Source organism: Ammodytes marinus (assembly GCF_949987685.1).
Source record: "Ammodytes marinus genome assembly, chromosome: 3".
Taxonomy (NCBI): Eukaryota; Metazoa; Chordata; class Actinopteri; order Uranoscopiformes; family Ammodytidae; genus Ammodytes; species Ammodytes marinus.
Genome location: NC_137232.1, coordinates 1,742,128 through 1,814,216, shown reverse-complemented (window position 1 = coordinate 1,814,216; position 72,089 = coordinate 1,742,128). Strand labels below are relative to the sequence as shown.

The following is a 72,089-nucleotide window of genomic DNA, read 5'->3' as shown; positions in this document are numbered from 1 at the left end:
TAGGCGATTTCTTGTTTTATCTCGTTTTTAATTTCACTTTTAAGCTCGTCTTTGAATGTTTTCAGTTCGTTGTGGAATTGTTGCTTGAGCTCTCTTATATCCTTACCGATGCTAGCAAGTCCTTCTCTCAGTGTTTCAGCTTGGTCCATTTTTTCCGCTGCGTCACCCTCGTGTTCCATTTGGTTAGGTTCAACCTCTTCCAAAGTACTGTTTTCCTGAGTTTTGTTCGAGTTTTTGGTATTTCTACGGCCTCGGCGTCCACCCATTACCCGCTTTAACACATTTGTATGTCGAGTTATTGTATTTGAGTGGGTTTATTTAACCGACCTGGGCGAGCTCAAAAATAAGCGTCTCACTCGTCCGCCATCTTACCGGAAGTCCCAGATTCATGCATTTCACTTTAAAAACTTAAAAAAATCTCCCGGGGGGGCATAACCCCCGACCCCCCTTGGAGGGGCGGGATCTCGGCTGGCTACTATTTTCACCCAGCTGGACATTGGACGCAAAAGTAGAAAATACTGGGTGTAGCCTATCAATGGCATTTAACAAGAGGGGGAATGTATCTGTTTAATGTGCAAGCAAAGTGTTGCCGTGAAGAAGGATTACAATTTACGAAGACGCTATGAAACTAAACATCATAGCAGCTACATTTCCTGATAAATGTGTTATTTTTGCAAAGTGGCCCGGCCCTTCGTAGATTTTTCTGTATGTGGCCCTCAGTGAAAAAAGTTTGGACACCCCTGTACTAAAGGGTTTATATGTAGGCTACACATATGTGTGAGAGAGAGAGATTTCTTTATTTAGAAGGGACAACGCACATTGATAAACATGAGCACCAAAGTTCAACATGTAAATGTGCCAGATTTAGCCATGCAGGCTAATTTTCACCTGTAGTCCCTGTAGGTAGATAGCTTAAAAGAAACATTAAGAAAATAAAAATACAACACAAAAACAAAATGACACAAGTACAGATAAGTAAAATGATACAATAATTTTTCCAACACACAACAGGTTGGTGACGTGTGAAAAATATGTAACAAGTAGGCTAGCATACAGACAGATAAAAGTGCATGAACATATGGCACGATTAAAACAAATAAGCATTTAAAGAAAGACAAAAAGCACAGACAAGGAGCATACAAGTGGCATGAATGCAGACAAAAACACATAAGCACAAACAAGTGCACACAAACAAGGAGCATAAACTCAGACACAAACACAATTAGTAAACACAAACACACTATCCCAGATGATTATGGACGCATATTTGATTTGTCAGTAACCAGTTTTTTATAGATTTTGAGAAGGATTTGAGTGATGTAATGTTCCTTAGTTCTGTGGGTATGGTATTCCAAGTACAGTCATATGAAAAAGTTTGGGAACCCCTCTCAGCCGGCATTATAATTGACTCTGCTTTCACAAAAAAAATATAAAAGTGGTATGTCTTTAATTTACCAGGAACAGCTAAGTACTGGGATGTTTTCCAAACAAAGATTTTTTGAAAAGCAGTATTTGGTTGTATGAAATAAAATAAAATGTGAAAAACTGGCTGTGCGAAAATATGGGAACCCTTGTGGTTTTGTTGATTTTAATGCCTGTAACAGCATGTAAAACTGATGATTTTAAACACAAAGTTGGTTGGATTATGTTGTTAAGCCTTGAACCTCATAGAATTGTCTGTTTAATCATGAGAAAATGTATTTTAGGTGCCTAAATGCAAGTTGCACTTCTCTTTGACTCTCTGCTGAAGTGAGACAGAATGGGATCATCAAAACAGCTCCCAAAAGATCTGAAAAACAAAGATTATTCGTTGTCATGGTTTAGGGGAAGGCTACAAGAAGCTTTCCCAAAGGTTTCAATTGTCAATTTCCACTGTAAGGAACGTTGTCAGGGAATGGAAGGACACAGGCACAGTTGCAGTTAAACCCAGGTCTAGCAGACCAAGAAAAGTACAAGAGCGGCATATGCGGCGGATTGTGAGAATGGTTGCACACAACCCAAAGATCCCCTCCAAAGACCTGCAAGAACATCTGGCTGCAGATTGTGTATCTGTACATGGTTCAACAATTCAGTGCAATTTGCACCAAAACATCTGTATGGCCGGGTGATGAGAAGGAAGCCCTTTCTGCGCCCACGCCACAGATACAGTTGCATGGAGTATGCAAAAGCTCATTTAGACAAGCCAGCTTCATATTGGAAGAAAATGCTTTGGACTGATGAGACAAAAATTAAGTTATTTGGTCTTTATAAAAAGCAGATGTTTTGGTGCAAATTGCGCTGAATTGTTGAACGATGTACCGATACACAACCTGCAGCCAGATGTTCTTGCAGGTCTTTGGAGGTGATCTGTGGGTTGTGTGCAACCATTCTCACAATCCTCCACCTATGCCGCTCCTGTTTTTTTCTTGGTCTGCCATGCCTGGGTTTAACTGCCACTATGCCTGTGTCCTTCCATTTCCTGACAACGTTCCCTACAGTCGAAATTGACAATTGAAACCTTTGGGAAAGCTTCTTGTAGCCTTCCCCTAAACCATGACAATGAACAATCTTTGTTTTTCAGATCTTTTGGGAGCTATTTTGATGATCCCATTCTGTCTCACTTCAGCAGAGAGTCAAAGAGAAGTGCAACTTGCATTTAGGCACCTAAAATACATTTTCTCATGATTGAACAGACAATTATATGAGGTTCAAGGCTTAACAACATAATCCAACCAACTTTGTGTTTAAAGTCATCAGTTTTACATGCTGTTACAGGCATTAAAATCAACAAAACCACAAGGGTACCCATATTTTTGCACAGCCAGTTTTTCACATTTTATTTTATTTCATACAACCAAATACTGCTTTTCAAAAAATCTTTGTTTGGAAAACATCCCAGTACTTAACTGTTCCTGGTAAATTAAAGACATACCACTTTTATATTTTTTGTGTGAAAGCAGAGTCAATTATAATGCCGGCTGAGAGGGGTTCCCAAACTTTTTCATATGACTGTATGTGCTGCTCGATAGGAAAAGGCTGACTGCCCAAAATAACTTTTTCTAGATGGTATTTTACAATCCCCTCTTGTGGATGCTCTGGTGGAAGAGTTTATATTTTGTTTAACAAATTCCTTTAGCGGAGGGGGAGCCATACCATGAAAGATTTTATATACAAGTAGAATGTCTGCAAACTTAATCATGTTTTCCCAGTTTAACAAATCATATTTTATCAAGATTTTACAATGGTGATATGAATTTGATTTTTTATCTAGCGTTTTCAAGGCCTGTTTGAAACGTGTTTCAACTGAGCATAATGTAGTCCGTCCTGCCTGTGACCAGCTGGTAAGACAGTAATTAATATGTGAGAAAATCATAGCATGAAGGTACAACCATGAGGCCTCTGTAGTTAAATTATTACTCTTGTATCTGAAATTTGATAAGTTGAATTTGATTTTGTTTAGGACATTTTTTAACTTGTGTTTTGAAAGTGAGCTTAGAATCTATCATTATTCCAAGGTACTTGATTTCTTGGACCACTGAGAGTCTTCTCCCTTCTACTGTCACGTCTGGATCTGGATCGCTGTTTGCAGATTTTGAAAGGAACATACATACAGTTTTTTCAACATTTAGATGCAGACAGGAGTTTGCTAACCAATTTGAAATATTGACCATTGCAGCTGATAGTTCTTCTGCAGCTTGCTTCTTGTTTTTAGCATGTAGATATACGACGGAATCATCAGCGTACATCTGACAGGTGACAGTAGGTGGACAGACTTCAGTTAGGTCATTAATAAATAGACTGAATAACAAGGGACCCAAAATGGAACATTGGGGTACACCCACACAACTTCAGCTATTTGTGAAATGTTATGATCCACTTGAACACATTGTTTCCTCTCTGTAAGGTATGATTTTATCCATTTGATGACGTCAGGTGAAACATTAAACTTTGATAACTTCGTAATTAAGACCTCATGATTAACTAAATCAAAAGCTTTCTTTAAACCAAGAAAAACAGCCCCCACTACTCCACCCTTATCCAATTTAGCCCTAATATTTTCCAAAAGAAAACAATTTGCTGTTTCTGTAGAATGATGTTTTCTAAACCCAAATTGCATAGGATGTAATGGGAAGGAACCTGTATTTAAATGCACTGTGATCTGTTCAGAAATCCATTCTTCTGCAATTTTTGATAAGGCTGGAAGAATGCTTATGGGTCTGTAGTTGCTAATGACAGTGTAGCAGTCTTCCAGGAGCTAGGAAATACTCCTTCATTTATGGAACAATTTACAATATTTGAGATGGGAGGGATGAGTGTCTCCTTATGAGCTTTAATAAATACTGTGTCCATCCCATATACATCCTTTGCCCTTGAGCCATTAAGAGAGGATATAATCATATTCACTTTGGAGTTGGTAACTCCTCTAAAACTCAGAATGGGAGCATCTGCATCTAGAGGGGTGACAGAGTAATTTGATCCAGAAAAATTCTGAGACAGAGTTGTTGTTGAGTTTATAAAATAAGAATTAAATGCTGCTGCCACTTGACTTGAATCCTTTGTTACATTTCCCCCTATGTTTAGTTCTATTGGTTTACTGATGGCATTTGATTTCCCTGTTAATATTTTAAAATTCTGCCAGATTTCTTTGGTATTCCCCCTAGCTTCACGAATAGCATTAATGAAAAATGTTGCCTTTGTCTGCCTGAGTTCTTTTAAAACCTTGTTTCTTAGTGTGGTATAAGACCGCCTTTCATGAGCCAGTTTATTACTAAGAGCCACCTTATGATCCCTCTGTTTCATTAGTGACCGTATATGTCATTTATCCAAGGTAGATGGTTTCTTTTGCCTGGTTTACATTTCATTTTCCTCATAAAACTCTGTATAGTTGTTTCAAGTTTCACCATGAAAGAAGCACAATTATCATCAACACTTTCATGTGCAAGCTGTTCATTCCAGTTGATTTGTTTAATTGCATTTTCCAGACTAGGTAACTGATTTTTCGGGATTTTAAACTGATCTAACTTTGGGTAGGTTACTAAATTTGATCTATTTTTTGAGAGTTTTCTTAAGATCAGAATCATATTGTGGTCGGATAGCCCTGTGACCAAATTGTAGGATATCTTTATTCTTTCTGGTCTATTTGTGAAAGCCAAGTCAATGAGTGTCTCTGATGAGCTTGTTATCCTCGTTGGCCCCTCAATGACTTGTTGGAATTCAAAATTACTTGTAACACGTTTCAGCTCTTTCCTTTTTGTTTTATCACTCCAGTTTATGTTAAAATCTCCTAATAAGATTATCTCATTTTTAGTATCACATTCCTTCAAAAGGGCATTACATTTATCATAAGACAGTTTTTGTGGACGGTGGTCTATATATTCCAATCACAGTGAATGACATTTGGGCTGAAAGAAATAATTTGAGAACAATGCATTCTAAGTCATTTACACAGGATGTGTGAATTTGTGCACAATTTATACTGTCTTTGACATAAAATAATATTCCGCCACCCCGACCATCAGCCCTATCTCGTCTAAACATATTGTAAACGTGAACGTTTAATACGTCACCAGGAGAGTTTTCGTGCAGCCATGTCTCTGATAAGCAAAGGATGTCCAGATTTGATTCATACAGGAGATGCTGCAGTTTATCATTTTTAGGGATAGCACTTTGGATATTAAGATGTCCTCCTAATAATCCGCTGGGTTTGGCCCGAGAGTCCCACAGCACGCGAGCCTGGTTGACAGTCCGAAAAAGTTTAATACCACAGTGTTGGAGATTAAACTCTGTACAGGTCGCAGAGCATTAAAATCCACTCCGCGCAGGATGGAGACCACTCCATGAAATCTATCCAGCCGGGAGTGCGGAAAAACGCCAGCAGTGACCAGGAAAATGTCACATCGGCTACTTGTTTTTAACCGTTGTTTTTAGCCGTTGCTAGGGACGCCAAAATAGCAAGTGAGCTACACGGCTCTTCCACAATAAAACTGGAACAACTAAAGATAGTCCATAAGCTTGCTTTTCGTTGTTGATGTAGCTTGCAGGGAACCAAGAAGAGATTAAAGGTTCACAAAAAATCACTTTTTAAAATAAAATTGGCCAAACTTGGCCCAAAAATTGCTTGGAGAAGCGGCGAACAGACAGCGCCAGCGTCCTCTCCAGCTGATGTTTTTTTTCATGTAATGAGATATTGCTTCATTTGCATATTTTATTTTATTTTTTAGACAAAGTGTAATACAAAAAGTGTTTCTCTTAATATGAAGATTAATCTGGTAAAAAAGTATGAGGATATCTATAAAGGAAGAAAAAAAGTCCCATTCACCACATAGTGTGATACTAGTTTAACCTGTTGTGGTCATTTTCAGGACTTTCGTCCCGGATAGAGATTTTGTCACACATCCCACGTTGTTCACTGGGGTCATATTAGTCTATAACAGTTGAGATATTCTCCGCTAAATGAAGCGCATACAAATCTTACCCAGGACCTAAATGTCTGACGGTGTTGACTTACAGTAAAGTGGTCCCACCACCTAGAATCCTTATAAAACATGAATGTGTTGTAGAAAAACTGTTTTTATTGATACGAGAGATTATTTAGTGTTGCTTTTGATGAAAAAAGCTCTTTTTAATCATTAAAGTACATTTTTAATAGGTTTTATTGCATTTATAAACAAGCAGAAATCTTGTTGTATGTTGTTTTGCTCTAGCTATAACCGCTCACCCAACGAGTTGGCCCTTACCTTTATTGATGGGTTTCCTCTTGTAAAAGTTGACAAATTTAAATACTTGGGACTTTGGATAGATTCAGAATTTTCTTTTTGGCCTCATATTGATTTTATTAGAAATCAAGTAAATTTCAAGCTTAGAACATTATATAGGTCAATAAATTGTTTCACACTTAAAGTCAGAAAATATATTGTTCAACAGTTATTATTTCCCATTATTGATTACGCTGATGTTATTTATCAGAATACCGCAGATACACATCTACAGCCTTTAAATGTAGCTTTTAATAATATTTGTAGATTTGTTCTGAGGAGTCCTTATCAAACACATCGTTGTTTTATGTATGATCGACTCAAGTGGCTTCCCCCTAACTTGAGGAGACATTTTCATTGGTTGCTTTTTGTCTTTAAATGCATTAATTTTGATTATCCTGTTTATCTCAAGCAGCATCTAGTTCCATTTACGTCATCATATTCACTCAGACACATTCAACAACCTTTTTTTGTTGTCCCTAGAATTTTTAAAGAAGTTGGGAGACGAGCATTTAAGTTTAAAGCACCTTCGAACTGGAATAATTTTCCTTTTTCAGAGTGTGTGAGTCAATCCAATGTGTCCAATATTCCAACAGTCACTTAACACTCACACTTCCAGCTCTGTGGAAGAAGTCAATTATAACTCCAGTGCCTAAAAAGCCCTGTGCCACAGTAAACAACGATGTGCCACAGTAAACAACGATTCCCGTCCCGTAGCTCTCACTTCGATTGTTATGAAATGTTTTGAAAAATGTGTTGTGTCACTGCTCATGAAGGATGTCGAGACAAAGCTAGATGAGTACCAGTTTGCGTATAAGCAGGAATGCAGTACTGATGATGCAATCCTTTGCACCTTGCACTTTATCTCCAAGCACCTTGAGAACACAAAAGCTTATGCTAGAATTTTATTTGTTGATTTCAGCTCAGCTTTTAATACAGTGCAAATTCACATACTCTTAGAGAAGCTCAAATACATGAGTGTAAACACCACCTTGATCAAATGGTTCTACTCTTTTTTAACGAACAGAACACAGCAAGTGAAGGTCAATAGAACACTGTCAGACACCAAACACTGCAACACAGGAGTCCCACAGGGTTGCGTTGTATCACCAACACTGTTTACATTGTACACCAATGACTGTAGGACTGTGCACCCTAACAATTATATGGTGAAATTTGCGGACGATACCGTGCTCCTGAGCCTTCTACACAAGAATACGGACCCCTCTGTGTACCAAGATGAGATAGACCTATTCATTAAGTGGTGTGATACCAACCATCTCATTCTAAATGTGACCAAAACACAGGAAATGGTTTTGGATCCGAGGCAAGTGACTGACCATGAGCCAGTGGTCATCAAAAATCAGGAAATCACCCAGGTATCCTCATACAAGTATTTAGGGGTTCACATTGATAATCTTCTCTGCTGGAAGACACATATTGACAACCTGTGCAATAGACTGCAACAGAGGCTATATTTTTTGCGAAGATTACGATTGTACGGCGTAAGCAGCCACATCATGATGATTTTCTACCGTGCCATTGTAGAGAGCATCATTAGATATGGGATCACCTCATGGTTTGGCAACCTAACCGTTAAGCTAAAAAGCAAACTGGCCGGCATGCATAAAACGGCAATGAAAATCGTAGGGAGGAAAGAATATGAGCCTATTCAGAGCATCTATGAGCAGGCAGTTAGGAAAAAAGCAAAGAAAATAATTTCCAACTCACAACACCCACTCTTCCCTGAATATGAAACCCTACCATCAGGGAAAAGACTCCGGGTGCCGCTATGCAAATCTAACCGCCTTAAATTATCATTTGTCCCAGCCTCCATTAAGCTGACGAACAATGTGCAATAAATAGGTTAGCACTTTAGCACATAGTACTTTAGCACATAGCACTTTAGAACTAAGCACTTTAGCACATAGCACTTTATCCATAAGCTCTAGTGCAATGCACACTGGTACTTTATCTTTATCTCCATACTGTAGATTTTATGCTTTACATCAAAGTGCCGTTTAAGAACCTAACCTAACCTAACGCCACATCAGCTCCGCTCCCCCACCATCACCAATATCACTTTCTCTGGCCAAAACATCCCCCTTTCCACATCTGTCACCAACCTTGGTGTTAAAATGGACCCTCAACTTAATTTTGACACCCACATCAAACACCTCTGTAAGACAGCATTCTACCACCTCAGGAACATCGCCAAACTCCGTCAAACACTCACCCTGGCAGATGCAGAGAAGCTCGTCCATGCCTTTGTCTCCTCCAGGTTGGACTACTGCAATGCACTCCTCATCGGGATCCCTGGCAAGAGCATCCAGAGGCTCCAGTACATTCAAAACAGTGCTGCCAGGATCCTGATGAGGGTGCGCAAGCACGACCACATCACCCCCATCCTGAAATCACTGCACTGGCTCCCTGTCTCACTCAGAATTGAGTACAAGGTCTCCCTCCTCACCCACCAGTGCCTTCACGGACATGCCCCCCTTTACCTTCAGGAACTCCTCACCCCCCCGACAACCTCACGTACACTCCGTTCAGGATCCACTCACACCCTCCAAACCCGACATACAAAGCTGTGCACCATGGGTGATCGGGCCTTTTCTGCTGCTGCCCCTAGACTATGGAACCACCCTGACCACCTGAGGGCCCCACAGACTACAGCTCTTTTTAAAAGGAACCTCAAAACACATCTCTTTAAAACAGCATTTAGCTAAACTTTCTTTGAGGTTCCCCTTTTATTAGTTTTTTTCTCTGAAGCACTTTGAGATTCTTGAATATAAAGTGCATTATAAATAAAATGTATCATTATTATTATTACAATCATATGAAAAAGTTTGGGAACCCCTCTCAGCCGGCATTATAATTGACTCTGCTTTCACAAAAAAAATATAAAAGTGGTATGTCTTTAATTTACCAGGAACAGCTAAGTACTGGGATGTTTTCCAAACAAAGATTTTTTGAAAAGCAGTATTTGGTTGTATGAAATAAAATAAAATGTGAAAAACTGGCTGTGCAAAAATATGGGTACCCTTGTGGTTTTGTTGATTTTAATGCCTGTAACAGCATGTAAAACTGATGAATTTAAACACAAAGTTGGTTGGATTATGTTGTTAAGCCTTGAACCTCATAGAAATGTCTGTTTAATCATGAGAAAATGTATTTTAGGTGCCTAAATGCAAGTTGCACTTCTCTTTGACTCTCTGCTAAAGTGAGACAGAATGGGATCATCAAAACTGCTCCCAAAATATCTTAAAAACAAAGATTATTCATTATCATGGTTTAGGGGAAGGCTACAAGAAGCTTTCCCAAAGGTTTCAATTGTCAATTTCTACTGTAAGGAACGTTGTCAGGGAATGGAAGGACACAGGCACAGTTGCAGTTAAACCCAGGTCTAGCAGACCAAGAAAAGTACAAGAGCGGCATATGCGGCGGATTGTGAGAATGGTTGCACACAACCCAAAGATCACCTCCAAAGACCTGCAAGAACATCTGGCTGCAGATTGTGTATCTGTACATGGTTCAACAAATCAGTGCAATTTGCACCAAAACATCTGTATGGCCAGGTGATGAGAAGGAAGCCCTTTCTGCGCCCACGCCACAGATACAGTTGCATGGAGTATACAAAAGCTCATTTAGACAAGCCAGATTTATATTGGAAGAAAATGCTTTGGACTGATGAGACAAAAATTAAGTTATTTGGTCTTTATAAAAAGCAGATGTTTTGGTGCAAATTGCGCTGAATTGTTGAACGATGTACAGATACACAATCTGCAGCCAGATGTTCTTGCAGGTCTTTGGAGGTGATCTGTGGGTTGTGTGCAACCATTCTCACAATCCTCCACCTATGCCGCTCCTGTTTTTTTCTTGGTCTGCCATGCCTGGGTTTAACTGCCACTGTGCCTGTGTCCTTCCATTTCCTGACAACGTTCCCTACAGTCGAAATTGACAATTGAAACCTTTGGGAAAGCTTCTTGTAGCCTTCCCCTAAACCAGGGTTTCTCAACGGGGGCGTTCGTACAACCTAGGGGGGCGCTGGGACCAGGCTGGGACACGAGAGCTTTTTTTTTTTTTTTTTTTTAATAAATATATTTTAAACTTTCATAAAAATCTTATAAATCTTTTGACTGCAAAAATAGGTTACCTGAAATAAACAGCCTATTTTAACTTTTCATGTTACTAACCCCTCGACCTCTTTTTACTATTCTCTCCAATGTTCTGCGGTCTGCTGACTGTCACAGCCTTAGAAAAGAGAAGGCTCTGCAGACAGCCAATCAGAGGTCTTTGAGTCAGAACAACCAGCCAATCAAAGCCTTAGCGGCAGAGGAATCAGCCAATCACAGACTAGTATAATGACGTTTACTGATATTGCTAATGCTAATGCTAGCGCAGCGAGATTCAAACTTAAACTAACTATTGTCTCTGAGGTGGAGAAAACACAGAGTAATCAGCCAAAGCATGGAGTTAACTAACACACAAGCAGAACCATGTTAAAGACACAACCCTCATATGTTGGAGAGGGACGATATACTAAACGCTGTGCACCGCGAGAGGCTCACTGAAGCCCTGTACAGCAGCCCTGGCAACACGCACCGTCTCCATCCTACTCTGCACTGTTAAACTGAAAGCTAAACTATCAGGTGAGGGAGGGGCCGATCGCACGGCTGGATGATAGGTTTGCTGCATTTAAAAGCCTTCAGGTCTTCACGTGCGGTACAATGATAGTTTAACTAGGATTATTTTGTTTTAATGATAAAGGGAAGCAATGTTTGTTGTTATCATGTAGTCGCAATGTGTTAACTCCTCCTGTCGATCATTCACTGTGTTAGTTTCCGGTATTGTGCCGTAAAAATAAAAGCCCCCCGCGATATTTCTTTTCTTTTCTCTCCTTTCCCTATCTATTTTTTTACTCAGTAACGCAGGTGATATAAAATGTAGAGAAGTACAATACTTCACAATAAACATACTCAAAGTAAAAGTAAAAGTATAGGTTTTAAAAATCACTTAAAAAATTACAAGTACACGAAAAAACTACTCAATTACAGGAACGCGAGTAAATGTAATTCGCTACTTTACACCCCTGATTACAACCAATGCTGATAGTGTTTTTTCTTTTTATGCAACCAGCCACCTGACAGTGGGTTAAATCTGCCTATCATAGAACAGGCTCATATTGGGATTTTTTTTAATAATTCTTATAAGAAACCAAAACAGCACAGAAAATATGTTTTATTGTTGATAGAGGATGTAGCCAAAACATATTCTTAATTGTGTGTGTGTGTGTGTGTGTGTGTGTGTGTGTGTGTGTGTGTGTGTGTGTGTGTTTGTGTTTTTTTTTTTTGGGGGGGGGGGGGGCGCTAGAGTATCTCGGTAAGGTTAGGGGGGCGTTTGCTCAAAAAAGGTTGAGAACCACTGCCCTAAACCATGACAATGAACAATCTTTGTTTTTCAGATTTTTGGGAGCTGTTTTGATGATCCCATTCTGTCTCACTTCAGCAGAGAGTCAAAGAGAAGTGCAACTTGCATTTAGGCACCTAAAATACATTTTCTCATGATTAAACAGACATTTCTATGAGGTTCAAGGCTTAACAACATAATCCAACCAACTTTGTGTTTAAAGTCATCAGTTTTACATGCTGTTACAGGCATTAAAATCAACAAAACCACAAGGGTACCCACATTTTTGCACAGCCAGTTTTTCACATTTTATTTTATTTCATACAACCAAATACTGCTTTTCAAAAAATCTTTGTTTGGAAAACATCCCAGTACTTAGCTGTTCCTGGTAAATTAAAGACATACCACTTTTACATTTTTTTTGTGAAAGCAGAGTCAATTATAATGCCGGCTGAGAGGGGTTCCCAAACTTTTTCATATGACTGTATATGTTTAGTTTTAAACATAACAGCAGTTATTATGAAAGACTTCCTTTTGTCCCGGTTCTCAAGAATCACTGATATTATGTAGATGAAAGGTTGATTATTAAAAAAACTTTTTGATTTCAAAACGGATATGGATTGAACAGAAGATACACAGATTTTGCACGTAGGCCTAAATGTAGTAGGCATGTAGTGGGCCTACTACATGTAGGCCTACTACCACTGCAGCAGCCTCCTCTGACCTACATTCCTAGTAATGTTGTGTTTTCTTATGTTATACATCTGTGGTTGGTGCTAATAGTACTTTTTGTATACCTTGTATACTTATGTTTGGATTTAGTCCAACTGGCATTTTAAAAGTTTGAGTTTTCGTTTTTTAAGATGTTTGATGTGGTGTTGGAAGTCTCACGGATATTGCCTAAGTGTCAGTAAACATAGGGTGGGACACCTACGCTCCAGAGCATGTAGCATATCCTATTCTACTAACACATGTAATTAAATAATATTTTTGCCGAATACAAGCAGGGGTGCCATGTGATTGAAATCACACAACTTCATGATTGTGATTCTATAAGTGGGGGAGGGGCAAAAGTCAAAGAGGAAGTACACTATGGCTGTATCTCGATTCAGGGGTTGCGGTCTACGAAGGCTGCATTTGAAGACCGATTGCGTCATAGCGGCGCGCAAAGGTTGTTCCATTTGCAAGGCTCCTTGCAAGGCTCCTCATATGCGGCCGAGAAATGCAGCCTTCATTTCACGGTTTTGAAGGCTGCATCAGATGTATCCTTCGCAGCCCAACATATCCCATGATTCATTGCGTTTTTTTCAGAGATGGCATACAATAAAATAAAAAATAACAAAACAGCAACGTGTTGCTCCATCTTCTTAACTTTTATCTTCCTTTCTTTTTTTCTTGTACTTTTTTTTCTTTTCGTCTGGTAGGCAACTTCTTTTTCTTTTTTCCTCCGTTGACAAGGCTGTCTCCGTTGGCAGCTATCAGGGTTGCTAGGCAGCACAGGAGCGGCGAGTCGTCACGCAAGGTAACGGCTTGTTACGCAAACCGGAAATGCTCGTAAACGGAGACCTGCGGAGACCGTCCCGTTTAACAACGCTCGATCGGCCCTGGTTCGGCCTTCGAATCGGCCTTCATAGGCTATAGCCTTCATAGACCGCGAGACCGTGTCCTACCAAGGAGGCGGTCTCTGTAACGGGATACAGCCTATGTAATGTCCAGACAAAGGTCAGGGACACCAGTCAGACTTGGCTCCACCTCCCCAGATCTTCCCTGCCACTTCACTTCTTGTGGGACAGGACTTAAAGGAGCTGTAAGCGGAATGGTTCTTTTAGCTAACTTCCTGTCAGTCACTGCAGTTAGCAGTCCCCTCGCTCGTCCCTATGTCACCACATTAATGCACTGCGGTCTTCAAGCAGCGAGTTATCTAGCATCATCTCAGATCCATAAGTGTGATAAAACATGATAAAAAACATCAAAACAGACATTGGGAAGGATTTTTACCTGCTCCGCCATTGTAGGCGCATAAACATTCACCCATCTGTTGCTCTGGCGTGCACCGGCAGTGAGACCATGGAGTGAGATGGTTGCGGACGGGTGTCGGTTTGTAGCGTTCTCTCTTGTGATTGGATAAAATTTCGGGATGCTACATAAAGTTTAATTGCTTATTACAAGTAGAGCAGCTGACTAAGAGATTGGCTTTATGAAAAGCACACATCGTGTAAGTGATTACTGTATGAATAAAGAGAAATGTAACACTTATATTAATATAAATAAACTAGTGCTGTCAAACGATTAAAATATTTAATCGCGATTAATCGCATTAATGTCATAGTTAACTCGCGATTAATCGCATTTTTATTTATTCTAGCCTGAATGTCCCTTGATTTCTTTTTGTCCCATTATTGTTTCTCATTTTAATGCTCTTATCACACCCATTCTAATTATGATATTAAAGAAGAAATACACTGAATTACAATGATGTCTACACCATTGTAATTCAGTGTATTTCTTCTAAAATATCATAATTTGCAATTCAGTGCAAATAACAATAGGCTATAGGCCTATCCCCCCCTGCACCCCACCCCTAGAACAGCATTCACAAACATATTGGAACTTATTTTTTTATTTAAAACCCAAACCATAAAACAACATAGGGTATATAAAACAAATTAGTATTAAGGCTAAATTAAACTGGTTGTTGTAGGCCTAAATGTTTTGGGAGTCTTTCATCCACGGCTTATTTCAGACTGTGTGGAGTGGACACACACTATGCCTGCGTGCAGATGGTTGCCATGGTGCTGCTGCAGCCGAGGCTTCGTAGCGAAAATTAAAGTGAAAATGAATGACTGGCAGCTGCCACCAACATTCATGGAGGTTTTGGTGTGCGCGCAGGGTTATAAGTAGGACTTTTGCAAATGACAGGCTTTCTTTACTGTTCTTTTCAGCGAGGTCCCAAAGTCAAACACGGAAGACTAGTGAAGGTTGCGTAGCTGAGCTAGGAAGTGCTAGGTTCCGGTTTCTGCTTCAAAATAAAAGTCAGAATTGACTTGACGTTTCGCCGTTTTGCCAGTTAAATGATTTTATTGTGAAATTACGCTGTAGGACATGTTCCGTTTGAATTGACAGTAACTTAATTGCGAGCCATATGTGTAGTTTGTGGTGTTTCAGTTGTTCTGACATTACTAGTTGATACAACAGCATGTGAAACAACGGCCACAACATTTCCTAGGCCATGACGAGCGTTAATCGCGCGATAAAAAAATTGACGCCGTTAAAATGGGTTTGCGTTAACGCCGTTAATAACGCGATAAACTGACAGCACTAAAATAAACCGCTTACTTCACCTTTAACCTACTAATCCTACAATGATGAATGATCCTTGTTTACTTTTTTTTTACTTTTCTTTCTTTCTGCTCCTCCGTATTTGTATAGCAAATGTTTTTATTGTAAATCTTAGTAATTTTTAATGTAACATCAACCTGCCTAATGGACTACGGATGGAAATGAGCCCCCGGGCTACAATCTGGCATTTTTACATGTACTGCTGTACATGTTCATTAATGTGTATTGTCCCAAAACAAATAAATAAATAAAATAAACTAAGTGATCATTGTGAGCGATCATTTTTGTGTGAGTCTATACTTTGTTTTTTAAGGAATATCCTGCATAGTCTCCCTTTAAACCCTTGTGTAATATATGGTGTAGTTGAAGATTTAACTACACACACAGTGTCTGTTTCCATGTATGCAAATCACAAGATAAATGAAGACACCAAAATCCTCCATTTTAACATTTGCTCAGTAGCAGTTGTATAACACATTAAACCCTAAGTCAAGCTTAAGTTGATGTCATTAGCATTCAGGTGAATAGCGTGTCAGACACATTTACATGTTGTTCTGTTGATGGCACTTAAGGAAAAGTCGCCAAAGCCATCAGGATTCATCCACTGTGAAACACATCAGCCATCTCACTAGAAATAGTGAGGAGATATTTCATTCTGGACCAAAGTAGTGGATTGATCAACAATGCCACTACAAGAGCACCTCCAGAGGCTGAATATTGAAACATCTGCAATATCAGAGAATGTCAATGATGTTTTACAAATTACAGTTAGCCCATGACTAAATTCTAAACTCTGAATATTAAACTTCTGCATGAAGTCTAGAATAGATTAAATTAAACATAAAGCAAAGGCTTATCATGGGAAACTGTCAATCTACAGTTGTTTAATTGTTCATTTTAGTGCTTTTTATCTCATCAGGTACCAGGAGACCAGAATTCAAGACACCATAGCACATGTTGCCACACTTCCTTTCAATTTTTATCATTCAAAAAGAAATAATAATTACACTGCAAGTTACTATCAAATTATATTTTGACTTTGTTAGTCACATTCAGTCATTGTTCAGTGAAATCAAGGAGCTTGTATGTTTTTGTAATTTGCTGTTAACTTATCTTGCATGCTTGCACCTCAGTGACTATTTGAATTAACAAAATGCCTACAGACAACCCGACTTATGATCTTAATGACAAACATTTAATACAAGACCTCCATTTAATGCTTTGAGGAAATTAAGACATGTATAGCAAAGAAAAATCAAAAAAGTAATGAATACACAAGACGCAAAACTATAGTATCTGGAATTCCCTCCCCTGAAAACAGTGAAAGCAGGTTGTTAAGATGTTGAGAGAAGCTACAGGTCCTGGATCTTTACAGCGTGACAGAGGTCAGACTGATGTCCCCTCCTATCTCCAGGCTGGTAATGCGTTTGATGGGAGAGAACCGATGCCTGTAGTTGGATGTCTGCATCCCATTGGCCACAATCCTGAAGGAGTGACTCTCACAACAGAAAGTCAACTGAAAGAAAAAGGGGGGAATTCATAAGCACATATTTCAAAGACCCTCTGCTAAAAATAAGTTTTTCATTAATTTAGTAACATCGATCCATGACATTCAGGGCAGCTGCTAGCTCTGGGCCAGGCTTTAAGATCACCGTTAGCAGAGCTGTGGCTGTGTGTAAAAAAACTACTTTTGTTGAGCGTGCAATAGGGTTGCCGCGGTAGTAGGTGTTACCGGTGTTGCTCGGTGTTGAGGCTCACACCGGTGGGAGCCTCAACACCGAGCAACACAGGATAGTCTAGGCATATGCCTATTAAAAAAAAATATACATAAAAGCCAATTGGTTCAATTTTGCGTGACGGCGGCAGTTCATTCGGCTAAATAAATAACTAGTATGTCTAAGGCTACTCTAAATTCTAAGTTATAATAAAGCTACTCAGAAAACATAATAATTTAACCAAATGATCTACAAACACTAAGCATTTGTTTTGTTCAAGAATAAATTGCGCGATCTAATGTTTAAGATCAAAGTAAGCGCCTACAGAGCCGACGGACCGTCTTCTCTTGAAATCTGCGGTGAAGCCTAATAATTTATTTTTTTAAGACCCTGTCTGGTGGTGTTACCGGTAACACCGGTGTTGACGCACGTGTATTACTCGGTATGAAAATGTCCACACCGCGGCAACCCTAGCGTGCACACAGGATGGACAGGTAGCGGATGGAAAGTGGATTTTAGCTGCTTTTGACAAATAGTGTTCTGGATTAAAATCACTTGGAATGCCCTTAAGCATGGGAACTGTTGTGTGAATCAGTCAGATCAGATGATTCCTGTATGCGTACCGTGAAAGCTTGTCCTCGACGGAAGGGCATCCCTCCTCCGCGTTCCTCCGCGCCCCACTGCTCTGCCTGCTTGGTGTTACGAACCACAATGTTCTCGTCAAACCGTGGATTGTAATGCAGAGCGATACCAGACTGATGGCTCAAATTCACATGGAATCTGAGAGGAAAACACACAGGAAAGTGTGAGTCCAACATGAGACAGGGCCTCTTGCGTTAATGCTACAACTTGCCCGGCAAAATCAGTTCTTTAAGTCTTCAAGTCTTTGACTGTAAGTTCCAGATATTTTAAAGCTTGACCCTAACTTGGGGCAAAATGTCAGGAAACCTTGACCTCTGCTGCTTCAATTTGTCTGCATCAGTCCACCACAAACTGAGCACATTAAAACCACTTCAATCATAATACAAACAAGCCATGAAGCTCTATAAAAAAAACGAATTCTTCCATCACTGCTCAATTTAAAAAAATAACCCTGCTTGGTCTTCCAGATCGTGCATGATTTATCCTGCGCAGTTGGATTTGAATGGTCAGTTTAGCTAACATCCTGTCAGTTACTGCAGTTAGCAGTCCCCTCCCTCGTCCCTACGTCACCACATTAATGCACTGCGGTCTTCAAGCAGCGAGTCATCTAGCGCCATCTCAGATCCATAAGTGTAGTATTATTATATATTATATAGCAAGAATAATTGCTCTCAACAGTTGTGTCTGAAGTGAGAGAACTCGCCAAGGCATGCCTGCTGCGTTCGATTGCACGTGAAAAACCGGGAACTTCAGACATGGTAGCACACACATCGTGCAGAAAGAACTTTACATAAATTTTGAAAATGTGGGACCTAGGACCATGTCTTATACCAGGGGTCGGCAACCCGCGGCTCTGGAGCCGCATGCGGCTCTTTGGCGCTGCCCTGGTGGCTCCCTGGAGACTGCATTTGGGAGCAGATTTTGTGAGTTCCGAAAGGAAAAAATGACACTGTCTTTCCCTGTCACACCCCTGGAGATTGACCCATCCTTGTTGAGCACATTCCCAGGAGTAAATCAGGCTGACCTTGAAATGGAAATGGCTGATATAGCCGACAAAGATTTATGGGTGTCCAAATTCAAACATCTGACAGCCGAGCTTGAAGACGTCATTCGCCAGAAAGCCCAGCTTGCCCAAAGCCACAAATGGAGCGAAATGGAAAGCCTCCCAACACCCGAGAAACTTGTCTATGACACATGGAATGCTCTTCCTGACAGTTACAGGAACATGAAGTTATATGCATTTGGAGTATTATCCATATTTGGATCAACATACCTGTGCGAGCAGATCTTCTCAAACATGAACTACATCAAATCAAAATATCGCACCCGCCTCACAGATGACAGCTTGCAGTCCTGCGTCAAGATTAAAGTTACATTTTACATGCCCGATGTTGAGAAGCTGACAGGTGATGTCCGAAAACAGAAGTCACATTAAACGGGTAAGAACACAATCCTGTCATAGGCACATATTTAGTAACAAAGTGGCTTTTTTTTATAAAGTGATTTCTGATTTTTGTCAGTGTATATTTGGAATGACACTTAGGGACATTATTGTGTTTTGTTGCTCAGGTCCGAGGATATAGCTGCGTTGGTTGCGTGTCAAAAGTGAAGAGGATGCTGCTGCGTTTTACCCTTGCACTGACTTGCTTGGCATTTGCACAGAAATCAAACTAAACTGTCTTAATTTGATTTTATATACTTTACCTTTTCAAAAGGCTGCTGTTTTATTTTTATAAATGCAGGCTGCGTTTTATTACACTCCGTTTGTTGCCCAGATAAGGGGCACGTTATGCACGTTCCATTTTGTTGTTGTTGTTTTCGAATCCTCAAAATAAAAACGACATAAAAAATCTGATTTCTTTATTGCATTTCTTTAATTTCATCAAAGCAATGAAAAATAATTCATTAATATTGTAATGAAGTTAAACTTGAGGCGGCATCGTACAACAGAGTAGTCACATGGTGCGTCATTCTCTAGGATGCGCTGCGGGGAAAAAAACATTTAATTGTGAAGGCTCATAATGTATTTGTAGCCAACTTAGTCATTTTGATAGTAGGCTAATATAGATACATACAGCATGTGTTGCCTTCATTATAAGGCTTATGTAAGGCTTTTAATTTTTTGCGGCTCCAGACATATTTGTTTTTTGTTTTTTTGGTCCAATATGGCTCTTTCAACATTTTGGGTTGCCGACCCCTGTCTTATACGAACCAAAGACTGTATATTAAGATAAAAACAAAATTTTAAAACTAAGATGTACCGGAATGCAGACAGTGTCATGACTCACGGCTTGGCAGTCTCTCCTCCTTCTCTATATGTGTTTTTCTCTTGTCTGTTTCTGTTGGCATGTGGGCGTGGCAGCACTCCTGGGCTGATTGCCCAAAGGTGTGGATCGTTTGGCTAATCAATGTCTCTCTACTTAAGCCTGTGGACTCCAGTCATTCAGCGCCAGAGTATACTACGTTCCAGAGCGGTATGATCCTAGATCCGGATATCTTTGTTTATTGTTTTCTTTCTCGCTCCAGTTTGAGTTTTGTCCTAACTCTGTTCCTGTTTTCTTCCGTGCCAGTTACCTCCGCTTTTCACCTTACCTGCTCGCCTGCCTGCGGGTTTCCGGATATCCACTTGCCTCTGCTCGCCACGCCATTCAGCCGTCCAGTGTCCTGCCTGCCGGCCTGCCAGCCTAAATAAACATTGTTCTTAACTGACTACCTGGTGTCCGTACTGCTTTTGGGTCCAACCTCGAGCTATCATAACAGAATACTCTGGCCAACATGGACCCAGCGGATACGGACAGGCTACACCAAGCGTTGGGAGCGCAAGGCACTCTTGTGGGACAACATGAAGTGGCTCTCCGAGACGTTATCTCCTCGCTGAAGGTACTCACCGCGAACGTGGCAGCGTTGGGAGGACAGCTCCACGGAGTCGTCACGCATCTAGATCCTGGTCAACCCGACCCAGGTGCAGCACCTGTTACTCTGCCTGCCCGAGAGCCTCGTGTCTCCGCACCGGAGCGCTATGCCGGGAGTTTTGGGGTATGCAAGTCGTTTCTCCTCCAGTGCTCTTTAGTTTTTGAACAACAACCCAGCTCGTATGCCTCGGACCGAGCCAAGATTAGTTACGTCATAGGCTTACTCTCTGGACATGCTTTGACTTGGGCGTCTGCAGTGTGGGAGAGGCAGTCCGCCGTATGTTTTTCGTTTCCTAGCTTCGTAGCTGAAATGAAGAAGGTTTTTGACCACCCGGTGCGGGGTAGGGACGCTACTAAGCGCCTACTTCAACTACGACAGGGGTCTCGCAGTGTTGCAGAATATTCGGTGGAGTTTAGGGCATTAGCAGTGGAGACGGGGTGGAACGACGAGGCGTTACAGGGGGTTTTTCTCAACGGATTAGTTGATTCCGTTAAAGATGAGTTAGCTGTGCGAGATGAGTCAGCTGATTTAGATGAACTCATAGCTCTAGCTATTAGACTGGACAATCGCCTCCGAGAGCGTCGTAGGGAAAGGAGCGGTCGCTCTCTTGGACCTTTTCATTCCTCTTCAGCTGACGCTGGATATGCCTCCAGCCATCGCACCAGTGAGTCGCCTGTGTTTCCTGCTCTTCCTCCGTCGTCTACAGAGGAGCCCATGCAGTTGGGTCGGAACCGACTCGCGCCTTCCGAACGGAATAGGAGATTCGAGGGTAGATTGTGCCTCTACTGTGGAGAACCTGGACATCAACGGGCTAGGTGCTCCCGCCGGTTAAACCCAAGCCCTCACCAGTCGCAGACGGGGTTCTGGTGAGTAGCACAGTATTGCCCTGTTTGCCCCGAAGACGCATTAACATTGAAGCTAGTATTTTCCTTAACGGGAATACTTATCAACTTACGGCCCTAGTTGATTCAGGTTCTGACTCTAATATACTTGACGCTAGTTTTGTGAAGCACTGTCAGATAGTCACTAATCCCATTGTTCCACCGCTCAAAGTTAATGCACTCAATGGTGAGGTGTTGGCCCTTATTTCCGAGCAAACGCAGCAGTTGCCTCTCCTGTTGGCTGGCAACCACAGAGAGAGGATAACGTTCCATGTTATGCCCTCCACACATGCTCCCTTAGTGCTCGGGCTTCCGTGGCTACAGGTACATAACCCTGTGATTGACTGGGCCACTGGGAAGATAGCTAGTTGGAGCTCTTTCTGCCATGCTACATGTCTCAGATCAGCGCAGCCCCCAAGTTCCGTTAAGGAGTGTGTCGCCTCACCAGAACCCCCTGACTTGTCCTCTGTTCCTCGGGAGCATCACAACCTGGCCGAGGTGTTCAGCAAGCACCGGGCCTTATCCTTACCTCCTCACAGACCTTACGACTGCGCCATCGACCTGCTGCCTGGCGCCACCTATCCCACCAGCCGGCTCTACAATATCTCGGCTCCGGAACGCGAGTCCATGGAGAAATACATCACGGATTCGTTGGACTCAGGTATTATCCGCTCTTCCTCCTCTCCATTAGGAGCTGGTTTTTTCTTTGTGGCTAAGAAGGATAAGACTCTGAGACCATGTATTGACTTTCGGGGTTTGAACAATATTACGGTAAAGAACAAATATCCCCTGCCACTGATTAACCCTGCTTTTGATCCACTCCATGGGGCTACTGTTTTTTCTAAGTTGGATTTACGCAACGCCTATCATTTGGTCCGCATCAGGGAGGGGGACGAGTGGAAGACTGCGTTTAACACCCCTTTGGGTCACTTCGAGTACCTGGTCATGCCTTTTGGTCTCACCAATGCCCCAGCAGTTTTCCAAGCCCTGACAAATGACGTGCTTAGGGACTACTTGAACCACTCTGTGTTTGTCTACCTTGATGATATCCTGATTTTTTCCCGCAACATTGAGGAGCACGTTGTACACGTGTGCCAGGTCCTCCAGAGGTTGTTGGAGAATAAGCTATTTGTTAAACAAGAGAAGTGTGAGTTCCATGTTTCCTCAGTGTCGTTCCTGGGGTACATCCTGGAGTGCGGACAGGTGCGGGCCGACCCAGCCAAGGTCCAGGCAGTTACGGAATGGCCGCAGCCTGGCTCACGGAAGCAGCTCCAGAGATTCTTGGGCTTCGCCAACTTCTACAGACGGTTCGTGAGGAACTACAGCCAGGTAGTAGCACCACTCACTAAGCTAACCTCTCCGTCTGTTCCATTTGTCTGGTCGCCTGCAGCCGAGGATGCGTTCTGCGAGCTGAAGAGACGCTTCTCCTCAGCTCCCATCCTGGTGCAGCCCGACCCAGCTCGTCAGTTCATCGTCGAGGTGGACGCTTCGGATCTTGGTGTGGGAGCTGTGTTGTCGCAGAGAGCCGAAGGAGACAACAAGCTTCATCCCTGTGCCTTCTTCTCCAAGAAGCTGTCTCCTGCGGAGAGGAACTACGATGTCGGCAACAGAGAGTTGCTAGCCGTTAAGCTGGCTCTGGAGGAGTGGCGTCACTGGCTGGAGGGTGCGGCGTCTCCGTTTACGGTATGGACAGATCACAAGAACCTGGCTTACATTCAGACTGCTAAACGGTTAAACTCACGCCAAGCACGTTGGGCTCTGTTTTTTGGTCGGTTTAACTTTAACCTCACGTTTAGACCTGGTAGCAAGAATGTTAAACCTGATGCCCTTTCCAGACAGTTTAACCCTGATAACGGCAGTCCCTCAGTTCCGGATACAATTCTTCCCCAGTCCTGCCAGGTGGGCTCTCTGACGTGGGAGATTGAGTCCGTGGTTAAGGGGGCTCTCCAAGGGGACCCCGGTCCTGGGGGTGGGCCTCCGGGTTGTCTGTTTGTACCTGTTCCTGTTCGTCCTCAGGTGCTGAAGTGGGGTCACACTTCACGTTTCGCCTGTCATCCTGGAGTTTCCCGTACCCTGGCCCTGATTCAACGCCACTTCTGGTGGCCGTCCGTCGCTGCCGACACGCGCAAATATGTGAAGGCGTGTACCATCTGCGCTCGTGGCAAGTCGACTCATCGCCCCCCAGCCGGGCTCCTGCATCCGCTCCCTGTGCCTGGTCGCCCGTGGTCGCACATAGCTCTGGACTTCGTAACTGGATTACCACCGTCCGAAGGTAATGACACCATTCTTACCATTGTAGATCGTTTTTCCAAGGCGGTGCATTTCGTGGCCCTTCCCAAACTACCCTCGGCTGCGGAGACTGCTGAGCTGGTGGTTAATCATGTTTTTCGGATCCACGGGATCCCCCTGGACATTGTCTCGGATCGAGGGCCTCAGTTCACCTCTCAAGTTTGGAAAGCGTTTTGCCAGGCGTTGGGGGCCTCCGTCAGTCTTTCCTCCGGCCATCATCCCCAGTCCAATGGCCAGACTGAGAGGGCTAATCAGGACCTGGAGACGGTTCTGAGATGCGTCTGTGCTCACAACCCAGCTTCGTGGAGCTCCCATCTCACCTGGGTAGAATACTCTCACAACTCCCTGACGTCGGCAGCTACAGGTATGACACCTTTCGAAGCTTCTCTGGGCTACTTACCACCTCTCTTCCCCACTCAGGAGATCGAGATCGCCGTGCCTTCAGTTCAGCACAACCTGCGTAGGATCCGCAGGATCTGGAGGGATTCCAGAGCGGCCCTCCTACGAACTAGGGAGCAGAATCAGAGGTTGGCCGATAGGCGGCGAATCCCAGCTCCAGTGTACGTACCTGGCCAAAAGGTTTGGCTTAACTCCAGGGACATCCCTCTTAGTGGTGAATCCAAGAAACTATCTCCCCGATTTATTGGCCCATTCGAGGTCGATAGTGTCATTAACCCTGCTGCTATTCGCCTTAAGCTTCCCCGGTCTCTCAGGATACACCCAACGTTTCACGTCTCCCAACTGAAGCCAGTCTCATCCAGTGAGTTGTGCCCGCCTACCGTCGCCCCACCACCCCCCCGTCTCATTGATGGTCACCCGGCCTTCACGGTCAGCCGGGTGATGGACGTTCGGCGCAGAGGGAGGGGCTACCAGTACTTGGTGGACTGGGAGGGTTATGGGCCAGAGGAGAGGAGCTGGATCGCCAGGGGCCTCATCTTGGACCCCACACTCCTCCGGGAGTTCTATGCCAAACACCTAGATAAGCCTGGTAGACCTCCTGGAGGCGGTCATTGAGGGGGGGGTACTGTCATGACTCACGGCTTGGCAGTCTCTCCTCCTTCTCTATATGTGTTTTTCTCTTGTCTGTCTCTGTTGGCATGTGGGCGTGGCAGCACTCCTGGGCTGATTGCCCAAAGGTGTGGATCGTTTGGCTAATCAATGTCTCTCTACTTAAGCCTGTGGACTCCAGTCATTCAGCGCCAGAGTATACTACGTTCCAGAGCGGTATGATCCTAGATCCGGATATCTTTGTTTATTGTTTTCTTTCTCGCTCCAGTTTGAGTTTTGTCCTAACTCTGTTCCTGTTTTCTTCCGTGCCAGTTACCTCCGCTGTTCACCTTACCTGCTCGCCTGCCTGCGGGTTTCCGGATATCCACTTGCCTCTGCTCGCCACGCCATTCAGCCGTCCAGTGTCCTGCCTGCCGGCCTGCCAGCCTAAATAAACATTGTTCTTAACTGACTACCTGGGGCCTATTGCATAAAAGTGGAATAAAGACATCCAGGATGATTGATAAAGCCAGCCTTGACAAAGTCTAGCCTGGGCACTTTGGATTAGTCAGTTGCATAAACGCCAATCCAGGATGTAAAGGGGCTGCTTTGTCAAGCCAGGTGTAAGTAATTCTGTTAAGTGCCAGCCCACAGCTTTCAGAAGTAGACCCAAAGATCGAACACAGATTTACTGATGGAAAAATGGAAAAGACGGCCCATTTTCCCACAATGCCTTGCTAGTTTAAACCGTAAGTGAGGGGGCAGTTCATTTCATACAGGAGATGTATTCTCTGCTAACTGTTTTTGATGTCCCTGCATTGTTTTATGATAAAATAGTTGACAGTGAGCAGTCTGCAGGTGCATCTAAAAAATGTAATATCATGGAAAGTCCATTCAAAAAGTTAAACTTTCATAGATTCATTACACAAAGTGAAATATGTCAGGCCTTTTTTTGGATGATTGATTGATCATGGAATAAAAAATCCAGTATCTCAAAATATTAGAATGTCACATACAACCAATCAGAAAAAGGATTTATAATACAGAAATGTCGACCTTCTGAAAAGTATGTTTATTCTAGATTAATTTCACTCCATGTTTAATGAATTTCTAGAATATATTTAAGTTTCACTTTTTGAATTCAATTACAGAAAAAAGGAATGTTTCATTGATATTGAATTTTGTTTTAGATGCACCTCGATATAGTGATAAGTACAAAGTGAATTTATTTGACCCACACTTGCAACGTCATCTGCCATCGATAATCAATTGTATAAATATAGCCTGCAATATTGAACATCAATTATTATAATTTATATAATTGCATCTTAATCTAATTGTAATTAAGTTAATTAAAAATGGTTCAGGTTAAATAAATAAAAAAGAAGGACTATTTAACTAAATGACAATGCAGTCTTTTATGTGATACCTTAAAACAGGCTAATGAAAAGAAGATAATGGAATAACTGTTAAACACCTTGATTTCAGATCGGAGTGACAGCTGACTGAGCCAATCAGGCAACAGAATAAGTTTATCCTTTACGTTTAGCCTGGTCGGGACCAGGCTAAACGTAAAGGATAAATCTCCAGGGTAATTTATGTCCCTCTGCTTTTATGCAACCGGATCATGGCTAACGCAAGCCAGGATAACCGAAATATCCTAGGTTAATCCCTTATCCTAGTTTTATGCAATAGGCCCCTGGTGTCCGTACTGCTTTTGGGTCCAACCTCGCTATCATAACAGACAGTCTGAAGCTCCCACGTCCTGAGTAAAAGATTGCACCGCTGCAGCGCGGTTAATACGACATAGCCCCTCTGATAGTATAACAGGGCAAAGCAGCAAATACAAGAGCTTTCATCAGTGGGTCATATGCTCAATCACTATCGTTTAACCCACTATTACATAGACAGGAACTTAAAAGATAATAAGCTAGATGTTAATGCGGTGGACTACATCTTTAAGAGAACTAACACTACCAAAGAAAAATGTAATTAAGACATGTTTCACACAACCAGATTCATGCAGTCTTGGCATGGACACAATCCTTATCCTGCATTATGTATTCCTTTATTGCCATGCTAGTACATTTGAATTGCTTCATAACTGAACACATTAGAGCTGCGGTCAGAGTGGAGGTTCAACAGTTCAGAGTCCCTCTTTTGATGATGTGGTTTTGCTGTTCAGTATACCATGTGACCTGATGTTGTGAAACATTTCTATTTACTGTAAATCATCAGTTCTCAATAGAACTAGTTAAGCTTTGGCTCCAGGGTGACTGCAGAGAGGTTGCTCCCACATCAGGAACTGTGTACTAAATCCACATGCTGTCTCATCATTCCTATTGCTACTGTGGAAACATTGTCAACTCATATGACTAGGTCTCTGTCACAGAAAGCCACATCTATCCACAGAGATAATCAGGCCAGCTCAAATTCAGGGAAATCTGGCTCCTTCATACACTGTTAGTGTTCCACTGGTGGTAGCTGAAAATTTTTATCACTGCAGCCTGGCATAGGATTCCATCAACGTAGCTGAAGTAAAATCCAAGACCACCTAAAAAAGCCAGGCTGATACAAGCGTCATCTCCATATTAAAGCCCAGGACACACATCCTGCGTCTACCTCTGGAGCGCATCTGGGTCTGTTACTGCTGCGTCCCTCTTACTGTTGTCGACCACACATGCAACCTCTCAGCTGTAGTGTGTTAACACAGTCGCTGAAAAAAAAAAAATTCAGACGCAGACGCGCAGTAGATGCTGGATGTGTGTTTCAGGGGTAGACCTCAAGTGGTTTCCTAACCCTAATACAGTTGAGCCATTCAAGCCAGACCAGGGGGCTCCAACCAAGAGAGGGGATTGAGCCGGGATATTTAGGTTATACTGGCCTGCTTTAGTCATGATTCAGTTGGAGAAAAGCAGAGGTACATGAGTTACCATGGAGATTTAGGGACTGTTTACACTAAAAACCGTAACGATGCCTATCATTCACATGACAACAGCAAACGCAGGCTTGAAAACGCAAACTACTGATACCACCTCCTAGGGAGGAATCTTTTGAAAACACAACTGTTTCGGTATCTTGTAAACTAGCGTAACCGGTCTCTCTGGTAACGCTGACGTCACGGCTCCACTTCACACATGCGTAGTCTATTACATTTGCTGTCATTATACCCACACGCATAAAGTGAGAAGACATGCACGGTGTCTCCGCGGCACCATCACTGTGATCAGCGGAGAGTATCGTGCAGGGCTCAAATATAACTCTCCAAATGCGGGTACATTTAGTCTAAGTGATAAGTAAGTTATTGAGACAATCCGCCACTTTGGCTGGGGAAAGATTTGTGCTCTGACGGTTTTTGTAGCAAATTTAACTTGTGTCACCACCAGTGATGCCAGGGATATGGCTTTATACATTAAAAAACACTATCCATAGATCAGCGTGCAGCAGTTAAGTTATTGTTAAACCAAACAGAGCATTAAGCCTGCGGTTTCACAATAAAAGCATTTCACTGGACAAACTTCACTTTTATGTTGAAGTAGGCCTAACAGGAAGGTAGCCACTCACACAGCCCCTTCACAGCTCTGCAGTGCTCCAGTCTCTAACAGCATGTATTCTGTTTTCACGAGTTCAACGCGGTGAAATAAGAAGACAGAAAGCTTGTCATTTGCAATACTTGTAACCCTAAGCTTACACCAACCGCTTAGTGGCATTCATTTTCGGTTACAGTAAGGTTTTATGGGTTTTATGCATCTAATTGTACCGGAAGAGCTATCTACTAGGCTAAGTAGTTTCTCCGAAACCATGTGCACGAGTGAAGTCTTCAAATCAATTGCGTCTGAACGTGGAAACTTTTAAAAAACGTAAAGGGGAAAACTGTTGCGTTTCCAGCGTGTAAACTGCCCCTTTCTTTATGTTTAGCCTGGTCCTGACCGGAGCAGTTGCTGTCAGAAGCAACAGGAGGAGCAAGTTGTCTGCTTTGTTCAGTGCAAGGGAGGACACAAACGTCTGCAGTTTTCAGAGCACACAATCAAGCTGTATGCAGGAATGCAAAACATGACTAGAAACCTTATATAAATTATAGGCAAATTATAGTAATGAGTCAGAGTGCGCTATGCTGGATAAATAGTGCAAGGACATTAGTATGTAAAACAAAGGCTTTTTATGAGCGAAAAATAAGTGTTTACATCTGCGTAATCAGCCAACTTTTGATGATTATTCTGAGCTAGGCTATAAACAGCCCATTAAATCGGCTTGCAGATTACTTGCTTGGGCTCTTATGCCTTCGTAAACCCCCAGTAAAACAACCATGCAGGAAATCCTGCGATGCGCATGATATAAGTCTGTGTGGCCGTCTTCCACTGCCACTGCAATAATTATTAGATATTATAAATGTCACTAGAACCAAGATAAAGATAAGGGTCCCAATTAAACCTCACGTGATTCCAATAAAGGGTCAAGTGGTTCCATATAAAGGGTCTAGGATATGTATGTTGTCTGTGTAAATCAAGGTGGCAGGAATGGGCTACCACCTGGCATGCAGAGTCAGTTGATATTCCAACCAAATTTACAAAAAGCCATTTAAATTCTTCTCTGGTTGAAACCTGCAATCACTTGCTATTATTGTATTGCTGTATGGTGTTCTCTGTCCGTTGACTTTCATTGTATTCTATTTTTCTTAACTGCTCTATGTACACATAACAGTCATCAGGGGTGTGCTGTTCATCATGTATAATGTTGCTTTCACAGTCAATTCCAGAAACAGGCTATACAAGTCAGACCTTGTGGCGTTGGGTTGAACAGTCCCCTGGATAGTGATGGTCCTGCCAGGCTTCAGCCCACCACTGATTATGCTCTGGTATGGAACAGTCTGTACAGGGATAGAGATGGGACAAATACATTCATATGCAATCATAATCCCTTTTTGTTTAAGGCGAGACACGGCAGGCAAAAACATTGTTTTTTAAGCACTGGTCAATTTTGAGATTTGTGTCTATTTAGCTTCCATAACATGTCTTCTTTCATACTAGTATGGATAAAAGGTCCAAAATATACGTTTTAGGTGTTTATTTGACTAAACTTTGACTGCTTTAGTCTGTATTTTGCTCCTAAGTTCGTCAAAAGTGAGCATTTTAACGTAACATACAGCGACCGCTGTATGAATCATAATAACCATGGTACTGTTTGGAAAGCTCTGAATCTCAAGAACAACGTTATCGGATCCAAATATGGTCATTTCCTTTGTATTAGTAACCAATCGTGAAAGTGTGAGGAGGGATTCAATGCTAGGAACGCGACCTCATTGGCTAATGCACATTTCTGACGATGTGATTCGCTAAATGGCATCACGTGATGCTAGCCGCGGGTAGCTCGAAAATCACAAAATAAAATGGGAAAAACGTCGAAAATATGCCAAACCAACAAAAAAAAATACTTAATCAATTGGCTACGGACATTACATGATCGCCATTTGACATGTAAATCACGCCGATCACGTCGGAGAGACACAGACTGTGAGAGGATCAGAGGGGAGATGGTGGGGAGAGAGAGCGTCTGTGCCGACTCCGGAGCAGGTTGACAGACAGTGGCTAATAATGAATGAATCACGTTTAAATTAGCATGTGGATGTAAATGTTACTATGCTATGGTTTATATGTTAAGCAGTGGTAGGCCTATATGGCATTGAGGGGTGTAGCCTAATTCAATAAATTACTCTAGCTATAATCAGTAATTATCAGCCGAATTCACGTTTTTATCTTTAACGGCCGTTTTCTCAAAATGAGCTTTTTCCAATACTCTGAGAAAAATATCTCAACTTCTAGACCACTGACATCAACCAAACTTTCCATAATCATTCATAGCACTATTTTACAGGTTTGTACACAAGGATTTGTTAATATATTGTTAATTGTCTGATTTATGATACATTTTCCTCCTAAAAACATGCCTAAAATGCATTTCTAAGACATGTACATAGTATTTTTTGATTTATTAAATGAAAAAAGGCTGTATCCAAAATCTGTTGTGTAAAAACTTTAGAAACTAATATGTGGTTAAAATAAAATAGAGATTTTAACTCTGGCTTTATCCAACATCTCGTTTTTTTTCTCAAAAAATGACCCAAAATTGGTTAAATATTGCCATATTTGCATATTTAATAAAATATTAAAGAAAACATGTAATACAAAAAATTATTGTGTTAGTGTCAGTAATCAACTGGCAAAGTTTCATGATGATATCTATAAGTTTAAAAAAAATCCCTATTCACCTGGGGTGTCTCGCCTTAATCTAAGAGTACTGTTTATTTACAGAGCAGAGAGAAGACACTTGCTTTATTTCTCCAGATGGTTCTACGGTCTGCCTTAGAACGAGCTAATGAAATCCACCTGCTGTGAATGAACACCATGCTTCAAAGAACATCTGTAGAGAGCAGAGCGGAAGCATGTTTCTGAGAATCTCGTCTATCTCAAACCATCGCTAAAAGGTTTCTAGAGTTAGCTTCTGCAGGAATGAAACCAACACAATGTTTTTAATGGACTAGCTGACTAGTTTGGCTGCCTTGTAACAACATGTTCACACTAGACGCAACAGACTGCCGTGGAACAACTGCTGCCTCTCCCACGCTATTAGGCTCGTTCGACCCCCGTTTCGGCTCGTCTGGAAAGTAGACGAGAGTGGCCGAGTGCAGTCGGTGGAGTGACGAAAAAGCCTGACAGCAGCTGGACAGCTCCGAGTTGGCTCGACTTGCATGTGGCGTAGGACGTAGCGTCTTTGTTGCGGATGCAGTTCGTTTTCTAGTTTTATTTTGAAGGCCTACTAGAAACATATTCTTAGAAGAGCTACACATACTACAACCGATTAGAAGCAGAACACAACACAAAGACGAGTAAACACTTTAAAGCGAGGGGCATTTTCAAAACAAGAAACGAGATATTTCCCCATTCACCACAAATCTTTATCTTTCTTGTTATTTTACTAGAAAACCTACTTTTAAGTGATAAAAAATAATTTACAAATCCAAATAAAGGAGGTTTAGTATTTCTCCCTAAACATAACGAATATGATCGGCCCAAAGACAGTTAAAGGTCTAATAAAAGACCCCTTATTATTATTGTAAAGATGGATATGATGAACTCTATTATGATGTGTAACGTCATACTACTTGTTGTAGTTTTGGTCTGGCTTTGCGAGACTAGGCCTACATGTAAAATACAATTCCCAGACCATTTAGATCACTGGAAATAAGCCTATGATTTAATCTTAATGGTAAAAAGATATCACTTCACCAAGATCTTATGTGACTCAAGTTTGTGTTCACTTTTAAATAAATCTATACATGAGAGTTAAACATCCAAATTATTTCTCTGTCAAGGGTTCAGATAAGTGGAGGTTTAACTCTCATCATCATCATCATCATCTTCAACCACTTATCCGAAATCGGGTCGTGGGGGCAGCAGCTTGAGCAGGGAGCCCCACACTTCTCTTTCCCGGGCCACATCAACCAGCTCTGACTGGGGGATCCCGAGGCGTTCCCAGGCCAGCGTGGAGACATAATCTCTCCACCTAGTCCTGGGTCTTCCCCGAGGCCTCCTTCCAGCTGGACGCTCCTGGAACACCTCCCTAGGGAGGCGCCCTGGGGGCATCCTTACCAGATGCCCGAACCACCTCAATTGGCTCCTTTCAATGCAAAGGAGTAGCGGCTCTGCCCCGAGTTCCTCACGAATGACTGAGCTTCTCACCCTATCTCTAAGGGAGACGCCAGCCACCCTCCTGAGAAAGCCCATTTTGGCTGCTTGTACCCGCGATCTCGTTCTTTCGGTCATTACCCAGCCTTCATGACCATAGGTGAGGGTAGGAACAAAGATCGACCGGTAGATCGAAAGCTTTGCCTTACGACTCAGCTCTCTTTTCGTCACAACAGTGCGGTAAAACGAGTGCAAAAGCACCCCTGCTGCTCCGATTCTCCGGCCAATCTCACGCTCCATTGTTCCCTCACTCGCAAACAAGACCCCGAGGTACTTGAACTCCTTCACTTGGGGTAAGGACTCATTCCCTACCTGTAGTAGACAATCCATCAGTTTCCTGCTGAGCACCATGGCCTCAGATTTAGAGGTGCTGATCCTCATCCCAACCACTTCACACTCGGCTGCGAACCGATCCAATGAGAGCTGAAGGTCACAGGCCGATGATGCCATCAGAACCACATCATCCACAAACAGCAGAGATGAGATCCTCAGCCCACCAAACTGCAACCCCTCCCCACCACGACTACGCCTTGATATCCTGTCCATGAATATTACAGGATTGGTGATAAAGCGCAGCCCTGGCGGAGGCCAACCCCCACCGGAAACGGGTCCGACTTACTACCGAGAACCCGGACACAGCTCTTGCTTTGAGTGTACAGATATTGGATGGCCCTGAGAAGGGACCCCCTCACCCCATACTCCCGCAGCACCCCCCACAGTATCTCCGGGGAACCCGGTCATAAGCCTTCTCCAGATCTACAAAACACATGTAGACTGTATGAGCAAACTCCCAAGCTCCCTCTAGGATCCTTGCGAGAGTGAAGAGCTGGTCCGTTGTTCCACGGCCAGGACGGAATCTGCATTGTTCCTCTTCAATCTGAGGTTCGACTATCGGCCGAACCCTCCTTTCCAGCACCTTGGAGTAGACTTTGCCGGGGAGGCTGAGAAGTGTGATACCCCGGTAGTTGGAACACACTCTCTGGTCCCCCTTTTTGAAAATAGGAACCACCACCCCGGTCTGCCACTCCTTCGGCATTGTACCCGACTTCCACGCAATGTTGAAGAGGCGTGTCATCCAAGACAGCCCCTCCACACCCATTGCTTTCAGCATTTCTGGACGGATCTCATCAACCCCCGGGGCTTTGCCACTGTGGAGTTGTTTGACTACCTCAGTGACTTCCACCAGGGAAATTGACGATGATCCCCCCATCAGCCTCCAGCTCTGCCTCCAACATAGAGGGCGTGTTAGTCGGATTCAGGAGTTCCTCAAAGTGCTCCTTCCACCGACCGACTACCTCCTCAGTTGAGGTCAACAGCGTCCCATCCTTACTGTACACAGCTTGGATGGTTCCCCGCTTCCCCCTCCTGAGGTGCCGGACGGTATTCCAGAAACACTTTGGTGCCGACCGAAAGTCCTTCTCCATGGTTTCTCCAAACTTCTCCCACACCCGCTGCTTTGCCTCTGTCACGGCAGAGGCTGCAGCCCTTCGGGCCTGTCGGTACCTTGCAACTGCCTCAGGAGTCCCCCAAGATAACATATCCCGGAAGCACTCCTTCTTCAGTCGGACGGCTTCCCTGACCACCGAGGTCCACCACGGCGTTCGAGGGTTACCGCCCCTTGAGGCACCTAAGACCTTGAGACCACAGCTGCCTGCTGCAGCTTCAGCAATGGAAGTTTTGAACATCGACCACTCGGGTTCAATGCCTCCGACCTCCACAGGGATGCTAGAAAAGCTCTGCCGGAGGTGCGAATTAAAGATCTCTTGAACAGGGGCCTCCGCCAGACGTTCCCAGTTCACCCGCACTACTCGTTTGGGCTTACCAGGTCTGTCCAGAGTCTTCCCCCATCCTTTGACCCAACTCACAACCAGATGGTGATCAGTTGACAGCTCCGCCCCTCTCTTCACCCGAGTGTCCAAAACATGCGGCCTCAGATCAGATGATACGATCACGAAATCGATCATTGACCTTCGGCCTAGGGTGCTCTGGTACCATGTACACTTATGAGCATCCTTATGTTCGAACATGGTGTTTGTTATAGACAAACCATGACCAGCACAGAAGTCTAACAACAAACGACCACTCGGGTTCAGATCGGGGAGGCCGTTCCTCCCAATCACGCCTCTCCAGGTGTCTCCATCATTGCCCACGTGCGCATTAAGGTCTCCCAGCAGAACTATGGAGTCCCCTACCGGAGCATGCAGGACTCCGTTCAGGGTCTCCAAGAAGGCCGAATACTCCGAACTGCTGTTCGGTGCGTATGCACAGACAACAGTCAGAGTCTTCCCCCCCACAACCCGGAGGCGTAGGGAGGCGACCCTCTCGTCCACCGGGGTAAACTCTAACGTAGTAGCGCCCAGCCGGGGGCTCGTGAGTATCCCCACACCGGCCCGGCGCCTCACACCTTGGGCAACTCCAGAGAAGAATAGAGTCCAACCCCTGTCCAGAAGTACGGTTCCAGAGCCAAGACTGTGCGTGGAGGTAAGCCCCACCAGATCTAATTGGTAGCGCTCCACCTCCCGCACCAGTTCCCGCCAGCCTCCTCTGATGAGTGGTGGGCCCATCAGTTGCAGAGGAGTGTGTTGCCACGTAGCTTATTCGGGCTGTGCCCGGCCGGGCCCCGTGGCAGACCCGGCCACCAGACGCTCGCAGGCGGGCCCCCTTTCTGGGCCTGGCTCCAGACGGGGGCCCCGGGCGTCCTCCGGGCAGGGTCACTCTTCCTCTATTGTGTTGTTCCATGAGGTCTTTGTGAACCATTCTTAGTCGGGCCCCTCACCTGAGACCACTTTGCCTTGGGAGACCCTACCAGGAGCACTAGGCTCCGGACAACACAGCTCTCAGGTTCACAGGGGCACACAAACCTCTCCACCATGGTAAGGTGATGGTTCCCGGAGAGGGGTTTAACTCTGATTAAGTATATTTCTGCTTAAATGCATATACTGTGGCGGCCTAATGATTAAACATAAATTAAAATCAAAAAGAATGGATCGTAATTTAATTTTGAGCGATGATGTCAGACTTTTGCGTAACCAATTGGGGAAACGCATCAAAGGCACGGGGTTTAAACTCCCAAATAGCGCTCAGCTCCGCCTGTCAGCAAGACGTTTCCCATCAAACATTTCGCTCCCGCAGCCCGTGGGGAGAAACTGCAGCGACTTGCTCCAGTGTCTGTGTCGCAGTGCTGGACCTGTCAGCCCTATCTCCATTGATTTTGCATTGGCTGTGGATATTTAAAACGACATGAAAAGGAGAATAATTGTTGATAGCAAAGCTGTCACATGTTTTTTATTTATCTCTGCCAGTGGGAGAGAGAGAGAAATGGAAAACTACTGGCCTGATTTAACAGGGTTAAAAATAAATAGGGGAGAGTGGCCTAAGTTGTGCAACTTTTTACTCAAAGTGACTTTAAAGTGAGGCCTTGACAGTAAAGTGTCCAACTCAAATATGTACATATATTTCAGGTTGTTGTGCATCCCTGGCAATAAAAACTTTGGATCTGGAATAAACTGTTGAAAAGAAATATAGCTTTCGGAAAAAAAGTTGTCTTGTTGCACAACTTGCCCCCGGTGTGGTGTAAGTTGTGCAGTTGGAGAGAATACCATGGGGTAAATTGTGCCATTGCTATATATCTCATAAACTGTAATGCAAGACAAATCCATTAGACAATCACTTATTTAAGGTGTATTTAAAGTAAATAAAGTAAATAGTTGACAAAGATTGAAGGACAATTTTCTTAAACAAGGCCTAGCAGATCTAATGGTTTTACCTGCAAAGCTCACAATGACAAAGTCACCATCATCATCTTTCTGGCCATCTGAACTCTCATCAGTGGTGTCGTTAAGTGGAATTGAGATGTCACTCTCTTCTGAGCTACTGTAGACAATCACTTTCTTTTGGTGACCAGCGTATACAGCCATGCCACTGGCACAACTCTCAGAATTGTACTTTGCACTAGTTGCTCCGTGCTTGTGGAACCAACTGCCACCTGACAAATGTGATTCCCCCTACATTTCTGCCTTTAAATCAAGGCTCAAAACCCATATGTACACCCTGGTGTTTCCCCCCCATTAACTATCTTACCTCTGCACTACTATCTGTGTTTATGTGGATGTATGGGCTTTATGTCTTTTATTTTGGTTATTGTTATTTTACCTTCATTGTTTACCTACTGAATGCACTATGTACAGCACTTTGGACAGTGCAAACTGTCATAAATGTGCTTTTTTAAATACATTTTACTTACTTACTTATAACTCACCTAGGCCCTTTGGCACAAATCACCCCAACCCCAGAAATTTGGATAATAGGCATGATGCAGCAGTTTAGGGCTGACATCGTGCTAACTGTATAGGCTCAAAGTGTAGCATACCAAAGCACTAAAACATGTGTCAAATGTTTTCAAACTTGTCTATAATTGTTCAGACACAATAATCAAAAAACCTTGATCATGGAAATTTTACTTTGTAAGGCAAAACACAGTTTTTTGAGCTTAAATGTGCTTATATGATCCTGATTGCTTCCTGCTTTCCTACTGTGCAGACGCTTTTCTGCTTGCTCTCTCCTCCTCTTGCACTTTTTGCTTACATTCTTATTTTTCCTCGATAATAAATTTAGCAGCAGGTCCTGGATACATACAAATCAAAGGGACTGTAATTTATTTTTACTTTTATAGATACTACAGGCATTTTTGGACACTTTTACGACCTTCTCAATAGAACGTGAGGGGGGGCCTAACAACAGGACAAGCCTGTGGTGACTGGAAGCGAGGCGCTCAGCTAAAGCTAATTAGCAGCAAGATGCCTCCCTTATCTAACGAGGACTATCAAGCACTCCTACAGAGGATTACAGCACTGGAAACAAAAATGAATCGAATAGAAATGAACATTGATGTGAATGGACTATGTGGGAACGACACCACTCTATCAGTGACTTTAAACAGTGGACAAGATCGAGCTAACGCACAGCTAACTAGCACCGACAAGGCTATGAAGAAACAAAAGGGCCGTGTCCAGGTTAGTGATAACCCTCCCTGGAATCGTCTTGGTGGAAGGCCAAAGAGATTGGAAAAGGGAGGACGGATAACCGGAAGGGCCGAGCACCTTGAGATGACTGATCTGGATGGCTGGCCTGCGTTATCACTCAGGCACGGTGCCTCCTCAACCCCCGCGCCTCGGAGGCCGCAGCAATGGATTACTTCAAGGGAGAGAGGTAACAACAACAAACTTCCACAGCAAACAAGTGTGCAAGTGTCGAACCGGTTTACCCCACTGATGCAAGTCCCTGGATTTCCCTCTGATGACCAAGATAGCATAGCGCCTTCACACAACAAGGTAAGGCCCGAAAGCCAAGAGCCACAGAGAGAGCTAACAACCGGGCTAACCAAGCTAACGACCGGGCCTGAAAACCTGATTGTTGGAGACTGTTCTGTTAGAGATATGAAAAGCATGTTTAGTGTTGATACCAAAGTACTCTGCTATCCAAATGATATGGTGTCGGACCTAGAAGAGAGAATCCTGGAAATTGCAGCTGCACACACAACTGTAAAGAACATCATTCTGCACATCGGATCAAATGATGTTGTAAAACAAGAGTCTGAAATGTTGAAACAGGACTTTAAGAATCTCCTGAACACGGTCAGCTCACTGAATGCTGAGGTGTTTATCAGTGGTCCTCTGCCACCAATCAGAAGAGGACCTGAGCGATTCACTAGACTGTTAGCACTGAACACATGGCTTTCAACTGTGTGCCCTGACCACTCAGTGCATTTTATTGACAATTTTAACATTTTCTGGAACCGCAAGCAGCTTTTTAAGACAGATGGACTTTGTCTAAATAAGGCTGGAGTCAAACTATTCACATCCAACGTGATGTACGTCCTACGTCACCAATCTGTTCGTGCCAAGGACAAGGCCCAGGAGAAGAAGATAACACAGCGTAGCAGCAGCGCCGAAGGACATCTGCCGGCCCCAGATGACAGCTCAGACCAGGGCTGGGTTGCACCAACTGGGCGTAAGCCTGGTCTTAACTGCGCCTGGTCGTAACTTGGCGTTCTAAGTCCGACCTAACAGTTACGCCGGTTGCACCAACTGGGCTTAGCGTTCTTTTCACTAAGACTAGGCGTAAATCCTACGCCTGGTCAGGGGCAGGCGTAAAGTCAAAATTCTAAGCTGTTTTTATACCAAAAACATCAAATCCATCCAGTTGTGTCAACAAAAGCAAAGGTATGAGAGAATATGAATAATGCTCGCGGAAAGAAATGGTGTGCCGCACGTATTCTCTCTCTCTCTCTCTCTCTCTCTCAAGGTAAAACGCCATACAGGTGTCTGCCTACCTGCTATTCCTTTTTAATTATTGCCATTGCGCATCAAGTTAACTGGTTAATCGGGAGAGGCGATCCCTTCACCTGCAGCTCTGCATGGATCCCTTGTTAAAAGACTCAGCTGTTGGCATAATGCACTGAAGTAGCCTAACTTGATGCGCTGTGGCATTAATTGCATACGGCGATGGCTGTCAGGCAACACGCAGACAGGCACCTGTATAGCCTACTTTACCAACTTTAAGTTGTCTCAATGTGATTTTGTTACTTTTTAATAAAGGGCCCGTGTACACCTAGCTTTTTACGGGCATAAACGGTGGCGGTGCGCTTGGATCAAGTGCGCTGGAAGAGAGAGGGGGAGAATGAAAAATCTGATCGTAATTCTCGACTGTCGCTGTAGACTACAGTATGATCGACACTGGTTTTACTGTTTACTGTTTTCTATTCCCATGCTTTGTCCGCATGACAAAGGGTAGACCTATGTTAACAACACGTTTATGTAGCCTTCACAAAAATTACGAGCCTCCTCCATCACAGGAGGAGGCTCGTCGTCACATAGGCTGTGTGCGCAACGATCCGTTATAAAAACAAAAACAATAGAAAATAAATACTATGCTACTGTAAAAGCCTATGTAGAAGTGTGCACCCAATCTTCTCCCACAAACGGGCTTTCCTCTAACTTTTGGTCATTTTTTGTCAAAGAGAGAGCGCTGCTGAGAGTCATAGGCACAAGAAAAAACTCCCTACAAAACAATGTGCTGCGTGCGCATAAACCAGTTATGTCTTGGCTTTTGTTAAAACAACGTCACTGGCCATAAACTCTGTTTTCCAATACAATTTTTATTATTAATTTTGTAAAACCTACGTTTTGATTGAATTTCTAATGAGAACCTATTGGTAATGCGCATCAGTGCGCACCTCAGCGCTTTACTGAAGGCTCTCGTCTTTCTGTGCATGGGAAGCAGGGGGCATTATAAACGTAAAATCTTGTCCCGGTCACGGGAAGACATGCTGCGTGCCTGGGCCGAGTAGATAGGTTATAGCGCTATATGTAGCCTAATATTTAGGCCTATTTTAACGCTGTCTGTAGCCTAGACCTAATCACACGCCAAGCTGCTTTTTTCCCCCTCACTAGTAGCCTCGTTGGACTGCTTGCAGTCAGTGTGCCTTGTTCTCGCTGTTGGTCTATTTCTATCAGTTTTCTTATTTCTGAATAAGTGAAATTTCTCTTCTCATTTCCTCCATCATTTTGGATGTCCAGTCTCAACAAAATAGCATGTCGTCATGAGGTATCTTAGCAACGCAGTGATATGCGCATTCCATGGAACATTCACATGGCCGCGCATGGCTAAGACCGGGCGTAGTTAAGACCAGGCGTAAGTCCCGTTGGTGCAACCGGCGTTAGGTCCATTCTTAAGCCTGGTCTTAGTTAAGCCCTACTTAGCAGTTACAACCAGGCTTAGTTAAGACCAGTTGGTGCAACCGGCCCCAGGAGAGATATCAGGGCAGAGAGGAGGGGGCTCCACCCATCCCCGTCTCCCCTGGACCACGCAGGTCAACACCAAGCCGACCTCTCTCTCCTCGTTTCTCTCCTACAACCACCCTTTCTCCATCCTCTCCTGATCTGGGATTTAAGGAAATCATATGTACCCCCAGCAGTCAACGTCCCCCTCAACTCGCCAATCTAAGCCACAGCGCCCGGCTCTTCACCCCGCCACGCAAACCCCCTCTGATCCCACCGCGACGTCATCATCATCAGGCTAGGGAGACTGATGATGTCAGCACTTGTTGATATGTGCCGGGCCGCGGCTACATAGTTAACGCCTACGACTCACAGGATAAGCTGGGGCCCTGTTTCTCAAAGTGTATCTCAAGTAACAGGAAACTCTTAAATCCTGTAAATGTATCAAATCTGATAAGCATTCCTCTTCAGCCACAGTGTGCTGAAATAAATCGGGCTGACAATGCTTCGAACACACTAAATTTAGCTTTATTAAACATCAGATCCTTGGCAGGTAAAACATTTTTAATTAATGATCTTATTACTAGGCACAATCTTAATTTTATGTTTTTAACTGAAACTTGGTTAGACCAAGATAACAGCTCAGCTGTTCTTATAGAGTCCGCCCCCGCAAATTACAATTTTGTGAGTGAATCCAGAGTGCATAAAAAAGGAGGGGGGGTTGCTATTCTGTTTAAAGAATCTCTACAATGCAAAAAGATGTATTATGGAAATTTTGATTCATTTGAGTATGTGGCTCTACAGTTAAATTCAGCCTCTAGAGCTATTTTCATCAATATCTACCGGCCACCAAAATACAATGCAAGCTTTTTTGATGAAATTACTGAACTGCTGTCTGTAATCTGTACTGAGTTTGACTGTGTATTAATCGTCGGAGATTTCAATATTCATACTGACAAACCAGAGGACAGATGTGCGAAAGAACTGTGCTGTGTCCTTGACAACTTTGGACTAAATCAGCATGTTGACAAACCAACTCATAACAAAGGGCACACGCTGGACCTTATCATTTCCAGAGGAATGAACATTTCAGACTTAACAGTGGCAGATATGGGTCCCCTCACGGACCATTCCCGTTTATTTTTTGAGAGTACAATGTCTGTTCACACAATTGATCAGTCAAAAGTAATCAAAAAGCGGTATATTACAGAAAATACCAGTGAAACATTCATTCAAGCATTTTCTTCGATACCACCCCTCCCCTGTAAGTCAGTTAAGGAGCTCTTAGACAACTTTAACGGCAAACTTACAAGTGTTATAGATGCTATTGCGCCCACTAAGATGAAGGTTGTCTCTGGTAAGAAAAGATCTCCTTGGAGAAATGCCCCGCAGGTCAGAATAGAAAGAAGAGAGTGCCGTAAAGCAGAACGCAGGTGGCGAAAAACAAATCTCCAGGTTCATTATGACATCTTCAAAGAGAAACTGTGCACGTTTAACTCAGAACTGAGAAATGCAAGGCATTCTTTCTTTTCTGACATCATCACCAAAAACAACAACAATGCACGTGCCCTGTTTGCTACTGTCGACAGATTAACAAACCCTCCTGTGCCAGTAGCGTCTGAGCATCTTTCCACGAGGGCCTGCAATGAATTTGCCTCCTTCTTTACTGAGAAAATTCACAAAATTAGACAAGCTGTCACTGCATCAATACCAAGTTCAACATATGTGTTCCCTCTTAAAATCAATTCAAATGCAATGACAGAATTTTATCTTATAAACCACAAACACCTGGAGGACATTATACAACACCTGAACTCCTCATCCTGTTGCCTTGACATTCTGCCCACAGGCTTCTTTAAAACTGTTTTTAGCTGTATGGCCTCAGATGTTCTACAAATTGTCAATATGTCCCTTCAGACAGGGGTATTCCCAAAGGCCCTGAAAACAGCAGTCATCAAGCCACTCTTAAAAAAGAACAATCTAGATACATCACTCATGAAAAATTATAGGCCCATATCTAACCTACCATTTTTAAGTAAAATCATTGAAAAAGCTGTTTATCAACAGCTAAATAACTACTTAGCAATGAATAACTGCTTTGATGTCTTCCAGTCAGGATTTCGACAACACCACAGTACTGAGACTGCACTGGTTAAGGTCCTCAATGACATCCATTTAAACACAGACAGTGGCAAAAGTTCTGTCTTAGTTTTACTGGATCTCAGTGCCGCTTTTGACACAGTTGACCACAGCATATTACTAGATCGACTAGCAAACTGGGTTGGACTTTCGGGAACTGTACTAAGCTGGTTTGAATCCTACTTAAAGGATAGAGACTACTATGTGTCAATAGGCAATTTCACATCTGAGCGGACAAATATTACATGCGGGGTCCCCCAAGGTTCCATTCTTGGCCCTCTTCTATTTAACATCTACATGGTCCCACTAGCTCAGATTATGAATAAGAACAAATTATGCTACCATAATTATGCAGACGACACACAAATTTACATAACCATATCACCAGGAGACTACAGTCCAATACAGGCACTGAGTAAGTGCATTGAACAAATCAATGATTGGATGTGCCAAAATTTCCTTCAATTAAACAACGATAAAACTGAAGTAATTGTCTTTGGTGCCAAAGATGAAAAATTAAAAGTCAGCGCACAGCTTACATCCATTATGTTAGAAACTACACCCCAAGCCAGAAATCTTGGTGTTGTTGTAGACTCTGACTTGAATTTCAAGAAACACATAAAATCAATCAATAAATCAGCCTACTACCACCTAAAAAACATATCAAGAATTAAAGGGCTTATGTCTCAGCAAGATTTAGAAAAACTTGTCCATGCATTTATCTTTAGTAGACTTGACTACTGTAACAGTGTCCTTGCTGGCCTTCCAAAAAAATCAATCAGACAGCTTCAGCTAATTCAGAACGCTGCTGCTCGAGTCCTCACTAGGACCAAAAAGGTGGATCACATTACCCCAGTTCTGAGGTCTTTACATTGGCTTCCAGTCACTCAAAGAATTGATTTCAAAATTCTGATGTTGGTTTATAAAGCACTAAATGGTTTAGGGCCAAAATACATTACTGATATGCTGATAAGTTATGAACCGTCCAGAGCCCTTAGGTCGTCTGGGACAGGTCTACTTACAGTCCCTAGAGTTAGGACTAAACGAGGAGAAGCAGCTTTTAGTTTTTATGCACCAACAATCTGGAACAAACTCCCAGAGAACTTGAGGTCTGCTGCAACTCTCAGTTCTTTTAAATCGAGTCTGAAGACTTTTTTGTTTCCTTTTTAACTTGCAATTTTCATTTTATTTGCTTCTTTTATTATGTTTTTAAATCGAGTTTTATTTTATTTATTTTTTTATTATTTGCTTCTTTTATTCGCTTTTAAATGTTTTATAATGTGTTTTATGTATTCTAATCTTGCCCCTGTAAAGCACTTTGAGTGGCCTTGTGTCTGAATTGTGCTATATAAATAAACTTGCCGGTAACGCTTTATATTAAGGTTCTTGTTATAAGCCTTAGTTAATAGGTAATAAGGACCTTATAAGATGCTTATTAACATTATAAGATGCTTATTAACATCAGTGTGTGTTAATAAGACTATATTTAAGTGTTAATAATAACACAATAAACATGTTTACTGTGTGATTATAAGACTTTTATAAGCACTTATAAGAATCTTCTTAACTATTTATTGATTGCTTAATAGCATTAATGAAAGTCTCATGAGTTTCTGATAGCTGTTAATAAAAGCGTTACAAACCCATGTATTGAGTCTTACTAACTTACCTATTATGTCATAGTTAAACCTTTACTAAGGATTGTTTGTTGCTTTATGAAGGTGAACACACCTTTATTATTTGTTTATTAGCAGTTAACTATGTTCTAAGAACGATGCTTATTAAGGTTAATATGTCCTTTATTAAACAGGTAATAATGCATTTTGAAGGTACCTGATCTAAAGCGAGAACAATGCTTATTAAGGCCAATAAGTCCTTTATTAAACATGTAATAATGCATTTTGAAGGTACCTGATCTAAAGCGAGAACAATGCTTATTAAGGTTAATAAATCCTTTAATAAGTACTATATCTTGTCAAGATGGATACAATGTGAATTAAAAAAAGCTACATGTAAATACAATGTTACAGAGGTGAAGCACAAAAACTTACTTTTAAAGAAAAAAAAAACACTTAACAACTGTGCAATTGTAAACATGTTTGTTTGTTTCCCAGAACTTTCATGAACAACATTTTACTAAATGTAAAAAAATAAATACCTTTGTAAAATAAAAATGCTGCCTGACATCAATTTAAGTGTCCAATGGTGAAGACTATTAATTTAAAATATTAAATGAATAAGAACAACAAAACAATTAAATGAGTAGAGCAAAAAAAAACTTTCATCAAACAATAATAAAAAAAACTCTGTTGTAGGTAAAACAATATAAAACGACGTGGGGTTGTATGAGTTGCTTCTGCATATTGAATCTGTAACCTTATGGAGATGGCAATCATCACTATAAGAATTTGGGCGAGACGTTGCTGTATCAGAAGTCAGCATTATACTGTTGCAGATAGGACAAGCAGAAAACCACATGCAACTAATAGATGCTAACCCAGTGTTTCTCAAACTTTTTTTGTCATTCCCCACTTTGGAGCTGGGAATATTTTCAAGTCCCACCGTTCCCCGATTGTGTCAACAAAATAGTAAGAAAATTGGTCAGGCTTAAATGTTTAAAATGTATTGAAATAAAATCAAGTAATACAATTCAAAAATAGATCATTTTATATACAGTATGTGGTAAAAAAAAAAAAAAAGCCTTCTTCTGCTGGCCCCCTCTGCAACAGTACAATGCTGACTTCTGCTATACTTCCTCTTCCTCTTCCCATTGTCTGAGGAGGGGTCAGAGGAGTCAGACGACAACGGACTTGACTCTGAGTCGGGCTTTTCCTTAGCCTCAGGGGAAGGTTGAGTCAGGCTGGTCTATCTTGTTACTGTATAAAGACAACACAAAGAAACATTGATCACAATTAGACAGATAGCAGACAGGTTACACTAAGCATTTAAGTCATTTGGACATGGAATCTGCAAAAAGGGGTGCAGTATCAAAGAAAATTGTTTGAAAAAAGTAAATATTTTCTTTCATTCAGATAGTTGTCCCTTCAAGAAATAAATCTCTCTCCGTTGTCAGGTCTTTTATTTTTACATCCTGGCATTCTAATTTAAACCTGGCCAGCTCATGTTTATATTTCTGTAGACCCAGTTTGGCAGTTGGGACAATTTGGGCAGCATCTGGGTCAGCACAGAAATAACAATTTAGCATTACTTAGCCCCTTCCTGACAAGCTAGCATGACACAACTGTTAATAGATACGTTTGGTTGCAGTTTTTATGATAGTGTAAGCTAAACGTTAGCTCAAAAAGGAAGCCCACCAAAGCTTCTGAAAGAAAGTAATGTAAGCTAGGCAAACAACTAGCAAGCTAGAACCAGCTAACGTTACTATAACATTACATTCTTAAACTTACCAGAAGAGTCATCCTCCAGTTCGGACCTCACCCTCTTATTTTTCAGAGACCTGGTTTGGGGTGCTGACCGTGCTGACGACTCCGACATGTTCTCCTTACTTTCGTGAAACACTTTGTCAAGCATGGCCGTCAAGCTGGCGTCAAGCCATCAGCGACTTGAATACACGGAACTTCCGGTTTTACAACTACCTTCAAAATAAAAGCCCTTTAAGGATCTGATTTGAGCAAACCGATCATACGAGTCATATTCATCATAGATTGTGAAAAAAACACTACGTTCTCGGGGCATCTAATTTTAACACTCACTCAACATGTGTGCGCACACATAGAGGTGAAAGAATCACTTAAGAGCAAAAACAAATATATTATGCACTCATTATGCTACATGCCAAAAGACAACATTTTGGAAAGAGGGATGAAAATCAGTGACTTTAGCCTACTAAGATATGGCGCTGCAAACCAAACTCAGAAAACTTATTTTTGAAGGTACTTCAACAAGAAAAACATTAAAACTAATCAAATACCTTCACCGCTCTAACATTGTATTTACATGTCGTTTTTCTAATTCTCATTGTATCCTCCTTGACAAGATATAGTACTTATGAACTGTTAAAAAGTGTTTAATAAAGGACTTATTAACCTTAATAAGCATTGTTCATAGAGCATAGTTAACTGCAATTAATTGATTAATAAAGATGTGTTTACCTTCATAAAGCAACAAACAATGCTTAGTAAAGGTTTAACAATGACATAATAGGCAAGTTAGTAAGACTCAATAAATAGGTTTGTAACGCTTTTATTAACAGCTATCAGAAACTCATAAGACTTTTATTAATGATATTAAGCAATCAATTAATAGTTAAGAAGTGTCTTATAAGTGCTTATAAAAGTCTTATAATCACACTGTCAACATGTTTATTATGTTATTATTAACACTTATATATAGTCTTATTAACACAAATTAATGTTAATAAGCATCTAATAAGGTCCTTATTACCTATTTACTAAGGCTTATAACAAGAACCTTAATATAAAGCGTTACCAACTTGCCTTGCCTTGCCTTGCCTATATCTTATTCCTTGTGTCTCCCTTCTTTACAGGATGAGTCAAATGGATGGCTCTTCTTAAATATGTGGTCACATTTCCAATTTCTTCCACGGTTTTCTAGAAACAAGGGGTGGCACAACTTCCAAAATGCACAACTTAGGCCACTCTCCCCTACATACATTTACATCTATAAATAAAAAAAGAAAATAATCAAATTTCTAGTTTCATATGGTTAAACATATATGTTTTTGTGAGGTTTTATGGCTTGTATGATGTCAAACATTATTGTTACTGTCTTCTTCCTGCCAGACCTCTTGGGCTGTGTTTGAAAATGTCTGTACATTTCCAAAACTGATCATTCGACATTCCCAGCCACTTCACACTTAATCGCTCTGCTGTGCCGAGGTGATATAGGAGACCGGGGGTTGGGCTTTACTTTTCTAGATAACTTTGTTTCTTCTTGACATAACTATTTATTCCATCTTTCATATGTATTGCAACATATGCCTGTTTTTTTTTTTGCAAATTCTTTGAGAGGCTTCCGGAGCAGCAGAACCTGCCTGACACTCACAGGCATTGCAGGAGGGAATCCAGGCATGGCGGGGAACCCATGCTGAGGGGGAAAGGCTGGATGAGAAGGGAAGGCAGCCTGGGGCGGATATGCAGCCTGGGACGGATAGGCAAACGCAGGCGGAGCAACAAATGCTGGTTGTCCTGGGAACTAAACACAAAAGGAAACCATTTGAATCTCTTTCAACTTTCTGTAATACTGTTTATCTATACTCTACACACTATGACTTGTGTATAAAGTTAGGAATGTATCGGTCGCAAGAGCATGAGATACAGCACAGGAATGCCATAGTGTTTTGCATTCGTTCTGGTATTGCCCTCACCATAGAGGACTGGAAGGAAATGTTGGAAATTTCCACTTTCCCACCCACGGAGATGGTGTCCACCTGGTGAAAAGGTATGCGATGTCTGTATTCCATAAAGTGGCGGCCGTTGACATTCAGCTGGAGATAGAGAAATACCAATTGAACTATATGAGTGTCTTATTTGAGCACAGAAAAACATCAACAAATAGAAGAAAACATATAGTTTAGTGAAAGGATTACCATGTACACAAAACCCTGAAAATGTGTTCAGATTCAAATTTGTCTACTTAATAATGGATTGGATTTAAATAGCGCACAGTCATACCAGTGGTGGTAAGCTACGATAGTAGCCACAGCTGCCCTGGGGCAGACTGACGGAAGCGTGGCTGCCATTCAGCGCCTACGGCCCCTCCGAAGACCACCTCAAACATACAGCAGTCATACACATTCACACGAGGCAAGGTGGGTGGAGTGTCTTGCCCAGGGACACAACAACCATGACACTAGTGGCAGGGTGGGAATCGAACTGCCAACCCTCTGATCATTGCCCGACCCGCTCTACCACATGAGCCACGGTTTTATAATAATTCTGCTCCATCCAGTAACCATTATCTGAATGCTTCTCCGCTTTCCTAGAACAATTGTTATTATTTGCGTGATAATCTTTGTTAAAAAATAAAAAACGCAAAAAGAAAACAGACAACATAATTCCATAAAGATAAAAATTGCTTAACCCTTTAGGCGCCAAAGTCGCAAAATTGCAACATGACGCTGTACTGAATCAAACGGCTGTTTTCTCTAAATAGAGTGTTATATTTTGTTCAAACTCCCCTCCACTAGTTGGCAGACATCCCGTACCTAGACCTTAGCTCAGAAAAACGTCATGCTTCAATGCAAAATATTCGAGGAAAACCGGAAATCCCATCCCAAAAAAAAAAAAAAAATCCCATCCAAACTTTACTTTTTTTTGTCATATCCTCCTAGCGATTTTTTTCTGGTGTTATTGAAGACTTTTGTGGTATTTAGAGACTCTGACGTGATAGCACGTATCACTCTGCAGTTACTGTGCTCAACGAGCAGCGGGTGCTGCCGCGAGCCCCTCCCCGTCCAAAAGCACTGACAGGCGGTCAATCTCAGAGCAGCCCCTCGGAGCAGTCCGAACCGGCCGTCAGAGCACAGAGGTGACACACCTCCGCGTCCAGGCTGCAAATGAATCGCGCAGTTGTTGGGTGCGAAATCGGAGATAGTGTGCCACTAAGCTATTTATGCTGAAGCTGGATTTAGGAGTTATTGAGAGAATATGGCAAGCAAAAAGTTGACGAGTAGGGAGTTAGTGTTCACTCTTTCTACGGCCCCGGTCACGGTGCGTCCATGCGCAGCAGTGGTGCAGCCATAAATATATATGAATATATATATATATGAATATATATATATATATATATATATGAATATATATATATATATATATATATATATATATATATATATATATATATATATATATATATATATATATATATATATATATATATGAATATATATATATATATGAATATATAATATATAATATATATATATGAATATATATATAATATATAATATATTATATATATATATATATTATATATATATATAGGGGAGAACGGGGGAATCTGAGGCATCGGGTAATGTGAGCCACCCCCTGTATCTAGGCAACGGAAAACATTTGTGGTCATGTGAGATATATGTTTTCAAGCCCCTCTCATTTCCCCATGGCCCTGAAAGAGAGGACCTCATGGTGCTGTGGTAAGCATGTTATTTTCACCAAAATAGGTATTTTGCATGTAAAAGTAAATTTTCTTGCTGTCAACTTAATCAACTGTTGTGCCAAAGCAAATGTATTCACATAGAAAAACTTCTATCATACGTGTTGATGAACTACCAACATATGAAACCATGTGATGCTGATAACTGAAGATTAGCCTGAAATGCTGAGAGGTAGTTTTTTCTCAAATTGTGGTGGTGGAGGAAAGTGAGCCAAATGATGTGGGGGAAAGTGAGCCACTGTCTCACTTTCCCCCACCATGAGGCACAAGTTAAGTTTAGTCTTAAACATATTTTAATGTAATATTACATGACATATGTCTTATTTTAATGTCATACACATTGTAGAAAAGCCATCATGCCAAGGAAATACACCAGGAAGACGACCTGGGGCAACCACACGGAAAGAGCACCTTCTCATCTTTCCCTGTAACCTTCAGGGCTGGAATGTAGAGTATAGGCCTAGTTGTAGAGTATGACAGGCTGATGTTATGATCTAGTTGGGTCTTCTCCTGTGTTCTGAGTCCCAGGCTGTTCTCGCTGGTTCTGATTTTCCTATGCTTTGACCCCCAGACACTAGCTGGCTCTAAGGGTCCTGTGTTCTTGACCCCCAGACTGTGTTCTAATCTAACTGGTTCTATCTTTCATTTGAATCTTATTAAAACCTTTTGAATTTTAATATGTTGTATTTGATTTTGTTCAGAGTTACTTTCAAGTGTTTAGAAAATTTGCTTTGCTTAATTGACCAAACCCCATCATTCTTTTACTAGTCCGACAATAGTTCTAGAATGGTGTGGCTAGCTTTCAGGATTCTTACTGTTACAATATGTGTTGTTATGGTAGTTTCAGAGTGGAAAAAGTAAGTGGATCAGTTTACCCCACAGCTGGGGTAAAGTGAGCCACATGACAACTTTTTTTAAAACAATCATATTTTCACTGCCCTTTGTCTTGAAAAAATTCTGCTAATGCCCATTTCTAGGAAACATCCTGAATTAATGGGAAATGTGTAAATTTGAGTGATAAATAATTTTAGCTCGCTTAGAGGGGAGCAAATGTAAAAAGTGGCTCAGATTACCCCATTCTCTCCTATATATTATATGAATATATATATATATATATATATATATATATATATATATATATATATATATATATATTATAATCATAATAATAATCATAATAATAATGAAGAATATAAGACAAAAGTAAATAAAAATGGGTAAAAGAAAATCATAAAAAGCGCCTGTTTACATGAGTTTTGTGGTGTAGTTCTAGTTTACAACTGTTGGCTTACAACATAGTGGACATCATAACAAATGGATGGAGGGGGTGAATCTGATGAAATAAATTCAACATCAAATTCAGCCGCGCACGCCAACTTCATGTTTGGCTCAAACAGTATTGTCTCTCCATGGGCATTCCCTTTGTCGACAATTTTAACGTTTTCTGGAACAGACCGTCTTTCTTTGCCAGCGATGGTTTGCATTTAAACAAACAAGGGAAACATCTTCTGGCCAGCAATATGCTCTTAACAATAAAATCGGTTCCTAGCGTCACTCCTCTTGCAAACTCTGGCCGTGTCTGAACTGCCATACTAACGTCCTACTCATACTCATTTTGACTTCAATTTGAGTATGTGACGGTTGGGTATGCGAGTTTGGGTATGTGAGAAATTCCCGGATGAGTACTAACTTCCGGGAAGATTTTGGGTATGAATCGATGGTATACTTTTCCTACTCAACCGCCCCACAATGCACTGGGTCAATTCTACCCGCCCAGGAAAATGAAATATTTTCGAGCAAGTTGCTAGGCAACAACATTGTTTGGGGTTCCGTGATCTGACAACTGTACGTGCAGTCATTCATGCACTCTTACAATAGATAAGAGATGAAGATAAATACCTAACAACATTAGAGTCACTAAGTGAAATGAGTGTTGTGAGTCTGATAGTGGAGAGAGATTAGAACAGATCGCTGTTCCACACACCGCGGCTCGTCCAGCCCAACTCACAGACAGCTGAGTGCCGATGAGCCGGACAGAGAGCGTCGGAGGGATCCTCCGCCTCAAAACATCATTATTATAAAACAAGAGGTCTAAAACACAGATGATGAACACAGGACTGTAAAAATCTAGTTCAATATCTAACCTGTAGAGGGCGGTTATAAGCTTAACAGTGTCTAAACTGCCTGAATCTTATAAGAAGAAGAAGAAATTCTTCATTGCTTGAGTATACTTCAACTGAGAACGTTTAGACGCAGCTCGCATACACAATCGATCTTTGAGTAGAGAGTATGCATGAGTATGTAGGATGTAGGACGCTAGTATGGCAGTTCAGACACGGCCTCTGTCCAGCATGATTGACTATCTCCACACCTGGTCAGTCAAGAGGTAGTTAGCTCACGTGACACAGCCTCCATGACCACTAGTCCCCATGCATCTAGCGCCCCCTCCAGGCCTGGAACATCCATTACTATAAAAACTCACCCAATCCCTGTATGTCAGTCTGTCAGATCATCATTAATCCCTCCTCATAGATTTTACAGGTCACGCCACAGACCACTTGGGATTACAAGTAACTTGAAAAATGTACCTATTATGTGTAATAGGTCAATTGTGTTGGACCACCCCGCTGTTGATAACCTGGACATGAGCATATCAAAGCTAAACTCACCAAACATCCTCAAAACAAGAAAGGGTTTGGGTTTTCTTCACTTAAACATAAGAAGTTTGCTTCAGCACAATAAATTAGACCATGTTAACATCTTAGTATCTCAGGCTGACCCTGATGTCTTGGTTCTGACTGAATCATGGTTGAAGAGCAGTACACATGACTCTATGGTGGCAATAAATGATTATAGTTTATTCAGAATAGACAGGACCACACGGGGTGGGGGAGTGGCTGTCTATGTTAAATCACATTATTCTGTATCATTACTACATGCTGTCTCTGTTCGAAGCTGCTTTGAATTTATTGCTTTGGAATTGTCTTTATCGTTAAATGATTGTGTTATTGTAATTGGTGTGTACAGGCCCCCTTCAGCAGTAAATAGCTCCTTGAGTGAGCTAGCACATTTAATCTCTCCATATGTAAATAGAGAGGTCATTATGATGGGTGATTTTAACATTGACTGGCTTTCTGGTGCCTCTGAACCTTTTAAAGAAATATGTAGCAACCTAAATCTTACACAAATAATAACTGAGCCCACAAGACCTAATCTAAAAAACCCAGCAAAATCAACTTTGATCGATTTAATATTATCAAATCAAAGCAATAAAATAGTTTCTGCTGGTGTCTTTGAGCTTGGAATCAGTGATCACTGCCCGGTGGCCTGTATCAGAAGTATTCATCTTAAAAAATCTCAACCCAAAATCATCATTAAGCGTAATTTTAAAGGTTTTAACGAGCAAGCATTTTTAAATGAACTCTATCAAAGTGACATTCATCTCACAAGTGAAATATCTGATGTGGAATTGGCCTTAGAATTTTTCACCAATACTTTCTCCTCCATTTTGAACAAGCATGCACCCCTTAAAAAGCACAGAGTAAAAAATAGATCAAACCCCTGGTTCACAAATGAATTGTCCGATATATTTGCAGAGAGAAATAAAGCATGGTCCCTAGCTAGACGCTCTGGTGAAAACTCCAAGTGGACTGCTTTCAGACAAATCAGAAATAGGTGCATATCCATGGTTAGGAAAGCTAAATCAGACTACTACCTCGAACTAATTTCAAACTGCTACTCCAACCCTGCACTATTTTGGAAGGCTGTGAATTATAACAAAAACAATTCTAGCACTGTTCCCAGTCAGTTAAAAATAAATGATCAGATTTTAAATGATCAGAAAGAAATTGGTTTAGCTTTCAATAAACACTTTATAGCTGCTGGTAAACTCTTTCACAATGGAGTATCTACGCCTTCTACGCCTACCACCACGAGAAATAAAAATAGCATACCACCTGTCTCTAAAACTCCTCTTTTCAGCCTTGTTCAAGTCCCAACAAGTATTGTTGTAGATGCGCTTCTTGCCATCAACCCCAGGAAGTACATGGGAGAGGACAATTTGGACCCATTTTCAATAAATCTCTCTGCACTTATCATATCAAAACAAATAACCCATATTTTTAATCTTTCCATCTCCTCTGGTATTGTTCCTAAAGTCTGGAAAAAAGCTCACGTCATTCCATTACATAAAGGGGGTGACAAAAGTGATCTTAACAATTACAGGCCAATTTCCAAACTCCCATGCCTGGCAAAAATTCTAGAATCAGTCATTAATACTCAGTTGAAATCCTTTTTATCCAGTGCTTCCATTTTGAGTCCATTTCAATCTGGTTTTAGGGCAGGCCACAGTACTGTATCTGCTGTCACTTTGGTCTTAGACAACATTGTTACAGCTATCGATAAAAAAATGCACTGTGCAGCACTTTTTGTTGATCTGTCAAAAGCTTTTGATACTTTAGATCACCATTTGCTTTTAGAGAGGCTGCATGAAATTGGTTTTGATTATTCTACATGTAGCTGGTTTAGGGACTATCTCTCTGATAGACAGCAGTCAGTTAAGCTGGGAAGCTACCAAACTGAGTTTTTAACAGTTACAAATGGTGTTCCGCAGGGCTCAATTTTAGGTCCAGTCCTATTCACAATTTACATCAATAACATTGTTTCATCACTACAAAACTGCCATGCCCATTTGTATGCGGACGACACTGTACTGTATTGCATTTCTGATTCAGTGCAACAATCTGTTCAGAACCTACAGAGCTCTTTTAACACCCTGCAGAACTGTCTAGTGGATCTCAGGCTTGTCCTTAATATAGAAAAAACTAAATATATGTGCTTTTCCAGAGCAAGAATTACACATTTTAATGATCTTATTATTCACACAAATAATGGATCTCATATTGAAAGAGTCACTGAATATAAATATCTTGGCATCTGGATAGATGAAAAACTCTCTTTTACATTTCACATAAAAAATCTTGTCTGTCGTCTCCGACAAAAGATTGGCTATTTTTATAGGAATAAAGCCACCTTCCCGTTGTTCAGTAGGAAAAGGATTATTGAGGCAGTTTTTATGTCTGTCCTTGATTACGGTGATGTGGTTTATCGGCATGCATCTCGTTCATGCCTTAAACTCCTAGACTCTGTATTTCACTCTGCTTTGAGATTCATTACAGGAGATGCTTATGATACACACCATTGTGTTTTATATGAAAAGGTTGGGTGGTCCTCCCTTAAGGAGAGACGTGATGCACATTGGCATATTTTTATATATAAAGCTCTGACTGGAAAGCTACCACTATATTTGACAGAAATGCTGCTTATTTCAGATGGGCTTTATCAAACCCGCTCAACTGACATGCTCATGTTATATGTCCCCTATGCCCGGTCTGAGCTTGGTAAAACCGCTTTTAGCCATAGTGCCCCTGACTCCTGGAACAGCCTACAACATACAATTAAAATAAATACACTCATAACTGTTAACCAATTTAAAATTATTATTTTGAATCAGCCCCTCTACACTTGTAACTGTTTTAATTAGGCTATTATGTCTCTCATTCAATTGATCTGAATGTTTTAAATTGTTGTTGTCTGTGTGTGTGTGTGTGTGTGTGTGTGTGTGTGTGTGTGTGTGTGTGTGTAAACTTGTTATGTATTCTCATTGTATATTGTGTATCTGTACAAACTCGACGTCATTGTAAAAGAGGGTCACCCCTCAATTGATCTTTCGAGGTTAAATAAAGGAAAATGAACTCTCTTTCAAAATATCAGGTATTTCATGGAAATTACATAATCCAACATGGCCGACGCCATATGACGTCATAATATGCTAATTAGATGGGAACATTTACTCCCTAGATAAACTTTAGGTCATTCTTAGTATTTGTCTCATTTACACTTTCTCTCTATCTCAAACCACTTTCAATCCAGAGCCTTCTGAAATTTCGGTGTCAAAATCTAGTATTTTTAAAAATAAAACCCGGCGCCTAAAGGGTTAAGCCCCCATCTCACTGGCTGCAACTGTTGGCGACAAATTCCAAACAACATTCGCGAGGGAGTTTCCAAACTGTCTCGAAATGTTTGCGGGGTTCTCAATTTCCTTTGCGAGTCGAAGAGCCCTGCTGCCGGTCGCTAGGATTTTGAACTGTTCAAAAAATGTGTTTGACTACAAAAGATAATCACAGAGTCGTCGCGGGTGACTCCAACCCGTCTCTCACACTTCTCAATTTAGATTCTGTGAGTCAGAAAGGGAGAGAAATGTGAGACAACTTTGTAGATTGTATAATTTTGTAAGCGTACAGACCTGGAAAGCCTCTCTGGAGACAGTGATGAGCAGAGTGAATGGGGAGTTAGCAGGGAACACAGAGTTGTGCTGCCTCTCCTCAGAGCCCCAGCTGCCCTGCTGGAGAGTGTTGGTGACCACGTGAGCAGGGTGGCTGTCATAGCGAGGGTTAATGTGCAGAGCAATGTCTGAATTGGCCCTGGAACCACACTGTAAATTCACATGAAACCTGGGGGAAAAGTGGATTGTTTTATTTATCTATGAGTACAGTGGTAAATGTAATGTACATCTAAATTATTACAAGATTCAAATTTGTTATTTTACAAGAATAAAAGTCGTAATATTATGAGAATAAAGTGGTAGTTTTAGGCTGTGTTGTTTGTAGAAGAAATATCGGAAGAATCTCCCCTCCTGCATTACTTCAGGTTTCACAAATAAGGAAATACAGTGGCTTGTAAAAGGATTCATACCCCTTGAACTTTTCCACATTTTGTCACATTACAACCACACACATAAATGTATTTTATTGGGATTTTATGTGATAGACCAAAACAAAGCGGGGCATAATTGTGAAGTGGAATGAAAATTATACATGGTTTTCTATTTTTTTTTAAATAAAAAACTGAAAAGTGTGGCGTGCTAAATTAAGCCCCCCTGAGTCAATGCTTTGTAGAACCACCTATCGCTGCAATTACAGCTGCAAGTATGTAGGGGTATGTCTCTACCAGCTTTGCACAGACTGAAATATTTGCTTCTTTGCAAAATAGCTCAAGCTCAGCCAGATTTGATGGAGAGCGTCTGTGAACAGCAGTTTTCAAGTCTTTCCAGAGGTTCTCAATTGTATTTAGGTCTGGACTTTGACTGGGCCATTCTAACACATGACTATGCTTTGATCTAAACCATTTAGTAGATCTGGCTGTATGTTTAGGGTCGTTGTCCAGCTGGAAGGTGAACCTCCAGTTTCAAGTTGCAGACTCTGACCAGCTTCCATCCAATCTGACGCTGAATCTGAATCTTGAGCTATTTTGCAAAGAAGAAAAAAAATGTCAGTCTGTAGATGTATAAAGCTGGTAGAGACATACACCAATAGACTTGGAGCTCTAATCGCCGTGAAAGGTGGTTCTACAAAGTATTGACTCAGGGGGGCTGAATACTTTTGCATGCCACACTTTTCAGTTCATTATTTATAAAAAGAAATTGAAAACCATGTTTCATTATCATTCCACTTCACAATTATCACATGAAATCCCAATAAAATAAATGTACGTGTGTGGTTGTAAAATGGAGAAAAGTTCAAGGGGTATGAATACTTTTTCAAGCCACTGTACGTTATCATAAATAGCCTATCAGGACAGGACTTTTTTTCTCATAATATTTAGATTTTTCTTTTCTGTGTGGCCCTTATACTCCGTCGTAATAGATTTACCAATATTTGTAAAATAAATCAATAAAATTATTCGACAATAACAAAGTAAAAAGGGTTAATAGTAATGACAATGAATCCCTATTCAATTTGTTGAACTGTTATGGGCCAGTCAGATGTTAGGGTTACTATGTTTACTGTAATACACCCCACGGCAGCCATAAACGTATAAGAGTGAAGCCAAGAGTTACAGGAAAACTTGGGATCATTTTACAAATAAAATACAAAATATTTTAGGAAACTTAAAATACATACATTTCCCCTGCTAATTATTTCACTGAGACATTTTTTTTTTTCTTTGTTCAAGTTTTCCCCAACAACCATTAGACTAAGAGCTGAGAAATGAAGAATAGCTTTGCTGAACCTGTCGGCTCCAGGCAGGACTCGTCCACTGATGCTGATGGCCTTCCCCTCCTGCAGACCACCCTGGATGGACCCGCTGAAGGGGATTCTCTACAGAGCACATGAATAAACATGTCAATGGATGCCTTTCATTCTAAACACTATATACTTGTTACTGTGAGTATCCTGGGGAAAATGTGTTTTCTTCTGTTCATCACTGTGCTTTCATTATATTAGAATGATGTCCTACATTTTCCTACATACAGTAGCCCTAAATAACATGACATACATACACTGTGCTCACATGGACATACACAGAATATGATAATCACTGAAATAAAAAACTAAAATATATACAGCCAAGTGTCATATATGTCAACTGCTGTCTTTTGTCGAGTAAGTTCATTATTTCACTAATGAACTTCACATAAATCCTGAATTGTAGCAAACATACAAAAATGACAAGGACATGCAATAAACTGGTTCCAGATCTCCATCTCTACGGCTGTGTCTGAAAAGCCATACTAACGTCCTACTCATACTCATCTTGACATCAATTTGAGTATGTGACGGTTGTGTATGCGAGTTTGTGAGTACTAACTTCCTAGAAGATTTTGTCTATAGATCGATAGGATACTTTTCCTACTCAACCGCCCCACAGTGCATTGCGTCTTTTCAAACGGCATGGACGTTTTTTTTTAATTTTTTTTATTCCTTATTGCTTCTGTATACTTCAGTGTAAACGGTCTGACGAACCTTGCTTACACAATCAATCGTTAATTAGACAGTATACTATGGAGTATATACATGTTGAGTATGTAGGAGGGAGGAAGTTAGTACGGCATTTTGAACCCAGGCTGTGTTCGGAAAGCCATACTAACGTCCTACTCATACTCATTTTGACTTAAATTTGAGTATGTGACGGTTGGGTATGCGAGTTTGGGTATGCGAGAAATTCCCGGATGAGTACTAACTTCCGGGAAGATTTTGGGTATGGATCGATTGGATACTTTTCCTACTCAACCGCCCCACAATGCACTGGGTCAATTCTACCCGCACAGGAAAATGAAATATTTTCGAGCAAGTTGCTAGGCAACGACATTGTTTGGGGTCCGCGATCTGACAACTGTACGTGCAGTCACTCATAAACTCTTACAATAGATAAGAGATGAAGATAAATACCTAACAACATTAGAGTTACTAAGTGAAATGAGTGATGCCAGTCTGATAGTGGAGATAGATCAGAACCATAAATATTATATAAAATCAGATAAGAACTGAATACTGTGGTCCACACACCGCGGCTCGTCCAGCTCAACTGACAGACAGCTGAGTGCTGTATGATGAGCTGGACAGAGAGCGTCGGAGGGATCCTCAGCCTCAAAACATAAGCGTGTGAAATAAATAATCAATTAGAGCTTACCTAAAAATAAGTGTGCCATGTTACTGTTTATTTTATTTAGGATTTTAGCTCATTTGGACACTGTTTTGACCGTCTGTTTTCATTTAGGCTATTAGCGATATTATATCTACTTTCAGTTTCTTTACTGAGTCGCCACGAAACGTGATTAGTGTTCTTAAATATAGGCCTACTTAGATTATAAAACAAGAGGTCTAAAACACAGAGGATGAAAACAGGACTGTAAAAATCTAGTTCAATATCTAACCTGTGGAGGGCGGTTACGCTAAACAGCGTCTAAACGGCCTGAATCTTGTAAGAAGAAGAAGAAATTCTTTATTGCTTGAGTATACTTCAACTGAAAACGTTTCGACGCACCTCGCATACACAATCGATCTTTGAGTAGACAGTATGTAGTATATAGATGGTGAGTATGTAGGATGTAGGACGCTAGTATGGCTTTCCGAACACAGCCACAGCCTACTTCTTCTGGCCTAAGAGACACATCACATGACTGCCCCAGCTTAGCCTATCTGCTGCTCGTAGACCTAACATACCTTAAAGGTCTAGTCAGTAATGAAGGGGACCCTCCAACCTAGCATCTTATCAGTTTACAGAGACTAGGCTGTGTTTTAACACAGCACACGCACAGTAGGCCTACAGACAGGTAGCGAGGAGGCGATATTCACAGATTTTGACAAACAGTTATTTTGATTTAAGCGTTCTCCGAAATTGCTGACTCCACCTTTTTCATTTAAACATCCTTTTTAAATATTTGGCGCACCACGCCTCTTTGGGTTCCTCTGGTCATTCTTTATGTCACAATGAAGACATTTACTTTACAGGCCAAGGTATTTTACAGAAATGACAGTGTACCTTCGTTCTGTGATAGCCTTAGGCTAAGTGGATGGCAGCTCTTCCCTGTTCAGAACAGATCAGCAGCAGGCCCTAAAGCTTTTAAAAACCTCCAACACACATGCTATGGGCTTTAGGCTACACATGAACAATTAGGTTATGTTGATTCTTATTGTGTTCAGGTTTTTTACACTTCATTTAAATATTTTTTTTTACATCAGATAGGCTAATGTTGGACGTTGAAGGTTTGCCAGGTTTCCACTTGATCTATATTCTACATATTTCCACCCACCATGAACGCTTCAGCATGTTCCTTCTCGCAGGAATCGATTTGTAGAGCAACGGTTAGTCCCGATAGAGATTTAGGAAGCTGGGCTGTAAAGGCCGCTTCACACGGGTGAAACCATAGTAGGCTACTACTCTGTCTATGTCTATGGGTGAAAGTAACGGCCTTCACACGGTAGACGTCATTCCGCTCGCCTGGCCCCGCGAAGTGACGGGCGGAGGAGTACGATTGTGATTTTTCAACCGCCACGTCTAAAAGATAAACAGCTCTCAACTATTCCAACCAATAGTATAATTATAAAAAATAATATTAAAGTGTAACTGCACCCTTTTACTTGTTTTTTGAGATTGAAGCTGAATTAAATGACTATGTTGTGAAGGAACACATATGCTGGTGTTAATATTGAAAAAAATTGCAATATGTTAAATATCGGCAATTTAAGAAATTGTTTGTATTGTAAATTATTTTAGAACTTTACTAAGATTTGAAAAAAACGTTTTCCTTCGGGTTCGAAAAATTACGTAGCGCTGCACTTTTGGTGCACCGATACGTCATCACGTCGCCGCAAAGCCGGTGTTGCACCGAAAGCTGTGACCTGTCAGAATATGTGACCCTAGAGGGCGCTGTTCTTATTTCTTAACTGATTTCAATAGACTGTAGGCTAATAACAACCCAGTCTCACAGTGAAATGTTTTATTAATTATGTTGGCCCACACCTGAAAACATAGTCTCACAAAAACAGCCCTGCAATTGAGAGATTATTAAGTTGTTTGCTTCCAATTTAAAACTAGAAAATCCCGCGGAGATTTTGAAAGTACGGGCAGCCCTGCGCAGGCCGCCAATCCCCGCTTCGGCGGCGCCCCGCCCGTCGGCCGGGCCAGAACGCTTCTACGAACCGCCGCTTCTTTCCGAACTCCAGTCCCGAGTTGTGGCCGTCCCCTGATGCTGTGTATACAATTTGGTGATGATAGGTTGGAAATCCACAGAGTGAATGTGACTTCACTGTATTTCAGGTCATGTAAGTTAGGGAAGAAAGAAGGGGGGGCGAGGGGCGTGGCCTGTCAAACATTGCATTTTTGAATGATGGTTTTCGCATTTGTGGGGGCCCCTATGGGTTAATCTCGACAAGCTTAGAGGGCCATGCTACCACATGTCTTCTGCACATATCCTGCAAGTTTCATGATGATAGGACCTATGATCAATTAGTTATGGCCAATTTGTTATTAAGCCCAGCCACTGCATAAACGTTTTAGTCAATTTTCCAAGCTATCCTACTAATATTTTCCAGAGACGTGCGTCATAGTCCCCCGGGGCTTCGTGAGACATTTGGTGTTGATAAAGTAAAACTTGACAAAGTTGTGGATAAAACCCTGTTTTTCAGTTCATGCTTATTAGCGAAAATATTTCCAGGTTGACTTTAATGATCCAAGATTTTTTGTAGAGCACCCTAAAATACACCTGTGGGAGAAATTTCAAGTCAATCGGACTTACGGTGTGCGGGGCGTGGCCTCTCAAGCTTTCTTCAGTCGGGGCTTAATAACAGCATTTGTGGCGCCCCCTATGGGTTAATCTCGATAAGCTTTGAGGGACATGCTACCACATGACTTCTGCACATACCCAGCAAGTTTGATGATGATAGGACCTATGGTTAAGGAGTTTGGTAAAGGGGAGGAGCGTAATGTGGTAAAGGGGGGGAGCCTAATTTGGTAAAGGGGAGGAGCCTAATTTGGTAAAGGAGAGGAGTCTAATGTGGTAAAGGGGAGGAGTCTAATGTGGTAAAGAGGAGGAGCCTAATTTGGTAAAGGAGAGGAGCCTAATTTGGTAAAGGGGGGAGCCTAATGTGGTAAAGGGGAGGGGCCTAATGTGGTAAAGGGGAGGAGCCTAATTTGGTAAAGAGGATGGGGCCTAATTTGGTAAAGGGGAGGAGCCTAATTTGGTAAAGGGGAGGGGCCTAATTTGGTAAAGGGGAGGGGCCTAATTTGGTAAAGGGGAGGAGCTTAATGTGGTAAAGGGGAGGGGCCTAATTTGGTAAAGGGGAGGGGCCTACTGTGGTAAAGGGGAGGAGTCTAATTTGGTAAAGGGGAGGAGCTTAATGTGGTAAAGGGGAGGGGCCTAATGTGGTAAAGGGGAGGAGCTTAATGTGGTACAGAGGAGGGGCCTAATTTTGTAAAGGGGAGGAGCCTGATTTGGTAAAGGGGAGGAGCTTAATGTGGTAAAGGGGAGGGGCCTAATTTGGTAAAGGGGAGGGGCTTAATGTGGTAAAGGGGAGGAGCCTGATTTTGTAAAGGGGAGGAGCTTAATGTGGTAAAGGGGAGGAGTTTAATTTGGTAAAGGGGAGGAGCTTAGTGTGGTAAAGGGGAGGGGTCTAATTTGGTAAAGGGGAGGAGCTTAATGTGGTAAAGGGGAGGGGCCTAATTTTGTAAAGGGGAGGAGCTTAATGTGGTAAAGGGGAGGAGCCTGATTTTGTAAAGGGGAGGGGCCTAATTTTGTAAAGGGGAGGGGCCTAATGTGGTTAAGGGGAGGGGCCTAATTTTGTAAAGGGGAGGGGCCTAATGTGGTGAAGGGGAGGGGCCTAATTTGGTAAAGGGGAGGAGTTTAATTTGGTAAAGGGGAGGAGCTTAGTGTGGTAAAGGGGAGTGGCCTAATTTGGTAAAGGGGAGGAGTTTAATTTGGTAAAGGGGAGGAGCTTAGTGTGGTAAAGGGGAGGAGCTTAATGTGGTAAAGGGGAGGAGTCTAATGTGGTAAAGGGGAGGAGCCTAATGTGGTGAAGGGGAGGGGCCTAATTTTGTAAAGGGGAGGAGCTTAATGTGGTAAAGGGGAGGAGCCTGATTTGGTAAAGGGGAGGAGCCTAATGTGGTGAAGGGGAGGGGCCTAATTTGGTAAAGGGGAGGAGCTTAATGTGGTAAAGGGGAGGAGCTTAGTGTGGTAAAGGGGAGGAGTCTAATGTGGTAAAGGGGAGGAGCTTAATGTGGTAAAGGGGAGGGGCCTAATTTGGTAAAGGGGAGGGGCCTAATGTGGTAAAGGGGAGGAGCCTAATTTGGTAAAGGGGAGGAGTTTAATTGGGTAAAGGGGAGGAGCTTAGTGTGGTAAAGGGGAGGGGTCTAATTTGGTAAAGGGGAGGAGCTTAATGTGGTAAAGGGGAGGAGCTTAGTGTGGTAAAGGGGAGGAGTCTAATGTGGTAAAGGGGAGGAGCTTAATGTGGTAAAGGGGAGGGGCCTAATTTGGTAAAGGGGAGGGGCCTAATTGTGTAAAGGGGAGGGGCCTAATTTGGTAAAGGGGAGGGGCCTAATTTTGTAAAGGGGAGGAGCTTAATGTGGTAAAGGGGAGGAGCCTAATTTGGTAAAGGGGAGGAGCCTAATGTGGTGAAGGGACATGCTACCACATGACTTCTGCACACACCCAGCAAGTTTGATGATGATAGGACCTATGGTTAAGGAGTTATGGCCAATTTGTGGATAGGCCCCACCCCTGTGGCGCCCCCTATGGGTTAATCGCGATAAGCTTCGAGGGACATGCTACCACATGACTTCTGCACATACCCAGCAAGTTTGATGATGATAGGACCTATGGTTAAGGAGTTATGGCCAACGTGTTATTAAGCCCCGCCCCTGCGTAAACTATTTGGTCAATGGCGGCCATGTTTTTCAAGTTGTCCTACTAATCTTTTACGGGTATGTTTATTGTAGTCCCCCGGGGCGTCACGAGAAATTTGGTGTTGATACAGTCAAATTTCAGAAAGTTGTGGATAACACGCTGTTTTTCAGTTTATGCTAATTAGCGGGAAATATTCCCAGAAGAATTTTTATGGTCCCAGAGGCTTTTTTGTAGAGCACCCTAACATCACCTGTGTGAGAAATTTCAAGTCAATTGGAGTTACGGTGTGTGGGGCGTGGCCTCTCAAAGTTCTTTCAGTCGGGACTTCATAACAGCGCCCCCTAGCGGAAATTCGCGGAAATTCAAAAAACTGTATAATAGCACACCCCGCGGGGTTGGGGCGCACGTTGTGTGAAATTTTTGCATGTCTGCGTGAAACGGTGTGGGAGGAGAAGCAGCTAGAAAATGTGAGGAAGAAGTCAGAAGAAGTAAGAATAAGTATGGTGGAGAGTAATAATTACTTAAAGGCCTACTTCACCGGTGGGAATATGAAGGTGTATTGAATTCTGAGATCCTATGTAGTATAAATGTGCAAAAAAAAAAAAAATCGGTTCATCCTAGCCTGAGAAAAGGCAGAAAGAGTGTTTTTTTTAACCCTATATTAATCTTACTGTGACATCACAGTAAGATAAATATAGGGTTAAAAAAAAATTACTTTGTAAATATTACTGTGATGTCACAGTAGGAGAAATCACAGTAATATTTACAAAGTAAGGTTTTTTTTTTAACCCTATATTTATCTTACTGTGATGTCACAGTAAGATTAATATAGGGTTAAAAAAACGCTCTTTCTGCCTTTTCTCAGGCTAGGATGAACCAATTTAAAATTTTTTTGCACAATTATACTACATAGGATCTCAGAATTCAATACACCTTCATATTCAAACCGGTGAAGTAGGCCTTTAATTAATGATTGCGCAGTGGAAAAAGTATAGCCTATACACATTTCACTGTGATGAGTAACTAGGTTGGTTATTCACCTTTAAAAAAAAAACAATCTGACCATTTCAGTGCCAATTTTGAGAAACTTCTACGATTTGCGCAATGGACCAACGTTTTTACATAGCCTATATTTCACTATGAGACTGGGTTAATCAATAAGAACAGCGCCCTCTAGGGTCACACATTCTGACAGGTCACAGCTTTCGGTGCAACACCGGTCACGCTCTTTACAGGTCCATGGCTGATCCATGAGCTACTACTGTTATACCATCCCTCCAAGAATGTTATTTCGGGAGTTAACACACTTTACTTCTACCGGCAGCGCGCACACACACGCACACACACACACACACACACACACACACACACACACACACACACACACACACACACACACACACACACCCGGACTCGTTCATGACTTCACTTGATTGACACACGCTACCCTTCGCTCTCCTCGCTCACACACACGCACACTGCCGCGCGCTCGTTCACTGCGCTATATGTCTCCTCACACTACTACTATCAGAGCCGGCCCGAGGCATAAGCGAACTAAGCGGCCGCTTAGGGCCCCCGACTGCCTGGGGGCCCCCTAAAAAAAAAAAAATTTTTTTTTTTTTTTTTTTTTTTTTTTTTTTAGTTTGTGTGTTTGATATTAACATCATACTATGCAAATGTGAGTTATCATACAAAAAAAGGAATAAAATGTTTTGGTCTAGATAATTAATAGCCTAAAAATGTAATCTGGGAGGAAATCCGAAATTATCTGATCATGTCACGTTCACATCCATGCACAGTGTGTATTGAGTTTATTTAAAAACAATTGGAAATGGGGCTGCCCTCAGTTGCCCATGCACTGTGTATGTGCAGCCTTGTCTGTGGAAAAAAAGATACAGTAGCTGGACAACAGAGTTCTTCTGCTTCGTTCCTCACACTGCATTTAAATGCATTCACTATATTACAGAGAAATATGTCCCGTAAAAGAAAAAGAGCTCCAAGCCCAACCCATAATATTTTATTTTATATTCATATTTTTATGGAAAATCCATGTGTCCTTCTTCAATAGCTTGTAATTCATCTGACCCAGTGTCTCCAAATTATTTGTTCACACAAAATTTCTCAGATTTAGCCTCTTAATTTTCCTCTCAAAGTGCACCAGATTCATGCATTTCACTTTAAAAAGGTTAAAAAAATCTCCCGGGGGGTCATACCCCCGGACTCCCCTACAAGGGTCTGAATCTCGGCTGTCTAATATTTTCGCACAGCCACACAGTGGAGGCACTAGCGGAAAACACTGGGTGTGTGAATGATATTTAACAAAGATCTATAGTTTCAGCAGCGCTAACATTGGAGAGGGGCCCCCTAATCATAGTTCGCTTAGGGCCCCCTGAAGGCTCGGGCCGGCTCTGACTACTATAGAAACACCCGCCAACAATTTAGAATAAGAAATGTCCTCCACCTCAGACGACCCATCTTTGTGGCATATGCGTGTAGCGAAAGTGCCGTTAGACTTTCTGTCACTCGATTTTTCAAGGAAGACATGTCATTCAGATCTTCCTGCGTGACAGCTACTAGCAGCTAGCCCCCTCCGCTCCTTCACAGACACCGTGCGCCCCCTCCCTCCCGAATGTCGGCCGGCTGATGTGGGAATGTTTAAAAACAATGGTTCTAAAACGGAATTCAGAATCCATGGGCTGAATGCATTTTTCAAAATCGTCCAGTAGCCTACGCTCAAACAGAGGGTGCAGTTACCCTTTAATGCGTTGCTGTGTGGTAGCCTACGTCAGAATGCTATCTTTAAGCGAACTTAGGAGCAAAATATCCTACAGACGCAAGCAGATAAGGTTGAGTAAAATAAACACAAAACGTAGGCTACATATTGGACCCTTTATTTAGGCTATAGGCCTACAAGTAGGTCAACAAGTAGCCTAGAGTGCGTCAGGCCACTGTCAAGCTGTAATAGCCTATTACTAATAGGTCTGACCTACTCAATTTAAGACCGATCTTTTTAAATGTAGCCTATCCTCGGCCCAAGGGTAGCCTAAATGTCAAACGGCTTTTGCTTCGGTCAGCCCCAGAATAAAGGCCAATTAACGGGACCTTGGAGCCGTGTGTAGCCTACTGGCCGCTCAACAGCATAGCACAAAGCAAATACTTAACATAAGTTTGAGTCACTTACTGGGTTGTAAAAAGGTGACTGCTGGTTAAAAGCCATTGTCCGAACTAAGAGTGGGCAGGTTCGCTGAGCTGCAGGACGTCTTGCGATGCCCGGAGACTATAGTTGCACATAGGCTTTTATGTTTCGATTCACTCGGTTACTTTCGATTTCCCACGAAGGCGTACGTTGTGTAAATTAAGCCCATCCCCATCAATAGGCTAGGCTACAGTCTGAACAAGAGAAACGCTGATTAGGTTTCTGTTTCTAAGTAGGCTATGAGACATTAAAGGTGGGCTAAGCGATTCTGGAGAGTGTTTGTTGACAAAATCACTTTTTAAACAAGTTTTTTTCATGAGTAGACCTATAGGCTAAATAGCCTAATATCTCCAACATCTTTACATCAAAGGCGGAGTCGGTGATTCTGGAGAACGCCTGTTGTCAAAATCACTTTTTTTTTCTAAATCAGTGAATACCTTAGAATTTCATATTTCTCTGGACAGACAGATAGATAGATTTTATTCAACACGAATAATGTATAGGCTAACTGCACTTGGTAACACTTTAGGATATTCTGTTAGCCTATTTACCAATTACTTCTCTGTTAATAGGCCTACTTAGTTCTAAACTTTTCAATATGGGACTGTAGCATCGCTTTACATGAGGTAAGTGAGCAGGGATGTCCCTCCCTTGTCAGTCCAAGGGAAGTGAATGAATGACCAGTCAGCTGCCTCACAGAGATGATTAACTGGAAGTAACAGAGAACAGGATCCTGCCTGTTGATAGGATACAGCCATCGTGTCAAGAGGCTCGTTTGAGGAAGAGAAGTCTTGCTTAGCCCTGCGCAATTTACGGACGTGTTGCTGAGCGCACATCATCAGCATTTATGGTTAGACTTTTTGTCCGTCTTACCCCTGCGGCTGGATGCGGCTCGGCTGCATGAGACTTTGAAGTCCCGCGGGATCAAGACGGACACAGACCTAGGAGCAAGGCGCAGCTGAGCTCTAGTTATAGTAGGCTCGTTCGACCTCCGTTGTGGCTCGTCTGGAAAGTAGACGAGAGTAGCCGAGTGCAGTCGGGGGAGTGACGAAAAAGCCTGACTGAAGCCGGACAGCTCCGAGTCGGCTCGACCGTCGGAAGTAGCGTCCTTGTTGCGGATGCAGTTCGTTTTCTAGTTTTATTTTGAAGGCCTATTAGAAACATATTCGTAGGAGAGTCACACATACTACAACCGATTAGAAGCAGAACACAACACAAAGACGAGTAAACACTTTAAAAGCAAGGGGCATTTTCAAAACAAGAAACAAGATATTTCCCCATTCCCTATACATCTTTATCTTTCTTGTTACTTTACTAGAAAACCTACTTTTAAGTGATAAAGAATAATTTACAAATCCAAATAAAGGAGGTTTAGTATTTCTCCCTTCACATAACGAAGATGATCGGCCTAAATAAAGTTAAAGAAGGTCTAAGAAAAGATCCCTTATTATTATTGTAGAGATGGCTATGATGAACTTTATTATGATGTGTAACAAACAAACTACTTGATGTAGTTTTGGTCTGGCTTTGCAACACTACATGTAAAATACAATTCCCAGACCATTTAGATCACTTGAAATAAGCCTATGATTTAATCTTAATGGTATAAAGATATCACTTCACCACGATCTTATGTGACTCAAGTTTGTGTTCACTTTTAAATAAATCTATACAGGAGAGTTACACATCCAAATTATTTATATGTCAAGGGTTTAGATCAGTGGAGGTTTAACTCTGATAAAGTATATTTCTGCTTAAATGCATACTGTGGCGGCCTAATGATTAAACATAAATTAAAATCAAAAAGAATGGATCGTAATTTAATTTTAGCGGTGATGTCAGACTTTTGCCTAACCAATTGGGGAAACGCATCAAAAGCACGGGGTTTAAACTCCCAATTAGCGCTCAGCTCCGCCTGTCAGCAAGACGTTTCCCATCAGACATTTCGCTCCCGCAGCCCGTGGGTATATGGAGGACGAAACCTGCCATATGTATAAATGAATAAATAAATGAATAAATACTGGAATAAATAAATAAATAAATAATTAAATACACGAATAAATACATAAATAAATAATTAAATACATGAATAAATAAATAAAAGAAGGAATAAATAAATACATAAATAATTAAATGTCATTTATTTATTTATAGATTTATTTATTTACACATTTATTTATTTATACATGTATTTAATTATTTATTTATTCCTTATTTTATTTATTTATTTGTGTATTTAATTATTTATTTATTTACACATTTATTTATTTATGCATTTATTCATTTCTACATTTCCACATTTCCTCATTTATTTATTTATGCATTTATGTGTCCATATGCTAATGAGGTAGGAGGGACTTGCCTCAGTCTCATACAGGATTGGTCACAGGGTACGGATCTAAAGAACCAATCACAAGCCTGCGCGTTCTCTCCCCTCTGTGTACGAGCCTGAGCGCATTCACGGAGGGCAGAGAAAACGTTGTTGCCATGGTAGTGCGTGACAGTGGACTAGACCTAGCCGAGGACGAGGTAGCCTAACAAGTTTGCACAATGGAAGAGAAACAAACCGGTAGACAGAAGTTACCACTGCCACCGTTACTTGCCCCTGCTCACCGTTTACAAAAGGCAAAGAAAAGAAAGCCAGAAGCTGAAAAGGCATCAAGAAAAGAGCAGTTAGGCCTACATACAGCTCGAGGACAAACGCGAGTCAACATTGGAATCACTGTTCAATGATGGCAACAGCTGAGGAAGTTGAATGGCTTGACAAGTGACGCCATGGTTGCCGTCTTTCTCTTGTTGGACAGGTAAGCCTTTGTTTCGTTTCCTGTAAAATGTGTGTTATGGCGAAGTCTAGCCAAGGAAGCTATTTATGTTGCGTTAGCCATATTAGCCCGATGCTAACGTTAGCTCCCCAGTCGTTCTAGGCTAGTAGGCACATTACAAGCTGCACTAGCTAACGTTGCCATACATACTATATTATTAGTCTAATGTTATGTGGTCGTCAGCGTATGAACATGTGTCATTTTAGTATTGGCTTTTCAAAATGTGCTGATGCAGTGTGTGTTTTTCTTTTTTTAATTATTGTTTTATAGTTATGACAACAAGGCTAATTCCTCAACACTTGAAACACCGATCGATGAGACCACCTCGCCTTTGTCAAGTATTTATCCAGAGTCTCTCGGTGAGTAAAGCTTGATGTAGAAGGGAATATGTGTGCTATGCTACAATACTGTTCTCTATGATGGGCAATACATAGGCCTAGACAATGCGTTATAAATGATATAGGTATCAAATATATGCACAGACAGTGGGTACATGTCAGTTAGTGTATACTCTGTGTAAATGGGGGAAAAGAGAAACAAACATGCCAACATACATTTTTAACCATCTTTGGGTATCCTGCCTCGAATTGTCCACCTGTAAAAGCTCCCCTATATAATGTATACACAGTCTAAACCGAAATTATTCATACCCCCCCTGGCACATTTTGACTTTAAGTTAATTTTATGAAACCAGCAAGCTTTTTCTTGATTGAAATGACACAGGCTTCTCCCCAAAGATAATTGTGGAAAAGTTGAGTTGAGAGTTGGAGCTCATTGCTAAAGATGAATGGGCAAAAATACTAGTGGAGACAGGGGCGCAACTACCCACTTTCTGGGGTGTATGCAGACACTTGCCAGGCCAGTTGTGCGCTGGAACGGTGCAAAATATGATAATAGTGGGAAACAGGTGAGTGTGTTGTTTGGGCGCTGACCTGCTATAATCACTACACTACCATTCAAAAACTGTGAAAACAGCAATAGTCAAAAACTTGAGGTGACACGTTAATCTGCAGTGACAATCCGCGAGTCGCGGCCGATAATCAGTTTGCATTAATCAATACAATCGGCCATATAAACAAAGGTTGGCAAATTCCGTGTAGGCTAGGTGTAGGCTATTTATTCTTTCAACCACTTTGAAAAACTTTTTTTTTCATCCACGCAATATTTCTCCTTCTCAATCTTCCCATTTTCTGTTTTGTGCCCCCGAGAGCTTTTGTTTCTGCCTCTCCATCTGTAGTTCCCTGTCACCATGAAAGCTCTCGCGCTCCAGCGCGTGCTCGAGGGGGCACTGGAGCGCCTTGTGGGGAGGAGGAGGCGAAGGAGCAGGGGGCGCCTAATCAGTGACATGCCTCTGTTATTGATCATATAATTTACACAAACGCTGTTAAATACAGAAAAATGCCGACTCCGAACAATTTTCCCCCGATCGCTTTGGCGCCCCTCTTGTGCGGCGCCCCTATGCGCCGCATATAGCGCATACCCCCTTTTTGCGCCACTGAGTGGAGACATACTAAAAGCTGGTCAGCAATTATAGGAAGCGTTTGATTGCTGTAATAGCAAATAAAGGCTTTTCTATTGATTATTGAGAAGGGTATGAATCATTTTGGACATCATTTTTTCAAAGTTTTTTCCACAATGACGCCTCTTGTACATCGTCTTATTATCTTTTGGGAGAAGCCTGTGTCATTTCCAATCAAGAAAAAGCTTGCTGGTTTCATAAAAGTTACTACGTAAATATTTGCCAGGGGTATGAATAATTTCGGTTTTGACTGTATATATACAGCTCCGGAAAAAATTAAGAAACCACTCCGAATGTTCAGTTTCTCTTGTTTTACTCTTTAGGGGCATATGTTTGAGTAGAATGAACATTTTGATTTTATAATATAAACTACTGACAACATTTCTACTAAATCACAGTAAAAATATTGTCATTTAGAAAATTTTCATTAAGTAATGTAGCGATGAAGATTAAAGAAAAACCCAGACTGGTCTCTTTTTTTCCACGGCTGTATATATATATATATAATATATACTTGCCTTTGTTTTAGAATATGTCATGCCATGTATTTGATAGTATTACTACCAGAATGTAAAGTAATTGTTATATTGTTTTACTGTGCTCTTAGGTCAACTGCAGAGCTGGAGTCATTCCATAATCACATTCTGATGTACGCAAGCAAGCGCTTC

At 41.8% G+C, this 72,089-nt stretch overlaps 1 protein-coding gene across 1 annotated transcript; it reads right to left on the bottom strand.

Annotated features, from left to right (window-relative positions):
• Nucleotides 1-16,388: 16,388 nt before the first annotated feature.
• LOC307270991 (galectin-9-like) lies at nucleotides 16,389-67,192 on the bottom strand. Its single transcript, XM_080053546.1, has 8 exons — nucleotides 67,066-67,192; nucleotides 57,773-57,861; nucleotides 56,007-56,214; nucleotides 47,916-48,035; nucleotides 47,594-47,743; nucleotides 29,688-29,776; nucleotides 17,821-17,977; nucleotides 16,389-16,998 (listed from the first exon to the last, which is right to left on the bottom strand). Exons 1-8 carry the CDS (start codon nucleotides 67,099-67,101, stop codon nucleotides 16,852-16,854), a joined length of 996 nt encoding a protein of 331 aa, XP_079909672.1. The 5' UTR covers nucleotides 67,102-67,192; the 3' UTR covers nucleotides 16,389-16,851.
• Between the last annotated feature and the right edge of the window lie 4,897 nt (nucleotides 67,193-72,089).

What these genes read in the sequence shown, in the direction of transcription:
- LOC307270991 (XM_080053546.1), bottom strand. Translation starts at nt 67,101, where the DNA reads ATGGCTTTTAACCAGCAGTCACCTTTTTACAACCCA. An exon ending in TCTCCAGAGAGGCTTTCCAG is followed by an intron (nt 48,036 to 56,006) that starts GTCTGTACGCTT and finishes CTCTATCTCCAG; the next exon opens with CTGAATGTCAACGGCCGCCA. An exon ending in GTCGAGGACAAGCTTTCACG is followed by an intron (nt 16,999 to 17,820) that starts GTACGCATACAG and finishes TTTTTCTTTCAG; the next exon opens with TTGACTTTCTGTTGTGAGAG.